Below are 61,413 nucleotides of genomic sequence, written 5' to 3'. Positions count from 1 at the left end.
TACCCGCTCTCTCCCCATAGCCCTTAATTCCTCGAGAAATCAAGAATTTATCAATTTCTGTCTTAAAGACACTCAACGTCCCGGCCTCCACCGCCCTCTGTGGCAATGAATTCCACAGACCTACCACTCTCTGGCTGAAGAAATTTCTCCTCATCTCTGTTCTAAAGTGACTCCCTTTTATTCTAAGGCTGTGCCCCCGCGTCCTAGTCTCCCCTGCTAATGGAAACAACTTCCCTACGTCCATCCTATCCAAGCCATTCATTATCTTGTACGTTTCTATTAGATCTCCCCTCAACCTCCTAAACTCCAACGAATATAATCCCACGATCCTCAGACGTTCATCGTATGTTAGGCCTACCATTCCTGGGATCATCCGTGTGAATCTTCGCTGGACCCGCTCCAGTGCCAGTATGTCCTTCCTGAGGTATGGGGCCCAAAATTGCTCACAGTATTCTAAATGGGGCCTAACTAGTGCTTTATAAAGCCTCAGAAGTACATCCCTGCTTTTATATTCCAAGCCTCTTGAGATAAATGACAACATTACATTTGCTTTTTTAATTACGGACTCAACCTGCAAGTTTACCTTTAGAGAATCCTGGACTAGGACTCCCAAGTCCCTTTGCACTTTAGCATTATGAATTTTGTCACCGTTTAGAAAATAGTCCATGCCTCTATTCTTTTTTCCAAAGTGCAAGACCTCGCACTTGCCCACGTTGAATTTCATCAGCCACTTCTTGGACCATTCTCCTAAACTGTCTAAATCTTTCTGCAGCCTCCCCACCTCCTCAATACTACCTGCCCCTCCACCTATCTTTGTATCATCGGCAAACTTGGCCAGAATGCCCCCAGTCCCGTCATCTAGATCGTTAATATATAAAGAGAACAGCTGTGGCCCCAACACTGAACCCTGCGGGACACCACTTGTCACCGGTTGCCATTCCGAAAAAGAACCTTTTATCCCAACTCTCTGCCTTCTGTCTGACAGCCAATCGTCAATCCATGTTAGTACCTTGCCTCGAATACCATGGGCCCTTATTTTACTCAGCAGTCTCCCGTGAGGCACCTTGTCAAAGGCCTTTTGGAAGTCAAGATAGATAACATCCATTGGCTCTCCTTGGTCTAACCTATTTGTTATCTCTTCAAAGAACTCTAACAGGTTTGTCAGGCACGACCTCCCCTTACTAAATCCATGCTGACTTGTCCTAATCCGACCCTGCACTTCCAAGAATTTAGAAATCTCATCCTTAACGATGGATTCTAGAATTTTGCCAACAACCGAGGTTAGGCTAATTGGCCTATAATTTTCCATCTTTTTTCTTGTTCCCTTCTTGAACAGGGGGGTTACAACAGCGATTTTCCAATCCTCTGGGACTTTCCCTGATTCCAGTGACTTTTGAAAGATCATAACTAACGCCTCCACTATTTCTTCAGCTATCTCCTTTAGAACTCTAGGATGTAGCCCATCTGGGCCCGGAGATTTATCAATTTTCAGACCTTTTAGTTTCTCTAGCACCTTCTCCTTTGTGATGGCAACCATATTCAACTCTGCCCCCTGACTTTCCTGAATTGTTGGGATATTACTCATGTCTTCTACTGTGAAGACTGACGCAAAGTACTTATTAAGTTCCTCAGCTATTTCCTTGTCTCCCATCACTAGATTACCAGCGTCATTTTGGAGCGGCCCAATGTCTACTTTTGCCTCCCGTTTGTTTTTAATGTATTTAAAGAAACTTTTACTATCATTCCTAATGTTACTGGCTAGCCTACCTTCATATTTGATCCTCTCCTTCCTTATTTCTCTCTTTGTTATCCTCTGTTTGTTTTTGTAGCCTTCCCAATCTTCTGACTTCCCACTACTCTTTGCCACATTATAGGCTCTCTCTTTTGCCTTGATGCATTCCCTGACTTCCTTTGTCAGCCATGGCTGCCTAATCCTCCCTCTGATAACCTTTCTTTTCTTTGGGATGAACCTCTGCACTGTGTCCTCAATTACTCCCAGAAACTCCTGCCATTGCTGTTCTACTGTCTTTCCCACTAGGCTCTGCTTCCAGTCGATTTTTGTCAGTTCCTCCCTCATGCGCCTGTAATTACCTTTATTTAACTGTAAAACCTTTACATCTGATTCTACCTTCTTTCTTTCAAATTGCAGACTGAATTCTACCATATTATGATCACTGCTTCCTAAGTGTTCCCTTACTTTAAGGTCTTTTATCAATTCTGGCTCATTACATAACACTAAGTCCAGAATAGCCTGTTCCCTCGTGGGCTCCATCACAAGCTGCTCCAAAAAGCCATCCTGTAAACATTCAATGAATTCCCTTTCTTTGGGTCCACTGGCAACATTATTTACCCAGTCCACCTGCATATTGAAGTCCCCCATGATCACTGTGACCTTGCCTTTCTGACATGCCCTTTCTATTTCGTGGTGCATTTTGTGCCCCTGGTCCTGACCACTGTCAGGAGGCCTGTACATAACTCCCATTATGGTTTTTTTGCCTTTGTGGTTCCTCAACTCTACCCACACAGACTCCACATCGTCTGACCCTATGTCGTTTAGTGCTATTGATTTAATTTCATTTCTAATTAACAAGGCAACCCCGCCCCCTCTACCCACCTCTCTGTCTTTTCGATAGGTTGTAAATCCCTGGATGTTTAACTGCCAGTCCTGAACCCCCTGCAACCACGTCTCTGTGATGCCTACCACATCATACCTGCCAGTCACAATCTGGGCCACAAGCTCATCTACCTTGTTCCGTACACTGCGGGCATTTAAATATAGCACCTTTAATTCCCTATTGACTGTCCCTTTTTGTTTTCTTAGTGTGGTGGACCTTGGTTTACTGAGCCTTTCCATACACTGTGTCATATTTTGTGAGATGGGGACTATCGTAACCTCTCCTGAGCTCTGTCTTTTCGTGATTTTTTGTAATCCTAAGCAGCTACGCTTCCCACTGATTCCTTCACCTCTTGGTTCCCTGACTTTCCCTTCCCCCCCAATCTCTAGTTTAAAGTCCTATTGACCACCCTATTTACTCTTTTCGCCAGAACACTGGTCCCAGCTCGGTTCAGGTGGAGACCATCCCAACGGTATAGGTCCCCCCTGTCCCAAAACTGATGCCAGTGTCCCATGAAAAGGAACCCCTCTTTCCCACACCACTCTTTCAGCCACGTGTTAACTTCCCTTATTCTTGCCTCCCTATGCCAATTTGCACGTGGCTCGGGCAGTAATCCGGAGATTATGACCCTTGAGGACCTGTTTTTTAATTTGAATCCTAACTCTTTATAATCTCTAAACAGGTCCTCTTTCCTAGACTTGCCTAAGTTGTTGGTACCGACATGGACCACAACAACTGGATCCTCCCCCTCCCTCTCCAATATCCTTTCAAGCCGGTCAGAGATGTCCCGCACCCTAGCACCGGGCAGGCAACATACCATGCGGGACCCTCGATCCTGCTCACAAAGGATACTATCTATCCCTCTGATAATAGAATCCCCTACAACTACAACTTGCCTATTTACTTCCTCCCCTTGAATGGCCTGCTGAACCATGGTGCCTTGGTCAGCTGACTCATCCTTCCTTGACCCTCACAACCATAAACATTAATGATGTCCAAACTGTATGAAAAGCATTAGATTTGGAAAATTAAAATACTAATACCGAGTGTCCACAATGAAAAATAACAGGTACAAACAGCACCCAGCAAGAGCGCAGGTGAGAAATCAGAGGTATGAGGTGTCCCCACTCTTGCTGGCTGAGAGCAGAGTTGCGATTATTTTCAATTCCCCCTTTGTTTAGATTTGCACTGATGGTCAGAGCATATGTTTAAAATGGCAAATTTTCAAGACGCTGACATCAGAAATCCACCAAATGGCAGAGGTTTCTCATCCCTGGCAGAGGAGTCCCCTAGCCAATATTTATTCATCAATCAACACCACAAAGACATTATTTGGTTATCACATAGTTGTTTGTGAGAGTTTGCCATGCACAAATTGGCTGCATGTTTTGTACATTACAACAGCAACTACATTTCAAAAGTACTCTGTTGGGTGTAAAATGCTGAGCATCCAGCGGTCATGAAAAGTGCAAAATAAATGCAAGTTTTTTTTCCAAATAGCACTATACAAAGAGAAGCATTCCAGTGTGAATTTCAAAATTCATACCTTCATCACCAGAGATGAACTGGGCTAATTTATGTAATTTTCTATTTGTGGGAAAAGACTTGACTTTTTCACCCAAATCTAATGCAAGTAACAAAGAAGCGGATTCTTTAAACTCCCAAACAGTACTTACCTTGTGATCACAAGTTCTTCTGACCCAGTGCTCTGCTGACGCCTCAGATAGAACATTATGTGCAATTTTGAACACATTAATTCAAATATGCATTTGCAGGAAATTTCTTCAGCAACTACTTCTGCTGTGCCAGAAGTATGGTTAGCAGATATAAGTTCCATCACACAGCTAGCATTATAACACAGCTTTGAGGATCCCCAGAAGTGTGGAATTGAATTAGAGAAGAACATAGGATGAGTCTTGCACCAGAATTGGTGGACCTGTCGCTCGTTTTGGAATTGGATTGGTTGGGAAGAGACACATCATCTGGATCTTTAATATTCCACAAAGCAGAGATGATTTGGGCACACTTGATTTATAATTGCAAAACTAAATAAATATATTTGACAAAACTCAGGTTAGAGGCTAGAAGAAACCATCTCTTGAAGGGTTATGTAAAACAAGGTGAAATGCTACCATTATAGAATCTTAAACGTCGCCGAATATGGAGTGGAGGATTAGATTGGTGGAAGACGTTTGTGTGCTGCGAGGTGTATGATGCAGCTGGAACTGAATACATGAGATGTTAATACTATAGTTGCTAGAAATAGGAAATAATAGAAGATGTTGGAAATAGCCGGACAGGAAGCGTCTGTGGAGAGAGAAACAAGCATCAATAGCTTCAATTTTAACAATTGGGCAGTTGGCCCAACATTGGATGAAAATGCACGGCTTGGCACGCACGAGTGGGTGGCGGTGCTTCACCTATGAACCTTACTATTGGCTGCCACAAGAGCTGCTGGCCTGTTAAGGATGACAGCCCACCCCCAAGAACTGCTGACCCATCAAGAGGCTGGCACCTCAGCAGCAGGTAGGAGTCCTGCAACCTAAAGAAGGTGAGCCAATATATCTTTTTTAAAACATAGGCCAAGTGCTGGAAGGGAAAACGCTCCAGGGATATCATTGGGGCCTCAGGGACCACAGTCCCCACTGTGCTTTATAAGACAATGCGCTCCTAACGTTGCTGCCACTGGGACGCTGCCTCCATTTAGCTGGCAAAATGCTGACAGCAACATAAAATTATCCCATTTTAAAAAAAAATGGAAATTGGCTGTTCACTTATACTTACGCTGCTAAAATACTCGACTGATTGGTAGGGCCAGAGAGCTGATCTGACATGATCCCCCTTAATTTTGTAGGCCTGCCCACCTTCCAGCCCACTTCTGGGAGGTGAGGGGTTGGAGGAGGTGGGCGCAGTAAAATTCAGCCATGTCTCAGGTCAACAACTTATCAAAACCATCAACCCAATATGTTTCTTTTTCTCTCCGTGGATGTTGCCTGTCCTGCCGAATGTTTCAAACAATTTTTGATTTTATTACTGGCGATGATGTTACGATAGATGGATATTCTGAAATTAGCTTTGCGTTTCAACAGTTTAGCTGCAGCAATTTCTCTCACGGTCATCTAATGAACAGAACAGCCAAATTTAAACTTCAATACTTAACAAGAGACCCAAGAGTAGCAGGTGTATTTTTGTCCATAAGGCAGTAATCACTAGGACTTATGGTTAATTGCATAACAATACAGAGGCATCAGATATAAAATTATAGAAAGTCACTGAAAAATGCCAATCAGTCCATCGTGACTGAAAATGGTAGCTGTCCATTCTATCCCACCTTTCAGTACCTGGTCCATTGGTTACAGCACTGCAGGTGAAGATCCAAGTAATCTTTTAGATGAGTTGAAGGTTTCTGCCTCCACCACGAAATACAGTTATTGATCTTACAATTTTCAAAGCTGCCATGAATCTTAAATCAATTAACATTTTTCCATGTGTTAATCAACAGGAAGGGCAGTCACTATAACCAAGAGGAGGTTGGGTAGAATAGTGGCACATCAATTCACGTTAGCGAGCTTAGTTAGCACATTTGAGATTTACAAGAAGCAAAGCGGTTTCTGTATTTTGCAGGGTTTTAAATAATTTAATTGAAGTCATTCAATGAACTGTGACTACACGTTCAGTTTTCAAAAATCTGAAAATGTCATAAAATAAAATGACCTGCAGTCATTTTGCAATTATATCTCAAAAGTTTTTTTCCACCTATGGACCAGACAATTGGTATTTTACCTAAAAGATCATATGCTAGTACAGCAGGATTACAAATTTATTTTCGAAAGAGAACAGTCCAAATGTTCCTGTTTCTTTTGCAACTTATTCATAAAATGAAACACAATCAAGAGACGTAACATTTTCTTGAATTTAAAAATTGAGTAAACAGCTTTAAAATTAATCATGGCACCCAATACTTCCTGCTCAAACATGAGGTCTTAACATATACATTATTTTATCATTTAGGGAATAAAGTAAAACTCAAAATAAAATGTAGTCACATGATACACAACTATAGGATTAAATCTGGAAGCATTTATTAACATCAAAGTCAAACTAAATTTGAATACAATCTCAAGTCCCCCAAAATTTCAAATATAGATATCTGCAACTTAACTAAATAAAAGATGAGTGCTTTGGCAATAAGATTGCTTTCATAACATTCTGATATTCCAACCATGAATGGGTTTGCAAAAGAATCCATGACCAACAGTGGAACAATTTATCCTTATCCAGCAAGTTCCAAACAAGCTGCAGGATGTACTGCTTGGGTTTTAAGCAGTCAATGCTTGATGGGAGTTAAAGGCAAGCAAAACCTGCAAATGCAACCTCTAAGTAGTTTGTCACGTAGCGTGGTGAAGAATTCAGTAGCCTATAACTAGTTACTTTTCAGCTAAAAAAAAGGAAATGTAACCAAGAGTCAGTGGGGAAAAAATTTTAAATCTTCAATATCAACATTGGGGGGAACAAAAGAAAACAAATTGGCAAATAGCTTCTGCCAGCAAAGCCGTAAGCTTCACAAAGTAAATGGTCGCTGCTCAAAAGCAAAGTCAGTCATTTAAAAAAATTTTTTTGAAGTACCCAATTCATTTTTTTTCCAATTAAGGGGCAATTTAGCGTGGCCAATCCACCTACACTGCACATCTTGGGGCTGTGCAGGTGAGACCCATGCAGACACGGGGATAATGTGCAAACTCCACACGGACAGTGACCTGGGATTGAGCCCGGGTCCTCTGTGCCACCGTGCCGCCCGTCACTGTCATTTTAATGACACATTGTAACTTTGTAGGAACTTAAAAAAATAATCAGAATCAATCCCCCTCCCAAGGGCACCAATTGCAAATGTGAGGTAACATTCTTCTTTCACAACGCAGCAATAGATTTTATAAGTAGAAAATATGTTAGAAAAAAAGGCCAAAATAAAATGCTTTCAAAGTTTAACAATTAAATGAGAAAAATATACCAACAGAAACATTGAAACATATTGCTTTTAAAAAGAAAAATTCATATGCTTAACTTTCCCTTAATGATTTTAATTTCAGGTGGTACAAAATTAATTTTTCAGTGGAAAGGAAAACAATATCAATGTTCTCGTACCCTAATAATGCAGTGCAACAGATTCGGCTACAGATGTCTAAATAATGGAAATAATTTCCTAATATTTTCAATCCTATCTGTTCAAATGCTAACACTGGGAATTGTTTTAACTTACTATTCCTTTCAGAATATTTATTGTAATTTCCACCTGGGTCAACAACATAGATTACTAAAACCCTCACACATTTTAAACACTATAAAAACCCATCCAAGAAGAAAAAAATTATCCAATAATTTTTCCCCAAATATCCACCAACAGTAAGAGGCAAATTGCGTATTTCTAACAATCTTAACTCACCACTCTAAATATACAAAGCTTAGGCACACCTTCCTGGTCTTTCACAACCTTTATGTTAAAACAAACGTATCTTTAAACATCTGCCACGCCTGCGGATAAAAGCGATTCTCCTTAACATTTGTAATTATTATAAAATTGAAATATAAATTAAACTCTACATTAAATAAGATTGCTTCTTATAACAGTGACATTAGAAAATAAAGAGGCATTCGTATCTAGATTAAGAAGCCATTATGACCTTGTTATATTCACCATTTAGAAAAGGCCAATGCAGTTATATTTAGAGATCAAATTTCAACATTGGTCTGCTGTTCATGCATTCGACCAATTGAGGCCACAAGCCTGAGTTACTCTCAAAGGACTTAGTACAGTATATTACTGAATTTTGAACTAACCATAAAATCTCCTGCATTCTCACTTCCTAAACTATTTACTGAATGTCCGCACCATGTTATTTTTGCTAGTTCATCCCATTTTGATTTGAAGCCCTAAATAACTGTAAAGAAATTTCATTGTCAGCATTTCAACCAAACAATTGCAGTAAGAACAAATAAGAGATCAACTCAGTTAACTATTTTCATGCAGTCTCCTTCACAGATTTTGTCTCATATTATTGACTTCATTTTGTTCAAGAATTCGGTTCATAGTTTCTTTGTGTCTTCCTAAACTTTCAAAAAGATAAAAAATATGTTATCAGCAATAATTTGGAACTACAAACAACTATGTTAGCAGCTAAATCAAAATGAATACACAAGATTGCAATTTTAACACAGCCATGCACATCTGAAAGTTAAGATTTATTATGCTTTAAAAATAGCTCAGAAAAATGAAGAGATCATCATCAAAAAGGAAAACCGTGAAATCTTAAGACTTATCTAGATAGACACATGGGAGGGGATTCTCCGACCCCCCCCCCAACCGGGTCGGAGAATCGCCGGGGGTCGGTGTGAATCCCGCCCCCGCCGAATTCTCCGGCCCCCCCAAAAATCACCCTGGCATGAATCGCATCGCCCGCCTTAGAGAATGGCGGAGACTGGCGCGACGCAATGGGCCCCGGGGCCACCCAAATTCTCCGGGCCGCAATGGACCGAAGTCCCACCCATTTAACGAGGGTCCCGCCAGCATAAATCAAGATTGGTCCCTACCTGCGGGACCCAGCTCCGTGAGTGGCCTCCGGGGTCCTCGGTGCAATCTGGCCCCCATGGTGGCCTGGCCCACGATCGGGGCCCACCGATCCGCGGACGGACTTGTGCCGTGGGGGCACTCTATTCCCCCACGATGGCCGAAGCGGAGATGAACCCTCCTGCGCATGCGCCGGGATGACACCAGCACACGCTGGTGCTCCCGCGCATACGCCAACTCGCGCCGGCCGGCAGAGGCCCTTCGGCACCGGTTGCCGTGGTGCCAAGCTCCTTCCCCACCGGCCGGCGGGGTGCAAACCACTCCGGGGCAGGCCTAGCCCTGAAGGTGCGGAGGATTCCACAACTTAGGGGTGGCCCGACACCGGAGTGGTTCACGCCACTTCTCGGCTCTGGGACCCCCGCCCCGCCGGGTAGGGGAGAATCCCGCCCATGAACAGACAGGGAATAAAAGGATACAGGCGATTGGTCTAGATAGGACACGAGATCGGCGCAGGATTAGAGAGCCGAAGGGCCTTTTCCTGTGCTCTATTGTTTATTGTCAGGTAAGTATTTATAACAGGAATTCAAAGCCATATGCATTCACGTCTCCAACCAAGCTATACATGCTTCTTGTTTTGGAAGTGCCCACCAAGTCATTTAAAAGAAAGCAGGAACAGAATGGTACTGAAGCAATAAGGCAAATAGATGCATCTCGAACTTGAAATATATTCCATTGCTCAAGGCTTCAATAGTGCAGGAAGAATCAAGTTTTTCATTCTCTCTTTTCTGCAGATTCACAATTAGCCCTCCTTGGTTTGGAAGACATTGTGTACTTCAGAAAGTTGTGGCACCTGGAGAGAATATTGGTATTAATCATGGAATATGTTACTGGAAAAGAAAAGCAGAAGTACTTGAAAATTTGCACTAGCCATTAGTACCACCTGGCGACACCAACATTAAAGCCTTATTTGATTGATTTATCCAAAGGAATAGAAAGTCAAGGACACTAGAAAGACAGTGGATAACAATTCTGAAATCAGGAACATGTCTACAGATAGTGAAAATCCACAAAAAAAAACAAGGGGGAGAAAAGCTTAAAAGTTACCGAAAGGCAGCTATGCAATAGCCAAAGAATGAATTTGTTTAGTGGCATCAACAACTTCTGTGTAGCAAGAGTACAAAAGGTCACTAACGAAAGGAGGCTGAGGTGCGGTTCCAAAACAAGGGGCGGAATTCTCGGGAGGGGTGTTGCGGGAATTGCGCCGGGCCCCCCGCGGCGATTCTCCGGCCACGATGGGCCGAAGTCCGCCGCTGACAGGCCTCTCCCACCAGCGTGGTTTGAACCACCTCTCTTACCGGCTGGATTGGCGGCGCTGGCGGGCTCCGGGGTCCTGGGGGGCGCGCAGGGCGATCTGACCCGGGGGAGTGCCCCCACGATGGCCTGGACCGCGATCCGTGGGCGGGCCTGTACCGTGGGGGCACTCTTTTTCTTCTGCCCCCGCCATGGCCTTCACCATGGCGGAGGCGGATGAGACCCCTCCCCTGTGCATGCGCCAGTATTACATCAGCTGCCACTGACGCACCGGCGAATGCGCGGACTTACGCCGGCCGAAGTCCTTTCGGCCCTGGCTGGCGTGGCGCCAAAGGCTATTCACGCCAGCCGGCGGAGTGGGAACCACTCCGGCGCGGGCCTAGCCCCTCAATGTGAGGGCTTGGCCCCTAATTCTCCGCACCTTTGGGGCGGCCCAACGCCGGAGTGGTTCACGCCACTCCAACACGCCGGGACCCCCCGCCTTGCCGGGTAGGGGAGAATCCCGGCCCAGGTCATTATAAACCAGCAACATTGCTAGGAGCACACACACGTGGCCCCCATCTATCCCACACTAATGGCTCCCATCTATCCCATACTTGTGGCTCCCATCTATCCCATTATTTATGTACTAAGGGTAGGAGTTTCCAGCCCTTCCTGCTGGCGGGATCTTCTGGTCCTGTCGATGGCGACCTCCCATGGTGGGTTCCAGCAGCTCGGTGGGCGAGCCATGCAAAACACCATAGACATTGGACGCTTGCAGGATCTTCTGTCCTGCCAAAGGTGAGACGCCACTGCCGCCATAAAACACATCACAGGGGAGGGGAAGATCTCGCCCTAAGTCACTATTTTAGGCTTTTCCACTTTAAAAGGTCAGTTAATGGGGCTTGTTTAGCATCAGTTTTGTTGTAACGGCTCTGACATAGGGTCATTCAGGAGGGGGAAGAAGTGAGCTGGAGGCAGGGGAATGGGGGCATCGGTGTGAAGGAGGCTCAGGAGCAGGAATGCGAGATAAACAGGAGGGCCGGCAAACAGGAGTTAAATAGAAAGTTAGCATATTTTTAAACTATTTTTTAATATATTTTAAGAACTTACTTCATTTACCAATACAGGAGATCAGCAATGAAATATTTCAATTAACTGGTAATAATATTTTAATTTTTTTCTGATGAGAAAGGTCGTACAGAACCTAACTTCAGCTTTTACATTGGTTTTAATGGGAAAATTTGATTTGCTTAAATTAGTTTCACTGAAAGTTGAACTTTTTAGGAATGCAGCTACAACTTTAAAATAAGTTTTACTGGACGTAAATGTTACATGTTAAGGAAAGGGCAATTATTTCACATTCTGCTCATTTTTTATATAATCAGTAATTAGACACCTTTTATGTCACTTGTAAGCTCTTCTTCTTTGTCATTCTCAGGTTCGGCAACATTTCCCTCATCTCCATTGTAATCTTCCATTTGTTTCCCTTTCAACATATCTAGCAGGTTTTTTTGCTTTTGGTTCTCATCATCTGCAGTTTGCGACAAGGGAAAGAAGGTGAGAGGTGACATTTCAAAAGCTGTTATCCGAAAGATAAAAACATTAAAATGGCAAAATAGTCATGTCATAATATATGAACTTCAACAATTATAGCTCTGCGGAAAAAGAGGGATTGGATTTGGTGTATGCAGAATAAGGCCCTATTTAAACACTTGGAAATAATATGTAACCAAGGGTAACTTTAGACAGAGAAGGTTATGAATATATTATTTCAAAGACTGCAACTGAATCTCCATTGGTGCAACTGAAATGACCTCCCAGTAGAAGATTCTACATTCAATATATAGAAAACGTAGCAGGTTAACACTCAGAGTGAATGTTCCTACAACCATGGTTCGGGGGGGCGGGGGGGGTCACATATCCATTTTCTTCTCACTCAAGGGGCCGATGAGCATATTTCAGAAAGATAAGGTTTGGCACAGCATTCAAAATGAATTTCAAAATTAAGTTGAGGTATGAAGAAAAGAAACAACCAGTTGAGCAAATATAAGCAATAAGTTGACCATTCAAAAAATGTAATAAAGATCACAATTGGAGCTTGCGAGGGCCAGTATCTGTTTGTCTAGCTCACTCCAAATCTCTTGATACTCACTCACTCCCACCCATCATGTGAGTAGGTGTCATTGTGTGTTAGTGTGTGGGGGTGAGTGACTGTCCGTCTGTCAGTCACTCACATTCCCACATTCTTGGGTAGTGAGTCTTTCCGTCCTCACCTCATGCAGCCCACCAAGTCCCCCTCCGTACCATCACATCCGGCTATTTCCAGCCTGGCAGCAAGGTCTCTCCCTCCCCCACCCACTCGGCCTGGCACGGGGTGGGTCTCTCCCTCCCCACCCAGACTGGCACAGCTCTCCTCTCTGTATCCTATCCCCCGGAGGCCACTCATTTCCACCTGTGCTGCTTCTCCAATCACAGACTGCTTCTCTCCTACATTTGCTGCTGATAGGAAATCCATCAGTAGCCAACGTAGGAGGAGTTTGTTTTTCAGAATCTTCCATTGCACTTACCAGTATTTTGAAGACTATCTCCAGGGATCACACTGGGAGCCTTTGTGAGCCACATCTGGCCCGTGGGCCATTCATTAGACAAACCTGGTTTAACAACACAAGAAAATTAAAAGGAGGTAATTTAGCTCCTCGAACATGCTCCATCATTCAACAAAGTCATGGCTGACCAGATTGTGGCTTTAACTCCACTTCCCTGCCTGTCCCCTATGAGCTTCGACTTCCTGGCTGATCAGAAATCTTCTCAATTCAGCCTTGAAAATATTCAACTCCACAGCCCTCTGGGGTAGAGACTTCCAAAGATTATCAGAGAAGAAATTCCGTAACTCTGTCTTAAATGGGAGATTCTTATTCTAAAACTGTACACCTTCGTTATAGATCCCCCACGAGAGAAAATACCCTCTCCACATCTACCCAGTAAAGCCCCCTCATAATCTTGTTTCAATAACTGAAAATATTAGGACCAACCTGCTCAACACATCACAACACCAACATTCATTTTGCATTTGCAATCACTTGGCTGTACCTGCAGCCAAATCTTTTGTGATTCAGGTACAAAGACACCCAGGTCCCTCTGTACCAGAGCATTCTATAGTCTCTCCATTTAAATAATATTCTGCTTTTAGCGAACAATCTCAGTTTCTTGAAACTACCAAGTTTTGTCCAGTCATTTAATCCATCTACATCCCTCTTTGGATGAAATTCTCCAAAACCTACATATGGCAGGTTTTAAGGCAGGCAAGCACGGAGAATCTGGCAAAACGCAAAAAAAAAACCCCACAAAAAAAAACGGTGAGACCTGCCGGTATAAAATAACATTGCAATTCTCTTAACGTTGGGGCATTTTGCCCGCTGGCAGGTGATGCAAATGCCATTTGAATCTAATTAAAACGGCTGCCCACCAGAATCCCATCAGGCCTTCCAACTTTATGGGAAATCATGTCAGCGTCAAACCCGATTGATAAAGGCTGGCCCGCACAAGACGGACCTTAGTTCGGCAGACGTTTCAAGGAGAGTTCAACATTGGGCAGCATGGTAGCAGTGGTTAGCATAGTTGTTTCACAGCTCCAGGGTCCCAGTTTCGATTCGTAGCTTGGGTCACTGTCTGTGTGCAGTCTGCATGTCTCCCCATGTCTGCGAGGGTTTCCTCTGGGTGCTTCGGTTTCCTCCCACAGTCCAAATATGTGTGGGTTAGGCAGATTGGCCATGCTAAATTGTTCTTAGTGTCCAAAAACATTAAGTGGGGTTACTGGGGTAGGGTGGAGGCGAGGGCTTAAGTAGGCTGCTCTTTCCAAGGGCAGGTGCGGACTCGATGGGCCAAATGGCCTCCTTCTGCACTGTAAATGCTATGATTCTAACATGTACAGCATACCTGTCTTGGTGCTGCGCTGCTCCTAATGTGCTGTACACCAGCCTGCCAGGGCACACATGTTCCTGCCCTCTAATCTGAGTCAGTCTTCACGGACAGCATAATGCTCCTGAACCCATGGACCTTCCAGTGTCACTAACTTGGATCAATACTGCATCTGGGTTGGGTACAAGGATCATCTTCCTCACCAGTGTCTATTTGGACAGCAATGTGTTGCAGGACTCATGCAGCAAAGGTCCAACCGCGCGGTTCGACCATGGGTGGGCAGCCAAAGACAAGGGGGCAATGTGCAAGGATGGCTGGGCAAAGAGTGCAGTGGGATAAGGGCAAGGGGTAAGGAGGTGGATGAAGAGGATGAACAATGGAAAACAACAGGAAGACTGAGGGAATGGAGGCAGGGCCCCACTAGGCTGCATGACACGCAGACAAAGTGGACTACGGGCTAGCGTATGTACTACTGGAAGTAGATGCACGTAAACTGCAGATTATGGGGTGGGTGAATGTTAGCGCGGCACATTAGGGATGGTTTGCACGAACACCAAACAGGTCGGGGCTGCAGTACTTGGTGACAGTCATCGTTGTCCGTAGTCCTGTTGGAAACAGGAATTACATCAAAGCTCCTGTTTAGGTTCAAGGGTGGGAGTTCAAACATTCCTACTGTGAAATAGAAAGGAATCAGGGGCTATACAGACTTCAGACTGAAATCAGAGAAATGAGACAGTGTAGAAGGGCAGTGGCCATGTAGCAGGAGAAATCATTGGAAGCATGGTGTACCCCAGCTGTAAGGAGGGACATGGCTTGTGTGTTTCAAAGAAAAATTGCACAGCTTGATGTGCAGAGCTGTCCTACATTCTAAGTGGTCCTGGATATGGCAGGCTCTATATCGGGCTGCAGAGGGTAATGGTAAATTCGCCATAATCCCAGATGACCATGGGCTGCTTTTCCCTTTGAGGGGGAGAGCTGACTGATGGTGGTTTAACTGGAGAATCACCACACTTCAGGCAAGGGTCAAGGTTGAGAAGGCAGGGCCTTCATGCATGTCAGCCGGTATGGGAATTGAACCAGAGCTGCTGGCCTTGTTCTGTTTCACAAACCAGTGGTCTAGACCACTGAGCTAACCTCTGTAGAGGGTATGGTGACAGTCACAGGGGCATCTGATGGCTCTGATGGCAGTGGGAACCCTGGTAAGTAATGGTGCACACAGCCTCCAAGTGGGGTGGGTACAGGTCCATGCGAGAAATGGGTGCCCCACAGGTGATGGGCTTGGGGAGGGCAGGTTGTGTTGGTGTTATTATCCACCTCCACAACAACAAGATCCAGTATCAGTAGGGGAGGCTGGGAAATAACAGGTGCCATCTCAATCTGCACATAGTGAGGCTCCAGGTAAATTGGAGACACCCGGACAGAGAGAGAGGAGGGTCGAGCATCATCCAGTGATAAAAATGCAACACCACCATCTCGATGCTCAAGTACAATGGCGTAGTCGAAAGTAAAATCAGTTCTGTCTGGGAAGGGTATGGTGAAGTGTGGGAGGACCACAAAGCTGGCCTCTGGAGGTCCCTTTTGCAACGCATACTCATTTTCTGGTACTGCTACAGTGGACAGGGTTGCATGGTCAGGGTCAGTTACATGGGGCTCAGAGCCCATTGCGCAGGAAGCAAGAGCAAGCCAGATTTGTAATTTGGCACTTTAAAAGGGATCGGCACAATTCAATAGTTTCAGGTGAAATTTTGAAAAGTTACATAGTGAAAAACAGTAATGCAGCTTGGGAGGGAAGACTCAGTCAAGCAGGCACAGCTGCATCAATTCTGCCATCCCACAATGAAGGAGATTAATACCATTCATCTGTGGCCAAACGGATTTTATTAATTCACCATGAGCAAACAAATGCTCATTATGCCAAGTCAATGACTGGAGTTTACAGCCACATTGGTCCAATCATGTAATTCACAAGTTCTCACCTTTTTTATTTTCATTTAAGTGGTAATTTAGAGTGGCCTGCAGGGGCTCACTCGTGCCTGACACTGTGTCGCCCCTCACCCCCTCTGGGGGACTAACAGAATCTGACGCATCATAATTGAAGGTTCTTTCATTTTTCTGCCTCCCTAGATAGTTCAGACAGTGCCCTATTGGGCCACCCCCATCCAACAACACCCCGACTCTCTCCCTCCCCACCACCCTCACCTTTCCTTTCTGTTGGACAGAGGCGAGGTTATCTGGTCTCTCCAGTGCAAAGTTTAGTGCTTGTACTATTTCGTAGAAATGTGTTGCAAACTATTTTAATAATCAGAGTATCCTCCCCCGCTCCCCGTACATTGGTACCGAGGGGAGGGTACCCTGTTTCTCCAACCCAAAATTAGTGTTGTATCGTTTGGCCTTGTATATATTTTTTACTGTTTTAATAAAAAGATATGGCCAATCCACCTACCCTGCACATCTTTGGCTTGTGGGGGTGAGACCCACACTGACCCAGGAGAACGTGCAAACCCCACAGACAGTGACCCGGAGCCGGGATCGAACCCCGGTCCTCAGTGCCATGATGCAGCAGTGCTAACCACTGCACCACCTTGCCACCCATCACCAGTTCTCACCTGAGGAACATTGTGATCCAACTTCTCCCATGACTATCTCGTTCAATCCTTTGTACTCTGCATCCTTTACCCATTTTGGTCTTTAATATCTCTTTTCAGAGAGGAGCCAAAAGTGAGAATTGATCCAGTGGTCCAGCGAGCTTTTCTAAGAATCTTCATTCGATGCAGGAGGCGAAGGAGGGAAAGATGCTTGTGCGCGCAGCTCCAGCAGAAGACACTGCATATTGGACAAGGCGGCGTGGGTGGGGGGGGGGGGGGATGAGCATCAACAGGAAGCTGAGGCGCAGAGACCCACAGTGCGGAGATGACTGGCAGCACCAAAGGTCGATCACCCATAAATCTCCTTTCTACAAATGAGTGAAGGCAGTAGGCTGCGATTGTCCAGAGATCTGGTCCACCACATACACCACTTGCTCACAGAATACCCGACACCATGTGAGCTTGGAGGCTTCTCCCTGCCACTGGCCTTGAAGGTGACAGCAGCACACAATGCCTTTGCCTCTGGGTCTTTCCAGGGAGCAACTCGGGACCTCTATGATATTTCATAATCAAACAACGCATTGGTGCATTCAGGGCAGTGATCAATACCCATTACAGGAAGGCCCATTATGTGAACTCTGCGCTGGATGAGGGCAGCCGGGCTCAGAGATTCACAGGCTTTGCAGTCACCTCTGGATTCCCTTGGATGCAGTGAGCAATAGACTTCATCCATGTGACTTTAGGTGCTCCCTGGCAGCAGCCCTAGAGGTTCATCAACCGCATTTCATCAACATGCAATTGGTATGTGACCATCGGACAGCATGGTAGCACGCGTGACTAGCACTGTGGCTTCACAGAGCCAGGGTCCCAGGTTAGATTCCCCGCTGGGTGTCTGTGCGGAGTCTGCACGTTCTTCCCGTGTGTGCGTGGGTTTCCTCTGGGTGCTCCTGTTTCCTCCCACAGTCCAAAGACGTGAAGGTTCAGTGGATTGGCCATGATAAATTGCCCTTAAGTGTCCAAAAAAAGGTTAGATGGGGTTATTGGGTTAGGGTGGAAGTGAGGGCTTACGTGGGTCGGTGTGGACTCGATGGGTTGAACGGCCTCCTTCTGCACTGTATATTCTATGTTCTAAAAGCACATCCTGCGTATTTGTGCACGTTTCCTGGGAATTATCATGACCCCTACATCCTCAGCTGCTTCCAGGTACCTGGGACCAGAACGTCAGCGGGGATGGTTGTTGGGGGAAAAGGGTTATAGACTTTGGGGTGCTCTGTTGCAGAGGGATCTGGGGGTCCTCATTCATGAATCACAGAAAATTAGCATGCAGGTACAGCAAATAGAGTATAAAGGCAAGGAAATGTTGTTGAAACTATACAAGGCTTTAGTGAGACCATAACTGGAGTATTGTATACACAGTTTTGGTTCCATTAGCTGAGGAAAGGTGTAGTGGCATTGGGGGCAGTTCAGAGGAGTTTTACTATGTTAATTCCAGAGAAGAGAGTTTAAACAGTTTAGGCCTTCGAGTTTAGAAGAATATGGGGAGATCAAATTGAGGTATACAAGATGATAAAAGGTATGGATAAAGTAGATGTGAAGGAGATGCTTCTCCTTGTGGGGCATTCTAGAACAAAATCTTCGGATAAGAGGTAGCAAATTTATAATGGGAGTGGAGGAGAAGGTATTTCTCCCAGAGGGTTGTGACTCGATGAAATTCACTATCCCAGGGTGGGATAGATGCTGGGACGATGAGTAAATTTGAGGAGTTGGACAGATTTTTAATTGGTAATGGGTTGAAGGGTTATGGAGAACGGGCAGGACTGTGGCCAGGATGAGCTCAGCCATAATTGAATGACAGAGCAGACACAATGGGCCAAATGGCCTAATTCTGCTCCTTATATCATATAAATTCTCACAAATAGTAACTGAATGAATGATCAGATAACTTATTCTGATAGTGGGTCCTGAAAGGTGGCACAGTGGTTAGCACTTCTACCTCACGGTGCCAAGGACCCGGGTTCGATACCGGCTCTGGGTCCCTGTCCGTGGGGAGTTTGCACGTTTTCCCCATGTCTTTGTGTGTCTCCCCCCCACAACCCCAAGATGTGCAGGGTAGGTGGATTGGCCATACTAAATTGCCCCTTAATTGGAAAAAAAATAATGGGGTACTCAAAAACTTCTTCTGACAGCAATGGCTGAGGGACAAATATCGGCCAGGGCCTATTTCCCTTCAAATGGTGTAATTTTTACATCCACCAGTGCAAACAAACAGAACCTCAAATTTAGCATCTCTATAGAATAGAACAGTACAGCACAGAACAGGCCCCTTGGCCCTCGATGTTGTGCCGAGCAATGATCACCCTACTTAAACCCACGCAACCCGTATGCCCGTAACCCAACAATCCCCCCATTAACCTTACACTACGGGCAATTTAGCATGGCCAATCCACCTAACCCGCACATCTTTGGACTGTGGGAGGAAACCGGAGCACCCGGAGGAAACCCACGCACACACGGGGAGGACGTGCAGACTCCACACAGACAGTGACCCAGCCGGGAATCGAACCTGGGACCCTGGAGCTGTGAAGCATTGATGCTAACCACCATGCTACCGTGAGGCCGTTACCGTTAGATCTCATCTAAAGATAACACAGTGCTCATTCAATAATGTACTGAAGTGGCAGCCTAAAGTACATGTCAAATCCATCATGGGCTTATTCTGGATTGAAAGCAACAGTACTCCAGGAAAGAGTAGTACATATATAGTGGAAGTTGAATCTGACCATTTTGGAAGGTATTCTTATCTCTCCTCAGCGGCATACAGATGTTAAAGAACAATACACCCGAAAAGAGTTTCTGTAAAAGATGACTAGTTCCAATCCTTTGTATTTCTAAAGAAGGAGTTACCCAAAATAATGTAATACTATTACAGACAATTATACCGAACCTGGAGCTTTCCTGGATTCTGCATTTTCATAGTCAACCTTGGTTTTGTTTTCATCTTCATGGATGCCTGCAAAACAGCCTCATGTTAGCTGCGTTGTGATGTTTACTACCAAATGTAAAATGTAAATCTAGGACTAAATGTAAATCTAGGACAGGATTTTTCCTGCGTGCTTCTGACCCCCATATCAGGACAAAACAAGTAAATTAAATATTTGAAGGATTTCTTAAAATGGAGAAATTTATTGGCATTGAAGTTCCATCCGTAATTGTTGACAGAGACAGACATCAGAACTGTCTACATGCTACTGTAATGATAGCAAAGAGTCAAAGCATAAACTAATGTTATAGAGGAATTGCATCTTCTGCCACAATGTACATTTAGTTATTTCAATGTCATTAACAAAGCAGCACAAAATTCTATAGTTGATCAAATATCTAGGGGAAGAGACTGAAGGTCAGGACACATTGAATCCATCCAATGTTTCAACTAAAACAAATCCACCCAGTGTTTCAACTAAAACATTAGAAAAATGTTTAGACCCCGTGAAACCAATAAAATTCAGTCAAAAGAAAAACCACACTTACAGTTGCTCAAAATAAAATGGAATAGAGCAACATTTGAACTATGCATACCTGCATCCACTATCTTGTTATTTTCAAGTTCTTGTGCAAGGTGTGTAGAAATTGTGACATGTTTAAATTCTTTTATCTTCTTATCTCCATGTTTGAGTTCATTCGTTTTCTCAACTTTTAACTGGTCTGTGTAGTCAGTGGTTTGTCTTGGAGACGTTTGCTCTTTATTTGATGGCTCAGTAGAACCTTTTTTTTCTGTTGGTTTTTGCTTAACCTGATCGACAGAAATTAATAAATTGGAGATTTAATTAGACATTCAGGTATTAATCAGCAGCAAATGGAAAAGCTACCATATTCTATGTGGTTAGAAATATTTTCTCATGGATAGATAGGGGTAAGAGCAGACAGCAAGAGAACTTTGAGTTTGTGATGCTTGCTTTTTGAACAGACCCTACATTCTATTGTTCCAAAGAACCAGAGCCTCATCATTCAACCATCTGCTCTTGACTCAATCCTCTATGCCATGGTGTATTTCTACTCCTTAAAAGAAAATAGTTCTTAAAAAATGCAATGCAAAGCAAAATGCTAACAACGGCAAATGTATTTCATAAATTGCAATCTGATAATGAACGTAATAATTTGGAGTACATCTGTACTTTTTTTTTTAAAAAGGAGTAAGCGTAAAGATCAAAAGCAGCGCGTGAGGGGAGAGTCCAGAGAGTGAAAAACAGCCCAACAGGGTAACAGTCAGCTCGCTGGAGTGGAGGCTCATCTGCAAGTCCAACACATTCCCCCCAAAAAAAGTGACTTCACAGGGAAATATGTAACTAATAAGTGGGTGAGAATTTTGCTCCTTTAGAATTCAAAATGCAGATAATATATCACTAACCACAAGGTTTTATTAGTATTAATGAAGTTTACTGATGGTAATAAAGCTTATTGGGAGTAGTAGCATTTATTAATTGTAAGTTAATTAAGTAAAAAAAACATTATATCACAATAAAGATGGCAGGGCAGGTGATGTGTTGCGACTGTGTGACGTGGGATTTCCTGGGTGCAATATTACGCAGGGAAAATACAACAATATCTGCAGGAACCTTAGATCAGAATTCATGAGCTGAAGGTTGAGCTGCAGAAACTGTGACACATCAGGGAAGAGGAAAGTTACCTGGACAATTTGTGCCACGAGACGGTCACACGGATACTCTTCTGATATGGCCTATGGTCAGGGACAGGAATGCATGATTGCAAGCGAGGCAAGTGTGGCGACCCGGAATGTAGAAGTGGAGCAGGCTCAGCCCTTGCAATTGTCTAACCGGTTTGGAATTTTTGCAAACTGTATGGATGAAAGCAGGGACTGCAAAGTGGCACCATGTACAGGAAGCCACTCTAGCGGTGGGGATTTAATAGGAATGTAGTGGTAGCAGGAGATAGCATAGTCAGTGGTACAAACACAGTTCTCTGCACCGAGAGCAAGAGTCCTGATGACAATGTTGCCTGACTGCTTCCAGGGATCAGGACATCGCCCAGAGCTAGAGAGAGGTACTTTCAGTGGGAAGAAGAGGATCCAGTGGTTATGATCCACGTAGGTACCAATGACACAGGTAGAACTAGGAAAGAGGTACTGTTGAGGGAGTATGAGTAGCTAGGGTCTAAATTACGAAGCAGAATCACAAAAGAAAATAATCTTTGAGCCACAGAGAAATTGGCATAGGGTAAATAGGATTAGAGAGTTAAACGTGAGGCTCATAGATTGATGTTGGAGAAATGGGTTAGATTTGTGGGTCAGTGGCACCAATACATGGTAAAGTATATTGTTAGGACAGTCTTCATCTGAACCATCTTGAGATGAATTTCTGATGGGTCATATAACTAGGATGGTGGGGAAAGCTTTAAGCTGAAGAGTGGTGCCTATGGTCAGGGACAGGGAAACAATGATCAGAGTGTTGCAGGAAGGAACAGAGTATACAGCGTATACAAACCAAAGAGTGCACCAGCAGATAAGAGTAGAGATTACAAGACAGAACTGAAGGCTCTGGGCGGGATTCTCTGATCCTGAGGCGTAAGTGTTGACGGCGTCATAAACGCCATTGCGTTTTACGACGGCATCAACAGGCCCCCAGGATCAGAGATCCCGAGCCCGACAGGGGGCCAGCACGGCACTGGAGCGACTCACGCAGCTCCAGCTGCCGATATGGGTGTCAAACAGGCGCTGCGGCCAGCATGGATGTACGCATGCGTGCTAGTTGCCTTCTCCACGCCAGCCCTCATGCAACATGGCGGAGAGCCACAGGGGCCTGGCGCGGAGTAAAATAGGCCCCCACCAGGAGAAGCTGGCTTGCCGATCGGTAGGCCCCAATCGCGAGCCAGACCACGGTGGAGGCCTCCCCCCCCAGGGTCGGACCCCCCTCCTTCCCACCAGGCCCCCCCTCGGCAGGATGAACATCGAGGTCGCGCCGGGTAGGACCACACGTGAACGGCGCTGGCGGGACATGGCCTATCTCAGCGGTCACTTGGCCCAACGTGCGTGGAGAATCGCTGGGGGGGGACCGCTCGGCGCCGCATCGACTGGGCCGACGTCAGATGAATCGCGCACCCCCCCCCCCCCCCCCCCCCCGGCGATTCTCCGACCCTGCCCGGGGTCAGAGAATCCTGCCCTCTGTATCTGAATGCATCCTAGCATTCATAGCAAAGCAAATGAATAAACAGTTCGAAGAGAAATAAATATGTATGATGTGATCATGTTCATTACAGGGACAAGGCTGCAAGATGACAAAGAGTGAAACTTGAATATTCAAGCATACATGATATTTAGGAAGGAGAGGAAACTAGGAAACGGTGGAAGGTTGGCTCTATTAATTAAGAATGATACTGGAACAATAGAGGGCAAGAGAGAAAGAAAGAGAGAGCGAGAGTCTTCTTTTTGGAGATCAAAATGCAGGATCAGTTTAATGGATTTGATTTTAATTCTATTTCTCAGTTGCTCTCATCCAAAATGATCCTTGAAAATGATGAATCTGCTTCTTGTCTGGACAAGATTTCATCTGAGCATACATATAGCGATCCAGTTCAAAATGATTAATGCCACGTAACTAATGAGATGTAACTAAACTTTCAGAAAAGGTAATTGACTTTGTTGAGGGTCACGAGCCCACACAGATGCACCAAATTTCTGCACCACTCCAAATTTGTAGGCATGTATAATAGTTCACCACATAACAAGCTCCCTATTCAGAATATACTACCCTGGACAATGGTCAAATATTAGCTAAAGAAGAAGAGGCAACTAAGAAATAAAAACTTCAAAACTCTCTAAATTATGGTTGCTGCAATAATTTCAGCACTCCTTTGTTTGCAAAATAGGAACAAACTCCAGCCCCAGCAACACTATGCCGGCACAATGAGCCTGAATGGGAGCAGAGAATAGTCGAGTGACGGATCCGCTAAAGGCTACAGGTAAAAGGGCAAGTGGCACACATTTGTGGCCCAATCATTACCTATGCACCCAGTTTTCATAAGTGCCATAAGCTTTGAGCAATTATTTCAAAAGTTGGTTGATTGCTCGGTGTAAAAAAATACATCAAAATGTTGATACTTTTGGTTTACTACAAACCTCTGTTTCCCTTCTTCTAAACTCAAATTGTCTTTGCTACGCACAGGTGTGAATTTTCGCTTTTCCAGATTTGCGTGGTTTTTAACACCAGATATCCAGTCACTGTAACATCACCAAGGCTGCAAATATGGGGTTTCCAATTCAAGCAAATAATTCAAGAAAAAATATAGAGAAATACAATGAAAGAAAAAGTGAAACGAATGAGACCAATAATTTTGGATTGGAAAACTAAATAAATGGTGTTTTTACCAGTGACTTGTTCTCATCAGCTGCTTCAGTATTTCTGTTTTCAGGCTGGAACTTGATATCATGAAGCCTTCGGTTTAGTTCCTTAATCTGCTCTTCATACAGCTCTTTCTGATCATTTATTTGGTTACTGCACTGAGTACTGAGCAGTCAAACAAAAGAAAATCAATATTTCATTAATTTTGCAACTTTGCTCGAAGTTGTTGCTGGATTGTCTATTTATATGGCTGTTACATCGTGCAAATAATACAATATCGAACCTTTTGGGCGCCGAGTTATAAATCATCGACACTGTATACAACTGATGGCAGAATCAAATTCAGCATGGAACCGATTAATCATCTGCATCATCCGAATTGAGAACATTCCTCAGACAATCCCTGTAACGATTTAAACAGTTACTAATGGTCCCCAGGAGAAGGTTACAATCTTTGTCACAAACCAAAGGATTATTTAAATTAGGGCAGCACGGAGCACAAGTGGATAGCGCTGTGGCTTCACAGCGCCAGGGTCCCAGGTTCGATTCCCCGCTGGGTCACTGTCTGTGCGGAGTCTGCATGTTCTCCCCGTGTCTGTGTGGGTTTCCTCCGGGTGCTCCGGTTTCCTCCCACAGTCCAAAGACGTGCAGGTTAGGTGGATTGGCCGTGATAAATTGCCCTTAGTGACCAAAAAAGATTAGGAGGGGTTATTGGGTTACGGGGATAGGGTGGAAGTGAGGGCTTAAATGGGTCGGTGCAGACTCGATGGACCGAATGGCCTCCTTCTGCACTGTATGTTCTATGTATAAATAATACATACTGATTTTAGGTCCTGGACCAGTTCATCAAAAACATTCCTGCAAATCAGGATTAAATTCCACAAATTTTTGATTAAAATAAGTTCTCTCACTTTGGGGCAGAGCATCATTACTACATTTTGATTTTTAAAAAATTCACAAACAAAATATTGGAGACATTTAATGTTGAAACACCAACACCCAAGGAAAAGCAAAATATTTTCAGCAGAACCTCTGTGAAGTCACTCTAATTTAAAGAAAAGCTCGACCTGCATGAGTGACCCGGACAAGTCACAAAAACCTTTCTGTTTCGATGCTCAGGTACTAATGTCAGAATACCAAAGTTCTGAATTCTTGTATAAATATGCTGCATTATGTATAAAATTCGTTAAGATTTTGCTGGGATTATCTTCATTTCATTATTTGTGAGTTGTAATGTGTAAATACTGTCGTAAAATATGACTGCGATAATGAACTAACTCGTAAACACTTGCAATCACTGACACACAAGATTTTAAATCCTTTAATAATTAAAGCAAAATACTGCAGTTAGTGGAAATCTTTTAAGAAACAGAAAAAGCCAATGGCTTTTCATCAGAACTCAACTCTAGTTGTTGAAATGGCACTGGGAGGGGGTGGAAAGAGAGAGAGAGAGAGAAATAAAAGGGAAGGTCTCGGATATGGTGGAAGATGAGATGTATTACATGACAAAAAAAGAGTTGGTGGGGCAGAGCCAAAGGGAGTAATAGTGGATCAAGTTCATTCCAGGGAATGTGTGAATGGCAGAATACTGAACATTTGCCATCCAAAAGAAAAAAACAAGAGGAAAAAGAAAAGATTAAGATTGATATAGGCAAAGACAAAAAAGGAAACATATTGTGGACAGAAACTGTGGCCTGAAATTACTGAACTCAATATTAACCCCAGAAGGCTGTAAAGTCCCTCAAAGGATGAGATGCTGCTCCTTGAACTTGCTGAGCTGCTTTGGAATACAGCAGTAGGCGGAGGACAGAGATATTAGTATGAAAATGATCAGGAGAAATTAAAATGGCACGTCACCAGAAGCTCAGGGTCAAGCTCATGGGTTATACAGAGGTGTTCCATAAAGTGGTCACCCAAACTGCATTTGGTCACTCCAACGTAGAGCATCATAAATCACCATTTAATCTGCAAGGAGTGTTTTGGGGAGTTGGACAGCGAGGAGAAACACAAGATTATCGGGTTGCATCTCAGGGCCGAAGGGCCTGTTCCTGTGCTGTAAGGAAAGGTACCCTAAAAAGGAAACAAGGTGTTGGGGGGTGATTGAGGAGTGGGCCAGGGTGGCACAGAGGAAACAGTCCCCTCTGAATACTAAAAAGAGGTACAGAGAAGATATATTTGATGGCAGCATAAGATGCAGGAGAGAAGTAGGCCATTTGACCCATCGAGTCTGCTCCGCCATTCCATAACCACTTGCCTGACTTCTCCCCATAACTCTTGATTTCCTCACTGATTAAAAATCTCTCTATCTCAGCCTTGAACATACCAGCCTATACAGCTCTCTGCAGTAAGAAAATTCCACAGATTCACTATTTTCTTGAGAGAAGCAATTCCTCTTCATCTCTATATTAATTGGGAAACCTGAGATTATACCCTCTGGTCCTAGATTCTTCCACAAGAGGAAACAACCTGTTGCCGTCAAGCCCCCTGATAATCCTCGACATCTCAATAAGATCGGCTCTCATTCTTCTAAACTCCAGTGAGTGCTCAACCTCTCCTCATAAGAAAATCACTCCATATCTGGGATCAGCCTCATGAACTTTCTCTGGACAGCCACCAATGGCAGTGTATCTTTCTTTGAATAAGGGGACCAAAACTGTTCACAGTATTCCAGGTGAAGTCTAACTAGTGCTTTGTATAGTTTCCCTATTTTTATACTACAGTCCCTTCGAAATGAAGGCCAATATTCCATTTACCTTCCCTACTACTTGCTGAACTTGCATGCTAACCTTTTGAGTTTTATGCACGAGGACCCCCAAATGTCTGTGCTGCAGCTTTCTGCAGTCTTTCTCCATTTAAATAATATTCAGCTCCTTTATTCCTTCCACAAAGTGCACAAGTCCTTCACATTTTCCTACATTATATTCCATCTGGGAAGAGTCAGAAATGGACCATGTGATGGTGAGGGAGTGGTTAAAAATGGAAGCAAAGTTAAAAACGTTTTCCAATTCAGGACGGGATCAGGAAATGGCACAAATACAGTCATCTTTCAATTGGCATTTCACAGCCTTCTGGACTCGGCACAATTGAAAAATTTCACATCATGCTCTCTGTCCCTATTTTGTTTTGGTTTCTTTGCATGTTTTAATCTTGATCTTTTTCTTTCTGATAGCAGCTATTCATTATTCTGCAATTACGGGAGGGGCTGGTTTAGCACAGTGGGCTAAACAGCTGGCTTGTAATGCAGAACAAGGTTCAATTCCCGTACCGGCCTCCCCGAACAGGCGCCGGAATGTGGCGACTAGGGGCTTTTCACAGTAACTTCATTGAAGCCTACTCGTGACAATAAGCTATTATTATTATTAATTCACACCTCTTCTGGACCCATCTTTTGTTTCTTTACTCATCTCGTTATTATTGCCTTTGGCTCTACCCTGTCAAATCTTTTGTTATATAGTGTCTTCCATGCTATCACAAACATATTTTGTTCTCTTTCCCTCCACCCCTAATTTGATCTACATAAAACCTATTACATTTCTAACTTTTCCCGGTTCTCATGAAAGCTTCTGTTTCCACAGATGCTGCCAGGCCTGGTATTTACAGTATTTTCAGTTTTTTATTTAAAATCTATTACTTGCGACTAAATAGTAAGGAACACTTGTTATGGGGGGAAAAAAATTACAAGGTTGATACTTAAATCCACAAAGATACCAAGTAATACTTATTACTTGTAAGGTGCAAGTCTAGGAGGCTAATGGCATATGTTTATAAGTTTAGGTGGGGCAGAGGAACAAAGTGGTCTTTGGATACAAATATATCAATCTCTAATAGTTGCCCCTCAAGTTAGCAAGGCCGTTAAAAAAGCAAACCAATGCTGAGGCATTATTTATAGAGGCACAGAAATGAAAGTGGCGATGTTATGCAAAGCCTTCATTGAACCTGGATTAGATCCCATCGAGTTCAGTGCAATTCTCATAGCCATTTTATTAAAAAAGGACAGAGGCATTGTAAAGGATGCAGAGAAAATGATACCAGAAAAGCAGGGGCATACAACATCTGGAAAGAACTGACAAGCTGGAACTTCTTTCTTGAAAAAGGACCCAGGGGGATTAATAGATATCTTTAAAAATATGAAAGCTTTTGATAGAGTGGATGAGAGAAGGTTTCCTCTTGTTGGGAAAGAGCATAACTGGAGGCCCCAATACAAGATAGTCACCAAGAAATCCAATCAGAAATTTAGAAGAAACTTCTTCATCCAAATAGTGGGAAGAATGTGGAACTCACTGCCACAGGAAGTCGTTGAAGAGAACAGCAAGGTGCATTTAAGGGGAAAGTAGACAAGCATATGAAAGAGAAGGGAATAGATAGTTACGATGGTAGATTTAAATGAGAATAGACAAAAGGAGGCTTGCGTAGAGCATAAACAACGGCATGGACTGGTTGGAACTAATAGCCTGTTTCTGTGTTATAAATCCAATGTAATGTAGTTGGGATTAACCCCATAATTCAGAGTTAACTGGGGAAGAATTTACTTAATTTTTGTTCATATAAACATATACCATTAGCCTCCTTGATGCAACAAATGGCAAGCAATTCCCGTACCAGCCTCCCCGAACAGTTGCCAGAATGTGGCAACTATGGGCTTTTCACAGTAACTTCATTTGAAGCCTACTTGTGACAATAAGCGATTTTCATTTCATTTCATTCATCTGCAATCAACAAACCCTACTCAAGCCTGCCATCAATTCCAGGTGCATTTGTGAAGCTCCTTGGGATGGTTTTCACCTTTGGTGCTGTCTAAATAGAAGCTTTGCTACTATACTGTATTACATACTGTATTAGCAAACTTTAATACATTAGCTTTTCTACAGTAAAGTATCTTGTACTGGAAAGTTCACATACTTACATGTCATAGGTTAATTTTTTCTGCAGCTCCTGCAACTTTTGATTCAAATGGCTATACCCAATTTGCATCTCTTGAAATTGCTCTGGAGTAAAAAGGAAAACATCAATCACAAATGCAACCAACAGAAAAGTCAAATATCACGGATTTGATTATCAGCGATATAAATTTAATATTGGCATTCGCACACAGGTTGATGACACCTAGTTCCACCTCACCACCATCTCTCTCAACGTCTCCATTGTTGCTAAATCATCAGACTGCTCAACTAACATCCAGTACTGCACGGATAGAAATGTCCCCTAATCGGGCTAAGTGCTCTAGCATTTAAAACAGAACTAGACTGTTATTTGAAAAGGAATAATGTGCAAGGTTATGGGGAGACGTCAAAAGAATGGCATTAAGTAAATTACTAATTCAGAGAACCAGTGCAGATGTGATGGGCCAAATGGCCTGTACAAATTCTATGATTCAGTGAATTAAATATTAGGAAGATTGACACAATTGTCTTCAGTCCCCAATGCAAACTCCATTACCTACCCACCTCCCTCTCTTTCCCTGGCAACAATCGGAGGCTAAACCAGACTGTTCACAACCTAGTGCCACACTAGAAGTGAACAGCAAGGTGCATTTAAGGGGAAAGTAGACAAGCATATGAAAGAGAAGGGAATAGATAGTTACGAAGGTAGATTTAAATGAGAATAGACAAAAGGAGGCTTGCGTAGAGCATAAACAACGGCATGGACTGGTTGGAACTAATAGCCTGTTTCTATGTTATAAATCCAATGTAATTTAGTTGGGATTAACCCCATAATTCGGAGTTAACTGAGAGAAGCTGCCAACCATATCGCCATGTCTATCCATACCAAAAAAGCATGGGAATTGCCTCCATAAATCGTCCAACTTTGTCCCCGTGTCAGCTCATCTGCTGCTGAATCGCTACCCATACTTTTCTTACTTCTAGATTTGACTACTCCCATATTCTATCATCCATACATTTGAGGTCATTCAAAACTCTGCTGCTCTTGTCCAAACTCAGATCAAGTCCCGTTTCTCTGTCACCGCTATGATCACTGACCTCGATTTTATAATCTCCTCCAGCTCCAAAACCCTCCAAGATATCTGTGCTCTTCTAATTCTGGCCTAGAGCAGCCCCGAATTTAATCGCTCAGCTATTGGTGGCCATGTCTTCAGTTGCCCAAGTCCTAAGCTCTGGAATTCCTTCCCTACACCTCTGCATCTCACTTTCCCCATTTAATACATTCCTTAAAGCCTACTTTCTTGACCAAGCACTTGGTCATCAGTCCCTTTATCTCCTTATGTGGCTAGAGTCATACATTTTTTATATTGGAAGCCCCTTGGAACACTATTTTTTGGCAGCTTCGAAGTATTAAATGGTTGTTCATTTTCATAAAATAATGTTGAACCACTTTTCCCCTAACCATTCAGGGTTTGATGATGGTGAAAAATTACTTAAAAAGAGAATGCGAAGACAAGTAGACTTCATGTTTTTACTCTGCTGTTCTGCAGCCCACAAAAATCAGCAAAATCATAAAACTCATATGTACCAGAGGTGGTGTCTCCAAACAAAGAGTTTGCTCCCATTTTGGCAACGACACAAGTATTTATTTAAAACTCTTGACAAACTCATTGACAATTCAGGTACCTTACTGTAGATGTCTGTAGAAGCCAGGTATTTCTAATACACCTAATATAGGTAAAAGATAGCTGTTTAAGTGTAAATATTAAGCCCCAGTTTTAAAATGAAAGAAAACACATATTTTGCAAACTCATTGTCATAGTTTTAAAGTAACACAGAAGTCTGATAAGACAAACACTTTTCATTATATTTCTCCAAAGACAAGGGCTGAATCCATGACAACGAGGTGGCAGGAGTGAAGGTTCTACTGTTCTCACGCCATTCGAGATTAGGTTGAAACACATCCCATGACTTATAGAAGCTGAAACATTTTAGACTATTTTGCCTTGTTTTTAATAAATGGACAGTTAGAACATAGAATCAAATATATATTTGATTCCAACATTCTCAAAACAACAATTTTATAAAAGCAGCATAATTTACTTTACTAGAACATAGAACAGTACAGCACAGAACAGGCCCTTCTGCCCTCAATGTTGTGCCGAGCCATGATCACCCTACTCAAAACCCCGTAACCCAACAACCCCCCCTTAACCTTACTTTTATTAGGACACTACGGGCAATTTAGCATGGCCAATCCACCTAACCCGCACATCTTTGGACTGTGGGAGGAAACCGGAGCACCCGGAGGAAACCCACGCACACAGGGGGAGGATGTGCAGACTCCACACAGACAGTGACCCAGCCGGGAATCGAACCTGGGACCCTGGAGCTGTGAAGCATTTATGCTAACCACCATGCTACCCTGCTGCCCCAATTTTACTAAATTGAAATAGACAGTTTGAATTATATTTTCGGAGTCATGTCCAGCATGACATGACGAGAGAGCACGAGGTCTCCATTGTTGCAGTAGTCAGGTCAGCATAAAACCAGTTTTTGCTGGCTTTGATAACGCACAATATCACATTCTTTAACATGCACAAGTAGGCAGACAGGCAACAATTAGAAGTACATATTGAAGATGGACAGCTTGCCATCAAATCAAATGTGTTCGAGTCTAACCCAAACCAATTAGGATTATATTGGGGTCTGATCAGATCACTTGAGACAGATATGAAACAGTATAACAATAGAAGATTTTGCCGCCATTTTTGAGAGTTAGGTTAGGGTTAGGAGAGAGAGAGAGAGAGAGAGAGAGAGAGAGTTTTAGGATAGTTTTTGTTGGTAGGTTAGAAGCATCTATATTTTGATCTGAACTATTCACTGTCTCTCTGTATTCATATTTCATTTTCAGACTTTGACTTTTAAAAGTTATGTTTTGAGCTGTTTGTCTAAGAAGATAATTCCTGTGATTCTTTGAAAGCTTCAAATTGTCTACGAATTGCCTTTTAAATGACTTTCAAGTTCTAATCAATAGAAGACAAATAAAGCAATTCTTATTTGCACCTGACAAGTTTTAACTTGAATTTCTACTGAGTTCCAGTAATCGCAAGTGCAGCTGGTAACCTTGAATTGAATGGTTTCAAAATCCCTCAACTGACACAGTCAAAATCCTTCAACTTCGGCCTACAAATTGACCTTTGAAAACTCGCAAAATCCCTCCAAAATAGAGGTCAACTTATAAGCCAAGTATAGAAGTGAACCACCAGCATGGGTGATCGCCATTTTGCAGTGGATACAAAAAATGAAAAATCAAATGTGACTTAAACCTCTGCACATCTTCACAACACAACCTTTATCATCTACATGTTCCCTTGCATCCGGTTATGAGGTATTGGGAAGTAAAACAGCTATTTGTGAGATGAGAAAATGAAGCCAATTACTACTGCGAGCATCACGTCGTGACTGAAAATGGGGTTGACTAATACTCCAAGTATATGCAAAAACGAGACTTCCTGTGGCGCCCATTGTGAGAGTGGTCGGACAGAGGTAGGTAGGTAATGGAGTTTGGATTGGGGACTGAAGACAATTGTGGCAATCTTCCTAACATTTAATTCACTGAATCATAGAATTTGTGCCTCCTGCTTGAAGGCACAGAAAAGAGCTCTTTTTACCCGATGTTGGGTGGACTTTTGATGAAAAGGTGTAGGTGAAGGTTGGAGAAGTAGTTTCCCCTGAGAGTGGCATGTCCGCTGGTTACTAAACCTGGTAGAAGGCGGTGAGAGACCTGGCCCAAGAGTTGGAGGAAACCTGTGGTGCAGCAGCCAGTGTAAAGACGGCTGAGGGGGAAGGGCTGGGGCAAGGTGGAAAGCCCCAGATGGAGCAGTTGATGGCTTTTATGAAGGAGGAATTCCACCAACAGAGAAATGAAATGAGAGAGGATCGCTCGAAGACCATCGAAGGAGCTGTGGGTGGCACCCCTGAAGAGTTCGACGGGACAGATGGCGAAGTGTTTGGAGGTGCAGGGGTCGCATATTTGGGAGATCGAAGGAATGATCTCGGACCACAGCGATCACGTGGTGGCTCTGGAGGCGGAGGTGGAGCTCCTGGGAGACCTTTGTAAAACATTGAGAGCAAAGGTGGAGGAGTAGAATACCTCGACAAGGCAGAACCTGCAAATAGTGGGTCTGCCTGAAGGAGTGGTGGTGTGAGTGCCACAAGGTACGTCTCAAAGATGCTGGCGGTGGCAGGGAGTGCTAGGTAAGGCCCCTGAAGTGGACCAAGCGGATAGGACCCTGAAGCAGAAGCCTAGTGCTAGGAAGCTGCTGCGGGTGGGGATTATGAGATTCCACAAGGCCAGGAAGAAGCGTACCTAGGAATGGGAGGGGAACAAGATACAAATTTATCAGGACATTGGAGCCGATTTGGCGAAGGGCAGGCAGGGTTCAACAAGGCCAAGAGGGTGCTTTACCAGCGGCGGATCAGGGTCGGGGTGCTCTACGCGGGTGACGTTCGAGGGTCGGGAATATTATTTTGAGACTCCAGAAGAAGCTGGGGGGGGGGGGGTGGGAGTTGTTGCCACATGGCAGGGGGTAAGATGACATGGTCAGGGGCAGAGAAGAGGGTCATCTAGGTATAGCTTGGAATTAAGGGGGGTGGAGTTAAGTGGGGAAGATGGTGTGTAGTAGAGGGGTTTGGAGGCGTAAGCCTCCGGTAAGGTTGGTTAACGTGGAACATCCGGGGTCTAAATGGGTCGGTTAAAAGGTTGTGGGTGTTTGCGCACCACAGGAGCTTGAAAGCAGGGGTGGCCTTTCTGCAGGAGATGCACCTCCGTGTGAAGGACCAGGTTAGGTTAAGGAAGGGGTGGGTCAGGCAGTATTTCCACTCGGAGTTTGATTCGAAAGAGAGGAGTGGCGGTTTTAATGAGCAAGAAAATGGGATTTGAGTCCGAAGGAGGCGAGGGGTCCAGGTGGGAGATATGCGATTGTGAGTGGGGTTTTTGAAGGAGTGCCTGTGGTGTTGGTAAACGTGTATGCCCCAAATTGGGATGATGTTGGTTTTATGAGGGGGTTACTGACAGCAATTCTGGATTTGGCCACGTTCCAATTCATCATGGGAGGAAATTTTAATTGTGTCCTAGAGCCGAGGGTGGATAGATCGAGCGGCAAGGGAGCTGAGTGGGTTTATGGAGAGGATGGATATGGTGGATCCACAGCGCTTTCAGAACCCAGGTCGAAGGGAGCATTCCTTCTTTTCTCACGTCTATAAGTTGTATTCGAGGATTGATTACTTTTGGTGTGAGCCGGTAGATATTGGTTGGGTGGAGGGGGCAGAGTATGCGGGAATAGTTATCTCGGACCATGCGCCCCATGGGCTGGAGATTCGGTTTAGATCGTGATGTGAGCCAAGGCCAGGGTGGAGGTTTGATTCGGGGTTGTTGATGGATGGGGGGTTTTGTGATAAGGTGTGTGCAGCGATTCAGGAGTATGTGGAGTTGAATAAGAATGGGGAGGTGTCAGGAGCCATAATTTGGGAAGCACTGAAGGCAGTGGTCAGGGGGAAATTATTTTGTTTAAGGCCAGTGGGGATAGGGAAAGGATGGAAGAATATGACCATCTAGTGAGGGAGATAGTGGAGGTGGACAGAGAGTATTCGAGGGATTGGCGAGGAGGAAAATGTTGCTGGGGCAGTTTGACAGGTTGACAGGGAGAGCGAGAGGGGTGCAATGAGTATGGGAGAAGACGAGCCGCATGCTGGCGCACCAGGGAAATGTTGAAGATACGGACTGGGGCTGGAGATATGGTGTCGGAGCTGGGTAAAATAAACAAGGCGTTTAGGGAGCACTCCCTAGGACCCAAGGGGAGCCAGGCGGACCCAGGGGGAGAGGAGGGGGACATGGGACAATTTCTGGACAAGCTGGCATTTCCCCAGATGGAGGAAGCAAAGAAGCAGGCATTGGAGGAACCCCTGGGGCTGAGGGAGGTGCTGGATTATATCAGGGGTATGAAGGCGGCAAAGACCCCAGGGCCGGAAGGGTATCTGGCGGAGTTTTACAAGGAATATGCGACAGACCTGGCACCACATCTGTTGGGGGGTGTTTAATGAAGTGCTGGACAAGGGGGGTGCTGCCGGAGACGATAAAGCAGGCAGTAATCATGCTTATCCTGAAAAAGGGGAATGACCCAGTGGAATGTTGGTTGTGTAGGCCCATATCACTATTGAACACGGATGTAAAAGCACTGGCTAAGTTGTTGGTGGGGAGGATGGAGATTGTGTCCCCGGGGTGGTGGCAGAAGATCAAACAGGCTTCGTGAAGGGCAGACAGTTTACGAGTAATATAAGACGGCTGTTGAATGTACTGATGAATCCGTCGGAGGCTCTGGTACCAGAGGTGGTGGTGCCCATGGAGGTGGAGAAGCATTTTATCGGGTGGAGTGGCAGTATTTATTAGAGGTTTTGGGAAGCTTTAGGTTTGGGCCCAGATTTGTGGCATGGGTGCGGTTGCTGTATGTGGCACCAAGGGCGAGTGCGAGGACGAATAATATGAGTTCGCAAAGCTTTGACAACGCAGGGGTACGAGGCAGTGGTGCCCACGATCGCCGTTACTGTTTGCACTAGTCATAGAGCTGTTGCCAATGGCTATTAGTGGGTCGGCGGAGTGGCAGGGGATTATGAGGGGACAGAGGGAGCATCGGGTGTCGCTCTATGCTGATGACCTGTTGCTGTATCTTTCGGATCCGCTGGAGTGTATGGGAAGGATTATGGGCCTACTGGGGAGGTTTGGAGAGTTCTCAGGGTACGTAGGGAAAAGTGAGGATTTCCCAGTGAATGAGCTGGGACAGTGGACTATTTAAGGGGTGGTACCACTTATGGTAACGAGGGATATGTTTAGGTATTCGGGGATTCAGGTAGCGAGAGAATGGACGGGGTCCAAGTGGTGAAAATGAATATTTTGGCGAGGTTTGTGTTTATTTTCCAGGCTCTCCCGATTTTTATGGAAATGGGACATGATCATTTCAGACTTTGTATGGGCGGGCCAGGTGCCAAGGGTCAGGAGGACCCTGCTACACAGGCAGAGGCAGCAGGGGTGGTTTGACGTTGCCGGGTCTGCCTCATTGTTGCTGGGCGGCAAATATGGATAAGGTGTGGCGATGGTTGGAAGGAGATGGGGTCGAGTGGGTTAAGATGGAGGAGGAATCTTGTAAGGGATCCAGTTTGAGGGCTATGGTGACGGCAACGTTGCCAATGGCTCCGAGTAGGTATTCAGGGAGCCCGGTGGTGCAGTCCACGGTGAAAATATGGAAACAGTTGAGGAGGCATTTTAGTATGGAAGGGATGTCGGTGTTAACGCCGCTGTGCGAGAATCATGGGTTTGAGCCGGGGGGATGGATAGTGTATACATGAGGTGGAGGCAAGTGGGGCTGATCAAGGCGAGGGATCTGTATTTGGAGGAAGGATTTGCCAGTCTGGAGGAGCTAAGGGAGAGGGTACAGCTGCCGAGGGGGAGTGAGTTCAGGTATCTGCAGGTTAGGGACTTTGCGCGAAAGGTCTAGAGGGGGTTCCCGAGGTTGCCAGATACATCCTGCTGGAGCGACTGCTGCTTCCAGATGTGGAAGGGGAGGGAATTTACAGTGAAGGAGACCATTCAGCCCATCGAGTCTGCACCAGCCCTTGAAAAGAGCACCCTACTTAAGCCCCACTCTATCCCCTTTATCCCCGTAACCCCCACCTAACCTTTTTTAGACACTAAGGGCAATTTATCACGGCCAATCCACCTAACCTGCACACCTTTGGACTGTGGGAGGAAATCGGAGCACCCGGAGGAAACCAACGCACACACAGGGAGAATGTACAGACTCCACACAGACAGTGACTCAAGCTGGGAATCGAACCTGGGACCGTGGAGCTGTGAAGCAAAATGTGCTAACCCTAACCACTGTGCTATAATTGGGGGTATATACATGTGGCTGGGGGAACAGAGAGGCGAGCAGGTGGTGAAGATCAAGGAGAAATGGGAAGGGGTTTGGGAGGGTAGAGCAATGGGGAATATGGAGTGAGGCACTGCGTAGGTTTAACGGGACCTTCTCCTGTGCAAGGATGAGCCTGATACAGTTTAAGGTGGTGCACAGGGCGCATATGACTTGGGTGAGAATGAGTGGGTTCTTCCAGGGGGTAGCAGATGAGTGTGAGAGGTGTGGGCTAGGGTCAGCAAATCACATGCACATGCTTTATGGATGTGGAAAATTGGGAAGATTTTGTGCCGGAGTGTTCGCGGTCTTAGCCAGTATTGTGGAGGAGAAGGTAGACCTGTACCCTTTGGTGGTGATATTTGGGGTTTTTGAGGAGCCGGAGCTCATGGAGAGGAGGAAAGCTGATGTTGTGGCATTCGCATCTCTGATTGCACGCTGGCAAATTTTGCTGGAGTGGTGGTCGGCATCACCACCAGGGTAGTGGCTTGGTTTGGTGACTTCCAGCGGTTGGAGAAGATAAAAGTATGAGCTATGAGGCTCTGCAGAGGCATTTGGGGAAAGGTGTGGGTAGTTTGTGACCAAGTTGCGAAATAATTTGTACAGGCTGTATAGACGACCGTTGGGAAGTATGTTTCCCGGAGTGTTTTATTTGTTGTAACCTGTTATGATAGATGTTTGGAATAAAATGAAAAAGTACATGCAGAAACATGATTATTGGGGCTGGAAAAATGGGGTCATCTTACAAGACTTGCTTGCTGTGATTTACAGTAGTTTTAGCAGCTAAAAGAGACAATCTTACTACTGTTTTGTTAATGCATTGCTGCATGTTTGTTCATTGTAATTAATTAGGGCATATTGCTCATTTAAAATAATACTATGAAACACCAGCTGTAGTGTGCTCTAGTACTTATTTATTGTTTAAGTCTTTTAGCACACTCCATATGAAAAAGAATATGGTTTTAAAATGATAACTAAAATGCAAGATTATTGCATGCATAAAAACCCAACGACCATTTATCAACTTCAACCACACTACAAGATGTTTGCCGATTCATGAATTCCACTTTGATTTTTCTGAATTCTGTAATATGCATAATCTACCAAGAATGTATTTACCTTGCAACGTTTGTATAATCCTTGTGCTACTGGTAATGTTCTTGTTCAGAGCCACCTTAAAAAAAAATTATACAAGTTAGGAATCTGAAAACACTGGACACTACATTTACAATTGATTAATTTGCTTTTGACTTGTAATCCAGGTGTCTGTCAAATTAAATGCAACATTATTACTATATGAACAGGAACAAATACTCATTTCCTAGCATTCACTGTGTATTCCCAAAACAAAATGTTGGATAACTGCACAGTGTATCTCAGTGTTCTTCAAACTTTTTTTTCCGGGGACCCATTTTTACCAACCGGCCAACCTTCGGGACCAACCTGGCCGACCTTCACGACCCACCATTTTCTCTTACCTTGTTTGCTGCTGACAACAATGGAGGAAATGGTTTTGAGTCCCTTTGGCCCTCGTACACACTCCTCCAATGGAACCTGTTGGATGAAGGTGAAGCCTTCTGGCGTCGGAAAGTATTGAGTCTCCATCCAAAGTTCTGAATTTTTTCTCTAAAATTTTATCAAATAAACCCCGAACTTGTAAAAAAATAAATAAATAAATAAAATGAGTAAAATAAATGAAAAAAATGAATAAAACCCCCCCGAACTTGTAAAAAATGTAAATGAAAAAAACTTTTTTAATGAATAAAATAAATGAATAAATGAATAAAAACCACTACAGAACTTGTAAAAAAGGTGCAACCATTTTAAAATATAGCGGCCACACTGCGCATGCGTGCCCGATCATCGGGCGTGCATGCACAATGCAGCCGAACTTTTAAATATTTTTTAAAAACACGTTCCGGCTGCTTGCAGCCGGCGTTATGAAAAGCCAGCTGCTGCATGGGGATTTGCGCGATTGGGAGCGCCGCAGACAACCGCTCCGCCACCTTCCCGACACACGCCCGTGACCCACCCACGGGTCGCGCCCCTGACTTTGAAGAACACTGGTATATCTAATGCAGAAAATGAAAACCTGCTCCACATGTTTGTTCAAAGCTGGCTCCATTTCAGTTCTAGATATCGGTCATCAAATCGATCTATTTGCTCACTTTCCCACATTTACAGTCACGTTCCTGTGGAACATAAATCCCAAAACTAAACCCCACTGCTCTGTACATTTGCAACAGCTGAGTTTTTGGATGCAGCACATTTCCAGCTAAGCCTCCTTACTGCAGATGTGAACCTGAGCCACTCACGTGTGAGCATGCCTGTTTCAGGGTACAAGAAAACGGAGTGGATTCAACATGTTTATAAAGTTGACTAGGGAACAGGGTAGCAGAAACTCTGTTTGTTGCCATGGAACTAATGCTGATAGGACTTTCTCTAGCGGCATTGGGAACACCACCAGTTTGTACCAAATATTTAGATGATCACTATTTTCAGATTTGATTGTTGAATTCTCTTTTGTCATGATGTTATCTGCAGGGTTTCCCAACTTGGAACGCTGGGGGGGGGGGGGGGGGGGGGGGGGGGGGGGGGGGGTTAAAATTTTGTTTTGATGTGATGAGACAAGTGAAACCACTGAATAAACAGCCACATTGTTGTGTAACAATTATGAAAGATTATTTATTAAAGTAAAGACAAGACAAACACACAAACAGGACTACTCTACTCTCATACAATTAAAATGTATGAATTACTAAGCACGCACAACATTTATATATAACATGCCCCTTGTTCTAAAATATACCTACCCTACCTGATCTCTACAAGACTTCCGTTTCTCCAAACAACATGCAAATTAAATTACCAGCTTATAGTTACCACACAATACAGGATGATGCTCAAACCTGGGAAATGTCTTTCCCATTCCAGCAAAGATATTTAAAACTGCCGTTATGAAGGTTTTCTACACTGTCCTGGCTCTAAGACGTAGAGGCTTGTTTCATGAAAACCTGACCTCTAGCTGCTAGCTGGAAAAATTAGCTTTCAGGCGTGGTGGCTGGAAACTGGTCTGTCTGCTTTCTGAGACAGCTAGATGTTAACTAGCTCTCTAACTTCTGATCATCAGGCCAATTATATCTTTGTTACCTTTTGATTATGCTTTCTGTACATTTGGCTGTCTGACCTCATCAACTTCCTTGACTACATATAGTATTAACATATGTATATCTCATTGACCTTCCCAATTACTTGCAAGCGGTTTCTCCTCATAAGCTATTCATAGCTGATTCTTATCGAAACACCTTCTGATCTTGTTATTGGGAGAGAATATCAATGGGACCTTTTGAATATGGTCTACTGCTGTCTCCAGGCAGATTTCAACTTGTTGCTGGACATCTTGCATCCTATTATGTTTTGTTGAATTAGTTTACTGCTGTTGCTAGGGAGATTCATGACACTTACCATACCACAGGGATAGAATCTAACCTTTTTGTATAGGTAAAAAGGGTTAAATTTGAATAAATGATTTAAAGGAAATCATAATAGCTGACTAACTGCTATTACATTTCACATTATAAAATGGCTGACTGCTTGAAGACCTGATAATAAAATTGCAAATGTTTGCAGAATCAATCTGAAAGAAAAGCTTTTTGTACTCAGGAATTTGGAGCTGGCTCATGGCCTTTGCATTTCCTAGCTGACACGGAATAGAATCAGATATGAAGGTGCCATAGCTAGCAAGGTCAAATTGACCCATGAAAAGTTCTTTGTCTTAAGAAAGAACTGGATGACATCCAGGTACGTGTCCAGGATAACCGCATACCATTCCATGATAACTATAGAAAATCAGCCCACAAATGAATGTGCTACGGCAACCTCTTGAGATTCCAAAGACTTTTTTTTAAAGCGGGTGAACAGGGTGATATCTGGGTTTGCGTGGGCGGGTAAAACCCCGCTAAAGAAAGTGCTGATGGAGTGGAGCCGAGGGCTGGCACTCATGAACTTTAAGAACTACTACTGGGCGGCGAATATAGCCATGATTAGGAAATGGGTAGTTGGGGAGGGGTCGGTGTGGGTGCGTGTGGAGCAGCATCACGAAAGGACACAAGTTTGGGGGCATTGGTAACGGCACCTCTGCCATTCTCGCCAGCCCGGTACTCCACAAGCTCAGTGGTAGTGGCGGCCCCGAGAGTCTGGGGGCATTGGCAAAAGCATATGGGAGAATAGGGAGCATCGGTGTGGGCTCCAATCTATGGTAATCATCGGTTTGTGCCGGGGATTATGGATCGCGGGTTTCCAGACGTGGCAGAGAGCAGGTATTGAGAGGCTGGGGGATCTGTTTATTGATGGGAGCTTTCCCGGTCTGGAGGATCTGGAAGTGAAGTTTGATATGCCGGGAGAGAATGGGTTCCGATATCTCCAGGTAAGGGATTTTGTGTGAAGGTAGGTTTTTACCTTTCCGCTCCTTTCATCACAGGGGATACAGGACAAGGTAGTTTTTAGAAAGGGGGGTGGGATGGGGAAGGTATCGGAATATTACAAAGATCTTATGGAGTGGGAGGAAACCCAGATAGGGGAGACAAAACGTAAATGGAAAGATGAGTTGGGAAAGGAGTTAGAGGTGGGTCTGTGGGAGGATGCCCTGAGCAGAGTCAATAAGTCCTCATGTGCCAGGCTCAGCCTGATACAATTCAAGGTTGTTCACCGGGCATACATGACAGTGGCACGGATGAGCAGGCTTTTTGGGTTAGAGAACAGGGGCGGCATTCTCCCCTACCCGGCGGGACGGGGGGTCCCGGCGTAGGGGAGTGGCGCCAACCACTCCGGCGTCGGGCATCCCCAAAGGTGCGGAATTCTCCGCACCTTTGGGGGCTAGGCCCGCTCCGGAGCGGTTGGCACCACGCTGACCGGCACCAAAACCGGCACCAGCGGCCTTTCAGGCCCGCCGCCCGGCACCGGGGCTGGCCGAAAGACCTTCGCCGATTCGTGCATGCGCCGGTGGTGACATCAGCGGCAGCTGCCGCTGACGTCACCACCGGCACATGCACACTGGGGGATTCTCTTCCGCCATGGCGGAGGCCCTGGTGGCGGCGGAGGAGAAAGAGTGACCCCAAGGCACTGGCCCGCCCTCCGATCTGGGGGTCCCGATCGCGGGCCTGGCCATCGTAGGGGCACTCTCCGGGGTCCGATCGCCCCGCGCCCCCCCCCCCCCCCTCCCAGACCCCGGGGGCCCACTCACGCCGCCGACACCAGAGGTGGTTCAAACCATGGCGGACGTCACGCCGATCGGAGGGGCATGTTCCCAGCCACACAACTGGGCAATTTTCCACATTGTTGGGTAAATGCCAGTGTTGTAGATGTACTGGAACAGCTTGGCTTGGGGTGCAACAGTCTCTGGAGCACAAGTCTTCAGTAATATTACCGGAATATTGTCAGGGCCCATAGCCTTTGCAGTATCCAGTGCCATCAGCCACGTCTTGATACCACATGGAGTGAATCGTATTGACTAAGACTGACATCTGTGATGCTGTAGCCCCCCCCCCCCCCCCCCTGGAGAAGACAGAGATGGATCATCCACTCGGCACCTCTAGTTGAAGACTGTTGTGAATGCCTCAGCCTGGTCTTGTGCACAAATGTGCTGGGCTCCCCCAACATTGAGGATGGAGATATTTGTGGCGCCTCCTCCTCTAATGAGTTGTTTAATTCCAGCACCATTCAAGGCTGGGTGTAGCAGGACTGCAGTATTTAGATCACGTCCATTGGTTGTGGGGTCTCTTAGCTCTAACACTTTCTGATAATGTTGTTTAGCATGCAAGGAGTCCTTTGGCATGCAAGTAATCCTCTGTGTTGTAGTTCACCAGGTTGCCGCCTCATTTTTTAGTATGCCTGGTATTGCTCCTGACATGCCCTCCTGTACTCTTCATTAAACCAGGGTTGATCCTCTGGCTCGGTGATAATGATAGAGTGGGGGATGTCGGGCCATGGGGGTTACAGATTGTGGCGAGTACAATTCTGCTGATGCCGCACAGCACCTCATGGATGCCCAGTCTTGCGTTGCTAGATCGGTTCTGAATCTATCCCATTTAGCACAATGATAATGCCACAGAATATGATGGAGAGTTCCTCAATGTGTAGACAGGACTTGATCTCCATAAGTACCGTGCGGTCAATCTTACCGAAACCGTCATGGACAGATGCATCTGTGGCAGGCAGGATGGTGAGGACGAGGTCCAGTAGGTTTTCCCTCTTGTTGGTTCTCTCACCAATTGTTGCAGGCGCAGCCCAGAAGTTATGTCCTTAAAGACTCGGCCAGCTCGGACAGTAGTCGTGCTACCGAGCCACTCTTGGTGATGGACATTGAAATCCCCGTCCTAGAATCCATTCTGTGCCCCTGTCATCCTCAGTGCTTCCTCCAAGAGATTTTGAACGTGGAGTATTGATTTATCAGCTGAGGGTGGACGGTATGTGGTAATCAGCAGGAGGTCTCCCTGCCCATGAAATAACTTTAGATTCTTTTTTTTTTATAAATTTAGATTACCCAATTATTTTTTCCAATTGAGGGGCAATTTAGCGTGGCCAATCCACCTACTCTGCACATTTTTGGGTTGTGGGGACGAAACCCACGCAGACACGGGGAGAATATGCAAACTCCACACGGACAGTGACCCAGAGCCGGGATCGAACCTGGGACCTCAGCGCCGTGAGGCGGTTGTGCTAACCAGTAGGCCACCGTGCTGCCCTATAACTTTAGATTCTTGACTAACAAGGAAATAAATCTACCTCTGCCTTAAAAATATACATTGACTCTACCTCAACTGCTCTCAGGGGAAGCGAGTTCCAACGGTTAATGACCGTTTTGAGAGACCAAATCATTCAGATCTCCATCTTAAGTGGGAGACCCTTATTTTAAAATGCTTCCTCCTAGTTGTAGTCAGTGCCACAAGGGGAAACATTGGGCGCGATTCTCCGCTCCCCACGCCGGGTGGGAGAATCGCGGGAGGGACGGGCGAATCACGCCACCCTGGCACCCCCCGCGATTCTCCCCCCCCCCCCCCCCCAAAAATGACGCGTCGCGTTTTTCAACAGACCGCTCAGAGAATCGCCGCTCTCCGGCCCGAATGGGCCGAACGGCCTGCCGAACCCGACCGGTTCATGCCGGCGCCAACCCCATTGGCCGACTGTGGGAACGGAGAATCCCGTTGCCGGTGGGGTGCGCTGCGCTGGAAAATGCAGCTGGTGGATCGAAGAATCCCGTCTGGGATGTTTTGCTGTCGAGTATTTTGAGCACGGTGTACAGTTTTAGTCTTCTTAATTAAGTAAAGCTATAAATATATGTGAGCAGTTATCTTCAGAGGAAAGGTTGAAGAGGCTGGGTCAATACCACTGGAGTTTTGAAGATTGAGAGGCGATCTTATTAAAACATATAAGATTCAAAGGCATCTAGCCAGGATAGATGCGGAAAGAATATTTCCCCTTGTGGCACTGACTACAACTAGGAGGAAGCATTTTAAAATAAGGGTCTCCCACTTAAGATCGAGATCAGAATGATTTGGTCTCTCAAAACGGTCATTAACCGTTGGAACTCACTTCCCCCGAGAGCAGTTGAGGTAGAGTCAATGTATATTTTTACGGCAGAGGTAGATTTATTTCCTTGTTAGTCAAGAATCTAAAGTTATTAAGAGTAGGCAGAATGTGGAATGGACGCCACAATCAAATCAGCCATGATCTTACCCAATGGCAGAGCAGTCAGAGGAGCGAAATGGTCTATTCCTGCTCCTAATTCATATGTTTATAGTAAGAAATCTTACAACCAAGTTAAAGCCCAACAGGTTTGTTTTGAATCACTAGCTTTCTGAGCTCTGCTCCTTCCTCAGGTGAAGGAGGAGGAAAGAGCTGCACTCGGAAAGCTAATGATCCGAAACAAACTTGTTGGGACTTTAACCTGGTGTAAGACTTCTTACTGTGCCCACCCCAGTCCAATGCCTGCATCGCCACATCATATGTTTAGATGTATCTATGTTTGTATATATGTGACATAGAAACTGTCAAAAGCTGCTGTCTGACAGGCAAATCAACATAATTTTCTCTCTTCTGAAGACAGATGGGAGCCATTTGAAATTCAGGATACGTAGCAGCTTCAAACGGATTATGGACAATAAAGTAATAACGGTAAGAATATGTGTTTACTTAAAAAGATACTTGGTCTGGACAGGATGGTAGCATGGGATTCGCTGGGGGGGGGGGGGGTGGAGGAAGAGACAAATGTAGTGACATACATGGACAGCTTTTAGAAGAAGTAAAGACCCCACTGGACGATGTGGAACAGAAATGGGGGGGGGGGGGGGGGGGGGGGGGGGGGAGGAGAGAACTAGGCATTGAGATAGGGTGAGGACACCATGAAAGCCGGAGCACCACCCAGGGCCTCGGACCGTCTCTCCGAACTAGCTGAGTTCCTGATAAGGAGTGTTGGAGGGCATTTTCTGATACTGGACTAGGAAAGAAATTATAGGTGGCTCTGTAACTACTTATGTGCTCCTATATTACTTTTGAATAGTTCTGATGAGACAAAAGGTACTCATTGGCTTAGATGCCTGTTTAGAAGAGGCAATTTGTAGAAATAGGTAGTGTATACACAATACGTGTTAATATCAGAAAGGACACAAAATGGCTGTTAGCTATTAAAGCAATACTAAAGAGACAAAATGGTCGAACTAGCCACTTTCCTGAACAGTAAGTTACAAACTGTGTAAAGTACCTCATGAGAACCAAGCTCATGAGAACCAAGTGTGGGTACTTGTGGGAAAGATAGATGTGGGGTTCCGGGGGTGGGGGCAGGCGGGGATTGAGCGGTTTGGAGACCTATTTATGGGAGGCAGCTTTGAGCTTGGAGGGATTGGTAGAGGAGTATGAGCTGTCCAGCGGGAATGGGTTCCGGTACTTACAGGAAACGGGTGCCATCCTTTCCTGACCTGCCACCGCTGGGGTAGCAGGACAAAGTGGTGTCGAAAACAGGGGTTAGTGAAGGCAGGGTGTCGGAGATCTATAAGAAATTGATGGACTGGGAGGGTACCCCGATGGGAGAAGTTAAGTAGAAGTGGGAGGAAGTGCGGGGGAGGGAGTTGGGAGGCTGGGCTGTGGGAGGAGCTCCGAGTAGGGTGAATGCATCCCCTTCCGGCTGCTAGGTAAAGCCTTATTCAATTTAAGGTAGTTCACAAGGCACAGACGATGGTGGCCATAATAAGCAGGTTCTTCGAGGGGGTGGAGGACAGCTGTGGGCCGTGCACAGAGGGGCCGCGAACCATAACCACATGTTTTGGGCCTGTCCTTAACTGGAGGGGGTTTGCTGTTATGTCTAAGGTGTTGAGGGTAAAGATTGTCCCAAGTCCAGAAGTGGCAATTTGTAGAGTGTCGGAAGACCTGGGAATCCAGGGGATGAAAGAGGCCCATGATTTGGCCTTTGCCTCCTGGGTAGCCTGGAGAAGAATCCTGTTGGAATGGAGGGACTTAAGACCACCGAAACCTGGGGTGTGGGTGAGTGACCTCGTGGAATTCCTTAGGATGGAAAAAAATCAAGTTTGCCTTGAGAGGGTCTGTGGAGGGGTTTGCCCAGAGATGGAAACCATTTATCGGCTTCTTCAAAGATAGTTAAGATGTCAGCAGGAGGAGGAGGGGTGGGATTCTGGGGTAAAAAGGAGGCAGGGTATCCTGTAGAATTTTATAAGAAGTTTGGGGAGTACCTGGGGCACCCTGCTGGTGAGGGCATATAATGAGGAGAGGGGAAAGGGGGAGCTCCCCCTACGTTCCTATATTATTGCAACATCCATATCCCTAATACTAAAGAAGGATAAGGTTCCCAAGCAGTGTGGGTCCTATCGGCCGATATTGCTACTAAATGCGGGGCCAAACTGCTGGCAAAGAACCTGGCATCGCGAATTGAGGACTGTGTGCCAGGGATGATCAGATGGGGTTTGTAATGGGGAGGTAACTGTCAGCAAACGTTAGATTACTAAACGTGATAATGATGTGCCCCCCCCCCCCCCCCCCCCCCCCCCCCCCCCCCCCCCCCCCCGAGGGACAGGGCATGGAGGTGGCAGTAGCAACAGATGCAGAGAAGGCTTTTGATCGGGTCGAATGGAAGTACTTGTGGAAAGTGTTAGAACGGTTCGGGCAGGGGTTTGTGGACTGGGTTGAATTGTTGTATAGGGTGCCGGTAACGAGCATGTGGTGGAATCAAGTGAGCTTGGGTATTTTGTGCTGCACTGGTGAAACGTGGCAGGGGTGCCCATTTTCCCCGTTGCTTTTTGCCTTGGCAATTGAGCCATTAGCAATGGCGCTTAGAACATCGAGGAGCTGGAGAGGGATTGAGCGGGGAGTGGGGGGAGGGCTCAAGCACAGGGTCTTGCTATATGCGGACAACCAGCTGCTTTAAATCTCGGATCCACTGGGAGGTATCGGGGGAATTATCAGTATTTTGGAGGAGTTTGACAATTTTCCATATATAAGCTAAACATGAAGAGTGGTGTTCCAGTCGAAGGCCTGGAGGTTAGGAGAGCTGCCTTTTGTTGGGGGCAAGCTTCAGTTATTTGGGTATCCAGGTGATGCAGGGATGGGAACAGCTGCACAAGTTGCAGTTGGTGGAACAGATGAGGGGGATTTTAAGAGGTGGAATGTGCTGCCACTACTGGCAGGGCAGGTGCAGCCACTACTGGCAGGGCAGGTGCAGCCACTACTGGCAGGGCAGGTGCAGCCACTACTGGCAGGGCAGGTGCAGCCACTACTGGCAGGGCAGGTGCAGCCACTACTGGCAGGGCAGGTGCTGCCACTACTGGCAGGGCAGGTGCTGCCACTACTGGCAGGGCAGGTGCTGCCACTACTGGCAGGGCAGGTGCAGACACTACTGGCAGGGCAGGTGCAGACAGTGAAAGTGACAGTGCTGCCAAGGCTCTTATTTGTCTTTCAGAACCTCCCAATCTTCATCCCAAAATCATTCTTTAAGAAAGTCAATACTTTGATCTCGGGGTTTGTATGGATGGGGAAAACACCTCAGGTTAAGAAGATGCTGTTGGAATGGGGGTGGGTTGGCCTTGAATTATTATTGGGCAGCGAACATTGATATGGTGAAGAAATGGGTAGTGGGGGAGGGGTCGGCGTGGTGACAGATGGAGGTGGCCTCTTGCAGTGGTACGTACAAATCTAGGGGCATTGTTGACGGCGCCTCTGTCATTCTCACCGGCTAAGTACTCCACGGGCCCAGTGGTGGTGCCGGCCCTGCGGGTGTGGGGACAGTGGCGGCAGCATCTAAGGCTGGAGTGTGCCTCGGTGTGAGCACCAATTTGCAGCAATCACAGGTTTGCACCTGAGGTTTCGGGGGTGGCGACAGGCAAGGAATGAGCGGTTTGGGGACCTGTTCGTGCAGAGCCAGCTTTCCGACTTTGGACGGCTTGGAGGAGGAATAGGAGCTGACTAGTGGAAATGGGTTCAGATACTTATAGGTCCGGGACTTTGTGAGGAAGCATATGCCGTCCTTTCGCTATTTGCCACCCTCGGGACTACAGGATAAGGTGTTCTCAAGAGAAGGAGTGGGGGAGGATAAGGTGTCTGAGATCGATAAGGAGCTGATGGACTGGGAGGGAGCCTTGATCGGGGAAGTCAAGCGGAAACGGGAGGAGGAACTGGGGGGGGTGATATGGAGGCAGGGTTGTGGAGGAGGCCCCGAGGAGGGTGAAAGCATCCTCATTTTAAAAAAAATGTATTTTATTACACAACGTTAAAAAAAAGTTACGTCACATATTCAATTCGGGAAACAGGCTTTCCAACTAATGGCTATACAGTTTGCACAATTTTTTCTTTTTACAGCCTCCCTCACTGCCTCAGCGACAAACAGCTCCTCAAACACGGTCACAAACACCCTCCACCTTGCCTCAGATCCCTCCACTGAACCCCTTAACTCATATTTTATCTTTTCAAGCCAAAGGAAATCATACAGGTCACCCAACCATGCTGCTACCCCCGGTGGCATTGCTGACCGCCACTCCAATAAGATTCGGCGCTGGGCAATCAGAGGGGCAAAGGCCACAACATCAGCCTTCCTCCCCTCCATCAGCTCTGGCTTCTCCGAAACCCCGAATATTGCCACCAAAGGATCAGACTCCACCTCCTCCCCTACTATCCTTGCTATGGCCACAAACACTCCTGCCCGGAATCTCTCCAACTTTTCGCAGCCCCAGAATACGTGCGTGTAATTCGATGGCCCCCGCCCACACCTCTCACACTCATCTGCCACCTCCTGAAAGAACCCACTCATTCTTGCCCAAGTCACATGTACCCTATGTACGACCTTGGGCTGCATCAGGGTCATCCTTGTGCACGAGGAGGTTGTGTTTACCCTTCGTAGTGCCTCTCTTCATACTCCCCAATTTATCTCCCTTCGCAGTTCCCCTTCCCATTTTTCCTTAATCCTCACCACCCACTCACCTCCCTGCTCTCCCAGCCACCTGTATATGTCTCCAATTCTACCCTCCCTGCCACATCCGGAAGCAACAGTCACTCCAGCAGGGTGTACGCCGGCAACCTGGGCAACCCCTTCCAAACCTGCAGGTACCTAAACTCACTCCCTCTTGGGAGCTCTATCCTCTACCTCAATTCATCCCATACTGGCAAACCCTTCTTCCAGATACAAATCTCTCACTATGACCAGCCCCACTCTCTCCACCATCCACCCCCCCCACCGGCACAAACCCCTGATTCTCACGAACAGAGTCAACACCGACATCCCCATCATCCTAAATTGCCTCCTCAACTGGTTCCAGATATTCACCGTAGACAACACCACCAGGCTCCCGGAGTACCGGCTCGCCGCTGTTGGCAACGCTGCCATAACATTTACGCTAGACCCCTTCCAGGATTCCTCCTCCATCTTAACCTATTCTACCCCCTCTCGGTCCCACCATCGTCTCACCTTCTCCACATTCACTTCCGAATATTAATTAAGCAGGTTCAACAATGCTAACCCTCCCTGCTGCCTCTGTTACAGGGTCCTCTTAACCCGTGGCACATTCCCCACCCATAAAAGTCCGAAATAATTGTGTCCAGTCTCCGAAAGAAGGCCTTCGGAACAAAAATTGGAAGTGTCTGGAAAATGAACAGGAATGTCAGCAGAATGTTCATCTTTACCACTTGGACCCTCCCGCCAAAGTCAATTGCAAAGTATCCCACCAGTTTCCCTGCATCCCCCCTAAATTGGCTCGCCGACCCAACTCATTCACCAGGAACACTTCGCTTTTCCCTACATTCAACTTTGCCAACAAACCTCCCCAGCAGGCCCATGATCCTCTCCACGCTCTCCAGCGGGTCCAAAGCAGTATGTCACCAGTAGGACACCCGATGCTCCCTCTGTTGCCTCATAATACCCTGTCACTCTGCTGCCGACCCCCTAAGACCCATTGCCAGAAGCTCTATAGCCAGTGCAAATAACAGCAGCGACAGCGGGCACCACTGCCTGGTTTCCGTGTGCAATTCAAAGTTCCATGAGCCAATATCATTAGTCCGCATGCCCGCCCTCAGTGCCACATACAAGAAGCGCACCTGTGCCACAAACCTCGGCCCAAACACAAACGTGCCCAGGACACGTACCGGCACTCCACCCGGTTGAATACCTTTGCTGCGTCCATAGACACCACTACCTCCGATACCTGGGCTCCAGACGAGGTCATAATTACATTTAACAGCCTCCTTATATTGCTAGAGAGCTGACTGCTCTTACGAAGCCCGTTTGTTCCTCCGCAACCACCCCGGGTCACAACCTTCCATCCTTCCCGCTAATAACTTAGCCAGCACTCTCACGTCTGTATTTAACAACGATAAGGGCCTGTACGACCCACGTTCCACCGGGTCCTTCCCCTGTTTTCAGTATTATCATGATCGCTGCCTGCATCATTGTCTCTGGCAGCTCCCGTCTCCAACACTTCATTAAACGCCCCCGAGGGATGTGGTGAGAGTTCCGTCGCGAACTCCTTATGAATTTCCGCCGGATATCCATCAGGCCCCCGGAGCCTTCCCCAACTTCATACCCCTTATACTGTCCAATACCTCCCTCAGCCCCAGGGGCTCCTCTAGCGCCTGCCTCTTCTCTTCCTCCAGCTGGGGAAACTCCAGTTCATCTAAAAGCCGTCCCATATCTCCCTCTTCACCCCCCAGGGTTCCTCCGGTACAACTCCTTATAATACTCTCTAATCTTCCTTGGCTCCAACACCACATCCCCAGCCCGAGTCCGTATATTCAATATTTCTCTGGACGCGGCCTGCTTCCATAGTCGGTGCGCTAGCATTCAACTCGCCTTCTCCCCGTATTCGTATTGCACCCCTCTTGCCCGGTGCAGCTGTCCTACCTCCTTCCAGTTGTCTGCCTATTGAATTACCCCTGTAATTTTTTTCCTCCTCGCTAATCCCTCCGTGGTGGGCACCCTCAAGTACTCCCCATCTACCTCCACTATCTCGTTAATGAGCCATTCATATTCCTCCCTCCTATTCCTCTCTGCATGAGCCTTGAACAAGATAATCTCCCACCGCAGTGACCATTGCTTTTAGCGCTTCCCAAAAGGTGGCTGCCGACTACTCCCTTTTCTGCGCAGCCCGCACCTTATCACAAAAGCCTCCATCTGCCAACAACCCCGAATGAAGCCTCCACCCCGGCCTCTGCTCTTACCCTGATTTAAGCTGAATCTCCAGCCAGTGGGGCGCATGGTCCAAGATTACTATCCTCGCATACCTGCCCCCTCCACTCCAATCAAAATCTCCCAGCTCACCACAAAAAAGTCAATTCTACAATACACCTTATAGACACGTGAAAAAAAGGAATACTCCCTTCCCCCTGGATTCTTGAAGCTCCATGGGTCCACCAACCCTCCCAGTTCCTTCGCCATTCACATCCTATCCATCGACCTGGGGCTCGATCTATCCACACTCGGCTCGAGGACAGTTAAAATCTCCTCCCATAATAAACCGATGCGTGGCCAAGTCCAGGATTGCTGCAACCCCCTCATAAAACCTACATCATTCCAATTCGGTGCACACATTCACCAACACCACTGGCATCTCTTCTAATACCCCACTCTCAATCACATATTTCCCACCCGGGTCCCTCACTCCCTTTGCACTCACGCAGAGGGGTGTCTCCTGCAGAAAGACCACGTCCGCTTTAAAGCTCCTGAGGTGCGCCAAAAAACCAAGATCTTTTAACTGATCCATTGAGCCCTCCCACGTTGTCAGCCTTTTCGAAGGCGTAAGCCTCCATTCCTCTCTACCGTCCATCATCCTCCCCTTTTGGCTCTAGCCCTGTTGATTCCACCCGGTACCTGGCCCATCCAAGAAGGCCCCCTTCTCCGCCCCGACCATGTCTCTTCTCCCACCTCGCCTTGTCTCGTTACCCTCCCTATCCCCCCCCCCCCCCACCCCCACAACCACCCCTCTCGGCCATCTCCCCCACCTCACTTCCGTTCACCAGAATTACTTGCTCGTGTGACAACCCCTGCCAAAAGGCTCCTCTCACTGACCTCCCCCCTACCCCACTCCTCCACTCAGTGAAGAAGGCTCCCTGCTAACCTTGCCCTCCCCCACCAAACAAAGTCTCCAGATCACCTCCGCCAAGAGCAAACAAACCAGAGATGAAACACACACAGCCCCAGGCAACAGGGGGGGGGGGGGGGGGGGGGGGGGGGACGACTCCCCACCCCATAAACTTTTCACCCCTGCTACATTTTGTCAACCCAACAATAAATAAATAATAAGAAAAAAAAACTCCAGATCAGAGGAAAAGAAGCACCTCATTCTCTACCCCCACTCTACCTTCATTCCAATCATTTCAAAGTACCAGCCCTCAGTCTCCCAGAATTGTTTAATTCAGTTCTCCCCCAGTTTATGCTCCTTGATGAAGTCCTTCTGGGGTCTCAAAGTAATATTTCAGGCCTTCATACGTGACCCATAATTTTGCCAGGTATAAACCTGACCTGCCACTGATATAGCATCGCCTTGGCCTTGTTGAAGGCTGCACGCCGTTTCACCAACTCGGCTCCAACGTCCGGATATATTCTGACCTTGTTCCCCTCCCATTCACGGTTGCGTTTCTCACTGGCCCACCGCAAGATCTTCTCTTTCTCCGCGAACTTACGGAATCTCACAATCACCGCCCACGGTGGCGGCTCTGCTCTAGGCTTCTGCCTTGGAGACCTGTGTGCTCTGTCCACTTCAGGGTCCTCATCCAGCACCCCCTCTGCCACCAGTCCCACCAGCATCCTCGACACATATCTCGTGGCACCCACACCTTCCACTCCTTCAGGCAGGCCCACTATTCGCAGATTCTGCCTTGTCGAACTGTTTTCCAGCTCCTCCATCTCTGCTCTTAGTGTCTTGCAAAGGACTAAGAGCCTCACCTCCGCCTCCAATGCTAACACCAGATCGTCGTGATCCGACATCACCCTCTCAATCGCTCGGATCTGCGATGCCTGCGCCTCCAAACATGTCACCACGCTATCTATTGAGCCCTTCAGGGGTGCCACAGCCCCTTCGATGGCCTTTGAGCGATCCTCCTGCACCTCCTTTCTCAGTTCGCAGAACTCATCCTTGATGAAAGCCATCAACTGTTCCATCTGGGGCTTTCCGACTGGCCCAAGCCCTTTCCTCTCCGCCATCCTTCCACTAGCTGCTGCGCCACAGGTCCCTTCCAACTCCTTGGCCAGGTCTTTCACCTTCTTCTGCAGGGTTTAGTAACCAAATACTCCTCCAACCAGGGGGTGTGGGTGACCGACCTGGCAGAGTTCCCAATTTTGGAGAAAATCAAATTAATCTTAAGAGGGTTGGTTGATGGACTTGCCCAGAGATGGAAGCTGTTCATCGACTTTGAGGGGCATATTTTCCAAAAAAAAAAGATACCCGTCAGCAAATGTGTCACCAATCTCTAATTTCTATTGGTCAGGGAGGTGTACGCTACGTTTTTTAAAAAGTGAAATACCATATAGTCAGAAAGACTGCTGCAAGGGGCACACTCTGGTACATAGCTACACCTTCAAATTTCCTTCAGAAAGCAGTAAGCACATAGTAGAATGCCCAAACAAACTTGCACTCTGACATCTCCAGTACATCAAGTCAACATACCATGCTCAGCTAGTGATTCAAAGTGTGAAAAGGAGAAAATTTAACAATGATCATTCTATCATAAGACTTAAGTTGAAGGTCCTGTGCAGGGTAAAGCAGAAGGTCTTGTGCTGGGCAAAGCAGAAGCGGGTGGTGCAGTAGGCTGGAGCTGGTATATGCATACACCAGGACTTTACGGTCTAGCTGGCGAGGAGGCGGGCTGCCTTTATCCAGGTGAAGAAGGAACTGTACATCAGCAAGGTGCAGTGCGGCATAGTATATCCAGCTAAGTTGAGGGTGACCTACAAATCCATGGACTTTTATTTTGGGACAGCGGAAGCGGTGGAGGAGTTTGCAAAGGCAGAAGGGCTGTGGCAGAATTGAAAAATGGGACAGAGCGGGTCGTTACCTCATGTAACTTTATTTTTTCACTGCATATTAGTGTATGTACTAAATATGAGTCAACGCTGTATATTTGGACAAGGGAAGATTTGGGACTTTCATTTGCAATGATGGTTCTTTGGGGTTTGGGTGTGTATGCGGGGTTTGTGTGCTAAAGGGGATTCCTTGGTTTTCGTGGGACCGGGCAAGGGGGAAGGAGACCCATGCAAGGGCCTCCACGCTGGCCGGTTTAAGCCAGCCAGTGAAGGGGAGTGAGGTTGGTGTGGGGGGCGGGGTGGGGGGGTGCTGCGGCCATCGAAGTCTGGTAGAACAGGTTTTGGTGAGTCTAGCCAGGATGAAAAGTTGGGGGAAGGAACCGAGGTTGAGGGAGGAGTTTACAAGAGGAAGTGGAGGGGGAGGAGTCTGGGGGGGTGTCTACAATTCATGGGGGTTATTCACGGTACTCTATTGGGGATTGGATGGCGTTGAATATTAGGGTGGGGGCATTGGGGGGGGGGGGGGGGGGTGGACTATGCCAATGGTGACCATAGGCGATTCTGGATTCCTTTTTCATTTTTCCTTTTTTTCCACCTTGGGAGGTTTTGTTTTACTTGATGCTTATATTGTTAGGTGGGCCGTTGTTTGGGGGGTGGTGGGAGGATGGGATCGTTGTTGTTAATAAGGGGATTGACATTGTATTCGTTACCGTTTACTGTTTGTTGGTGGGGTGAAAATTCTGAAGGAAATGTGAAAATGGAGAATAAAAATATATTTTTTAAAAAATAAGATTTAAGTTGGATATGGAAAAGGACGGAGGAACTCAGAGTAAGAATACTGAACAGGGAAAAAGCCAACTTCAATGGATTAAGGAATGGATCTGGGTCGAATAAATTGGGAGTCAAAGGTTGGCAGGAGTGGGAGCTGAACAATGTGCTGCCTTCAAGGAACTGATAGTTTGGACAGTTGACGCAAGTTGAGGTACAGTCCCTCAAAAGGAAAAGGTAGAACAAACAAATCCAAAGCTCCCTCAATGCAAAAGTTGATAGAAATTATGAAAAAGAAAAAGCTTGATTATGACAGATGTCAGGTAGAAAATACAATTGAGAACCAGGTTGAATTTAGAAGATTCAAAGGGGAAAGAGATGAAAAAGCAAATAAAAGTAATGAAGGAGTTTGAAAATAGGCAAGCTGTAACATAAAATGGAATCCCAAAGTGTTCTGTGGGCTTATAAACAGTAACGGTGAGGTAAAAGAAGTAGGGTCATTTAGGGATCAAAAAGGGGATTTATGCAGAGGCAAAGAGCATAACTGAAGTATTAAATTAATACTTCGCATCTGTCTTTACCAAGAAACAAGATGCTGTCTAGGCTGATGAAAGAGGGAGGAGGTAATTCAGACACGAGAAGGATTTAGAACTGATAAGGATTTCTTCACTCAGGAGGGGAGTGAATCTTGGTATTCTCTACCCAGAAGGCTGTGGAGGCTCAGTCACTGAGTTCAAGAAGGAGATTGATAGATTTCTCAATATTAAAGGTTATGGGATTAGTAAAGGAAAATGGCACGGTAGAAGATCGGCCATGATCTTCTCAAGGGACCAATGGCTTTCTCCTGCTCCTATTTCCTCAGTCTCTATTGGATAGATTGTTTTAATGTTGATCAGGCACCAGGACTGGATGAGATGCATCCAAGGATATGGAGGGAAGAGAACATGGAAATTCCAATGGTGCGGCCGTAATTTTCCAGTCTTCCTTAAATTCAAGATTGTGCCAGAGGACTGTAGAATTTTGATTACTCATTTGTTCAAAATAGGGTGCAAAGATAAACCCAGCAATTATGGGCCAGTCAGTTTAACTTCAGTGGATTGGAAACTTCTGAAACAATGATTTTGGATAAATTTAATAGTCACGTGGACAACTGTAGATTTATTAAGGAAACCCAGCATGGATTTCTTCAGGGAAAATCATGTTTCACTAACTTGCTGGAGATTTTGGAAGAGGTAACAGGGTAATGTCCCTGACATGGTGTACATGGACTTCTAAGAGGCATTTGATACCGAGCCACACAACAGACTTATGAACAAAGCTATAGCTCAGGGAATAAAAAGGACAGTAGAAACATGGCTAGGATTGTTTGAGTGAAAGGAAACAGAGAACAGTGGTTCAATGGATGTTTTTCATGCTGAAGGAATGGTGGTGTTCCCCATGAGTCAATGTTGGGACTCTTCCTTTTCCTAATACATATTATAACCTAGATCATGATGTACAAGACACAAATTTGCAGATGATACAAAACTTGGATGTACTGTAATCTGTGAGGAGGATAATGTAGGTAGTACTTCAAAAGGATATGGATAAATTGGTGGAATAGGCAGACAGGTGGAAGGTGAAGTTCAATACGGAGAAATGTGAAATGATTCATTTTGGTAGGATATGTAGTGTTGACAAAGAATATAAAAATAAGAAGTTTGAATCAAAACAAATTTATTTTACACTACTAAACTGGATTAGGTTTGCACAGTTTACTGAGTAACAGATACTAAACTAATACTGAATCTGTAGTACAGTAATCAATACTCTATCTAACTATTAAGCTGCACTATGACTTGACGTTGTGCTATATCTCTACAATGAAATCCTCACTCTGCTCTCATCAGCTTCTCATCATGTTCTTCCAGAATTCCTAGAGATGCTACCTTATATACAATAATTTTGTAACGCCATCTCGTTTAATTTACACATAGTGTCCGGTGTTAACACTTTACTACACTTGCACTATACACATCATTGCAGAAGAGAAAATAAAACGGTACAATTCTAAAGGAGTGCAGGGCTAGAGGAACCTAGGTGTATATGTGCATCAGTCATGGAAGGTGGCAGGACAGGTTGAGAGTGCAGTTAAGGAAGCATACAGTATCCTGGGCTTTATCAAGAGGGGAGCAAGGGGATTATGTGGATTTGCACAGGACACTAGTTTGGCCTCAGCTGAAGTGTTGCGTCCAATTCTGGGTGGCCTAATTCAGAAAGGATGTGATGGCATTGAGAGAATGCAGAAAATATTCACGCGAATGGTTCCAGGGATGAGGAACTTAAATTGTGAAGTTAGGACTGTTTTCCTTAGAGAAAAGAAGGCTCAGTGGAGATTGATTAGGGATATTCAAAATTGTGAGGGATCCGAACAGAGTAGACAAAGAGTAACCATGTCCACTCTTGAAAGGATTGAGACGAAGAGGGCAATTAGCAAAATCAATGAGAAAAAAAAAATGTATGCAGCAAGTGGTTATGGTATGGAATACAGTGGCTACAGATCTAATCGAAACATTCAAAAAAGACTTATCTGAAAAGAAAGTGGAGCGTTACAGGAAGAAAGTACTGAATAAAGAAAAGAAAGAAAAGTACAGCACAGGAACAGGCACTTTGGCCCTCCAAGCCTGTGGCGATCATGATGCCCTAACTAAAAAGAACCTTCTGCCCTTACTCAGTCCGTATCCCTCTATTTCTTCCCTATTTATCTATCCATCCAGATGCCTCTTAAATGTTGCTAATGTGCCGCTTCCACCACATTCTCTGGCAGTGTTTTCCAGACTACCACCATTCTCTGCGTGAAAAACTGACCCTGCACATCTCCCTTAAACTTTCCCCCTGTCACCTTGAACCCGTGCCTCCTTGCCACTTCCACCGTCGGAAAAAGCCTCTGACTATCCACCCCGTAGAAACCTCATGATTTTGTAGACCTCTATCAGGTCACCCTTCAGCCTCTGGCTTTCCAGTGAAAACAATCCTAGTTTATTCAACCTCTCCTCATAGCCAACACCCTCGAGACCAGGCAACAACATGCTGGTGAACATTCTTTGCATTCTCTCCAAAGCACGCCCATGTCCCTCTGTATGTTAATGTTCCTAAGGGTTTTACCATTTACAGTACAATTCATACCTAGATTTGATCCTCCAAAATGCATCACCTCGCATTTGTCTGGAATAAACTCCATCAGCCATTTCTGTGCCCAAGTCTCTAATCTATTTATATCCTGTTGAATCCTCTGACAATTCTCGTCACTATCAGCAACTCTGCCAATCTTCGCGTCATCCGCAAACTTGCTAATCCGATCACCCACATTTTCCTCCAGATTAGGGCAGCATGGTAGCAAAGTGGTTAGCACAGATGCTTCACAGCTCCAGGATCCCAGGTTCGATTCCTGGCCTGAGTCACTGTATGTGTGGAGTCTGCACGATCTCCCAGTGTCCACGTAGGTAGGAGAATGGCACTAAGTAGATTGCTCATTCAGAGACCTATTGCTGACATGATGAGTCCAGTGGCATCTTTCTGCACTGAAACAATTCTAGGAACTATATTTTGTTGGTTCCAGAGCAAATTGGCACACAATGCTTGGAGATGTGAGCTTACTGGGAAGACGCAAAAGACCTTCATGAGGTCTTATAGTGCTTTGCCCATTAGGAGTGCCAAATTTGGTGGCATTCGGCATGTTACAAAACTTGTATTCTCTCACCACAAAAACAACCCATCCCAAGGCACAGGTCACTGCCCATCTAGACTCTTCTCCAAAATGAAAATCGCAACAAATAAAGTTAGAATGATCAAAGAATGTCCCTCATGTATTTTCTTCACACTGTCCAGAGAGATCTGTGGGGGCTGAAGGAGAGTAGGGGGATGATAACGAGGAGCCGAATTAGATCACCCTGGAACCATCAAAACATGAGTCAAGACAAGCCAGTTACGGCGTCCAAACCCACATCCAGAACTCCTGAAGAAATTTAACCAAAGTCTTGTACAACTGGCCATAATTTGCTCATTCGTATTCCAAGATAAGGCATTCGTTGTGTTCGCTTTTTGGCATTCATGTACTAAAATTCCATTTCCCGGCCTTCCTCTTCCAAACATTTCTCCCCCCCCCCCCCCCCAAAAGGGTGTAAATTACCTTCTCTTCATTGCAAATCCTGGCCTCAGACTCCAACTGTTGACGATGCCGCCGTCCGAGTTGACCCACTTCATCCCGATGAGTCTCGAGTTGACTCTGCAGCTGCAGTTGCAATTGGTGTTTCTGCAGTTCGGCCGCGCTGAAGTCGGCGGCCGCGCGCCGGACCTTGGCGTCCAGCCCGGCGACTCGCGCCTGCAGCTCAGCGCTGCGCGAGCTCGATACCCAGTAACTCAGTGCAAGAAAGGCCAAGAACGCGCCCAGCGCCAGCAACAGAAAGAACAGCGGCGGAGAGCGCGCGCCGCGCCGTCCGCTCCCCAGGCCCAACATCAGGCCGCCTTCTGGCAGCAACGGCCGCGAGGGAAAGACCGTTCAAGCTCACCGGCGAGTGTTCGGCTCAAGCGCAGAGTTCCTAAAATAACCCACCCAGTCAAAATGTACTTGATGAAGGTGAACCGTCGGCCGGCACAACAAACTGGTCAGAACCCGTTCATGTCAGGATGTTCGCGGTGTTCAAAAACAGACGAACAAACAAACCCTTCTGACCAGGAACTGCCACCGAATATGGAGCTAAACCCGGACACGACCCGAGCACCTGCCAGCTCACGGCCACACCCACCATCGTCACTCGCCCGACAGTCCATCGGACCTGTCAATGCCCCATCCTCCTCACCCCCTATTTTCCCCTCCCCTTCCGTGCGAGACCTTACTCATCTGCCCTCCGCTCATCCACATCCCCGTTCGTTGCAAGATCCAAAGTGCTGAAGCCCTGCTCTTAAGTGTTTGGTTGTTGGATGCTGCCTCTATAGTGCTGATGCTCCTGGAGTTCAGACACTCTTTTCAGGTATCATAGGCTGCTGTACATGCAATGCACTAATGATCCTCTGAGACACCGCACATGTGCCCTCGAGGAGGCACTTTAGAGCTGAGGGGCGCGATTCTCCGCCCCCCACGCCAGGTGGGAGAATAGCGGGAGGGCCTCACGACATTTTTCACGCCCTCCCGCTATTCTCCCCCCCCCACACGCCACGAATCGTCGCTCGCCGTTTTTTACGGCGAGCGGCGATTCTCCGAGGCCGATGGGCCGAGCGGCCGGCCCTTCACGCCCGTTTCACCACGGCAGCAAACACACTTGCTCGCTGCCGTCGTGAAACGCCGCCAGATGCCCATTTGGGGCATCTAGAGGCCCGATTGGCATGGGAGCGCCACGACTGTGCTTGGGAGGGGACAGGCCCGCGATCGGTGCCCACCGATCGTCGGGCCAGCGTCCAAAACAGACGCACTCTTTCCCCTCCGCCGCCCGGCAAGATCAAGCCGCCACGTCTTGCAGGGCGGCTGAGGAGAAAGACGGCAACTGCGCATGCACAGGTTGGCGTTGTCCAACCTGCGCATGCGCGGCTGACATCATCAGCCGCCGTGACGCTTGACATGCGGCCTTGACAACCGTCGTCAAGGCCGTGCCGCCGACGATTGGTGGGCACCGATTGCGGGCCAGTTTCCCGAGCACGGCCGTTGTGCTCACTCCCCTCTCCGCCCCCCACAAGCCTCAAACCAGCATTTGTCGCCCATGTTCACGACGGCAGCGACCAGGTGTGGTTGCCGCCGTCGTGAACCGGTCGGGAACGGCAGGCCGCTCGGCCCATCCAGGCCAGAGAATTCATCCGAGTGGGAGAATCGCGGAGGGGGCGCAAGGGGGGTGTGTCATGAGTCGCCCGGCCCTCCCGCGATTCTCCCACCCGGTGTGGGGAGCGGAGAATTCCGCCCATAGAGAGGGGAGTTAAGGAGCATAGGATGTCCCTGTA

General features: G+C 46.2%; 1 protein-coding gene across 2 annotated transcripts; it reads right to left on the bottom strand.

Moving 5' to 3' along the window:
• Window positions 1-3,862: 3,862 nt before the first annotated feature.
• On the bottom strand, window positions 3,863-60,257 carry golm1 (golgi membrane protein 1). 2 transcript variants are annotated; one of them, XM_038804825.1, is made up of 9 exons: window positions 59,615-60,257; window positions 38,292-38,346; window positions 29,229-29,310; window positions 24,352-24,490; window positions 20,550-20,763; window positions 19,918-19,983; window positions 13,038-13,121; window positions 11,867-12,001; window positions 3,863-8,722 (listed from the first exon to the last, which is right to left on the bottom strand). In XM_038804825.1, the coding sequence occupies exons 1-9, from the start codon at window positions 59,939-59,941 to the stop codon at window positions 8,718-8,720; spliced, it is 1,107 nt and encodes a 368-aa protein (XP_038660753.1). In that variant the 5' UTR covers window positions 59,942-60,257; the 3' UTR covers window positions 3,863-8,717. The 2 variants fall into 2 exon arrangements, with proteins under 2 accessions (XP_038660753.1, XP_038660752.1); XM_038804824.1 differs by having other exon boundaries at window positions 3,863-8,717; window positions 59,615-60,256.
• Between the last annotated feature and the right edge of the window lie 1,156 nt (window positions 60,258-61,413).

The sequence above is a fragment of the Scyliorhinus canicula genome, chromosome 8, assembly GCF_902713615.1.
Source record: "Scyliorhinus canicula chromosome 8, sScyCan1.1, whole genome shotgun sequence".
NCBI lineage: Eukaryota > Metazoa > Chordata > Chondrichthyes > Carcharhiniformes > Scyliorhinidae > Scyliorhinus > Scyliorhinus canicula.
This window is presented reverse-complemented; position numbering and strand designations above follow the sequence as displayed.

Excerpts from the sequence above, each read along its gene's own strand:
- golm1 (XM_038804824.1), bottom strand. The coding sequence starts at position 59,941 with ATGTTGGGCCTGGGGAGCGGACGGCGCGGCGCGCGCTCTCCGCCGCTG. Across the intron at positions 20,764-24,351 it reads CTGATGAGAACAAGTCACTG|GTTAAGCAAAAACCAACAGA; the intron begins GTAAAAACACCA and ends TCTGTCGATCAG. Across the intron at positions 12,002-13,037 it reads AGATAGTCTTCAAAATACTG|ATGATGAGAACCAAAAGCAA; the intron begins GTAAGTGCAATG and ends CGCAAACTGCAG.